Raw genomic sequence first — 60,324 nt, 5'->3', positions numbered from 1 at the left:
GGTGGAGGGGCAGTTACACCAGGACGGGGCAGTTACTCCAGGAGTGGGGGCAGTTACACCAGGAGTGGGGGCAGTTACACCAGGAGGGGGCAGTTACACCAGGACGGGGCAGATACACCAAGTCGGGGCAGTTACACCAGGACGGGGCAGTTACACCAGGTGGGGGGCAGTTACACCAGGTGGGGGGCAGTTACACCAGGATGGGGCAATTACACCAGGTCGGGGCAGATACACCAGATTGGAGCAGTTACACCAGGTCGGGGCAGTTACACCAGGACGGGCAGTTACACCAGGAGTGGGGGCAGTTACACCAGGTCGGGGCAGTTACACCAGGTGGGAGGGGCAGATACACCAGGTCGGGGCAGTTACACCAGGACGGGGCAGTTACACCAGGAGTGGGGGCAGTTACACCAGGTCGGGGCAGTTATACCAGGACGGGGCAGTTACACCAGGACGGGGCAGATACACCAGGTGGGAGGGGCAGTTACACCAGGAGGGAGCAGTTACACCAGGACGGGGCAGTTACACCAGGTGGGAGGGGCAGTTACACCAGGAGTGGGGGCAGTTACACCAGGTCGGGGCAGTTACACCAGGTGGGGGGCAGTTACACCAGGACAGGGCAGTTACACCAGGACGGGGCAGTTAGGTGGGAGTGCAGTTACACCAGGACGGGGGGCAGTTACACCTGGTCAGGGCAGTTACACCAGGACGGGGCAGATACACCAGGTCGGGGCAGTTACACCAGGTGGGAGTGCAGTTACACCAGGACGGGGGGCAGTTACACCAGGTCAGGGCAGTTACACCAGGACGGGGCAGATACACCAGGACGGGGCAGTTACACCAGGTGGGAGGGGCAGTTACACCAGGAGTGGGGGCAGTTACACCAGGTCGGGGCAGTTACACCAGGTGGGAGGGGCAGTTATACCAGGTTGGGGCAGATACACCAGGACGGGGCAGTTACACCAGGTGGGAGGGGCAGTTATACCAGGTTGGGGCAGATACACCAGGACGGGGCAGTTACACCAGATTGGAGAAGTTACACCAGGTCGGGGCAGTTACACCAGGACGGGGCAGTTACACCAGGTGGGGGGCAGTTACACCAAGAAGGGGGCAATTACACCAGAAGGGGGCAGTTAAAACAGGAGTGGGGGCAGTTACACCACTAGGGGGCAGTTACAGCAGGACAGGGCAGTTACACCAGGTGGGGGGGCAGTTACACCAGGAGGGGGCAGTTACACCAAGAAGGGGGCAATTACACCAGGTTGGGGCAGTTACACCAGGAGTGGGGGCAGTTACACCAGGTCAAGGCAGTTACACCAAGAAGGGGGCAATTACACCAGGAGGGGGCAGTTAAAACAGGAGTGGGGGCAGTTACACCAGGAGGGAGCAGTTACACCAGCAGGGGGGCAGATACACCAGGTGGGGGTGCAGTTACACCAGGTTGGGGCAGTTACACCAGGTCGGGGCAGATACACCAAGAAGGGGGCAATTACACCAGGACGGGGCAGTTACACCAGGACGGGGGCAGTTACACCAGGACGGGGCAGTTACACCAGGTGGAGGGGCAGTTACACCAGGTTGGGGCAGTTACACCAGGTTGGGGCAGTTACACCAGGTGGAGGGGCAGTTACACCAGGTCTGGGCAGTTACACCAGGTGGGGGGCAGTTACACCAGCAGGGGGCAGTTACACCAGGACGGGGCAGTTACACCAGGATGGGGGGCAGTTACACCAGGTCGGGGCAGTTACACCAGATTGGAGCAGTTACACCAGGTCGGGGCAGTTACACCAGGACGGGGGACAGTTACACCAGGTGGAGGGGCAGTTACACCAGGACGGGGCAGTTACTCCAGGAGTGGGGGCAGTTACACCAGGAGTGGGGGCAGTTACACCAGGAGGGGGCAGTTACACCAGGACGGGGCAGATACACCAAGTCGGGGCAGTTACACCAGGACGGGGCAGTTACACCAGGTGGGGGGCAGTTACACCAGGTGGGGGGCAGTTACACCAGGTCGGGGCAGATACACCAGATTGGAGCAGTTACACCAGGTCGGGGCAGTTACACCAGGACGGGGCAGTTACACCAGGAGTGGGGGCAGTTACACCAGGTCGGGGCAGTTACACCAGGTGGGAGGGGCAGATACACCAGGTCGGGGCAGTTACACCAGGACGGGGCAGTTACACCAGGAGTGGGGGCAGTTACACCAGGTCGGGGCAGTTATACCAGGACGGGGCAGTTACACCAGGACGGGGCAGATACACCAGGTGGGAGGGGCAGTTACACCAGGAGGGAGCAGTTACACCAGGACGGGGCAGTTACACCAGGTGGGAGGGGCAGTTACACCAGGAGTGGGGGCAGTTACACCAGGTCGGGGCAGTTACACCAGGTGGGGGGCAGTTACACCAGGACAGGGCAGTTACACCAGGACGGGGCAGTTACACCAGGTGGGAGTGCAGTTACACCAGGACGGGGGGCAGTTACACCAGGTCAGGGCAGTTACACCAGGACGGGGCAGATACACCAGGTCGGGGCAGTTACACCAGGTGGGAGTGCAGTTACACCAGGACGGGGGGCAGTTACACCAGGTCAGGGCAGTTACACCAGGACGGGGCAGATACACCAGGACGGGGCAGTTACACCAGGTGGGAGGGGCAGTTACACCAGGAGTGGGGGCAGTTACACCAGGTCGGGGCAGTTACACCAGGTGGGAGGGGCAGTTATACCAGGTTGGGGCAGATACACCAGGACGGGGCAGTTACACCAGGTGGGAGGGGCAGTTATACCAGGTTGGGGCAGATACACCAGGACGGGGCAGTTACACCAGATTGGAGAAGTTACACCAGGTCGGGGCAGTTACACCAGGACGGGGCAGTTACACCAGGTGGGGGGCAGTTACACCAGGACAGGGCAGTTACACCAGGACGGGGCAGTTACACCAGGTGGGAGGGGCAGTTACACCAGGACGGGGCAGATACACCAGGTGGGAGGGGCAGTTACACCAGGAGTGGGGGCAGTTACACCAGGTCGGGCAGATACACCAAGTCGGGGCAGTTACACCAGATTGGAGCAGTTACACCAGGTCGGGGCAGTTACACCAGGACGGGGCAGTTACACCAGGAGTGGGGGCAGTTACACCAGGTTGGGGCAGTTACACCAGGACGGGGCAGATACACCAGGTCGGGGCAGTTACACCAGGACGGGGCAGTTACACCAGGTGGGCTTCTTCTCCCCCTTCATGCTCGCCTTCTCCACCACCCCCAGCCAGGAGAGCCCGGCCGAGTCCTTCGTGGCCTTCCTGCTCCTCGAGCTCTCCTGTGGGCTCTACTTCCCGGCCATGGGCTTCCTGCGGCGCAAGGTGTGAGCAAAATCTCAAATCGTTTTCTTCAGACAGGCTCTTCTGTGCAGCTGTTTTATTTGCGCTTGCAGCGGTGGCTGTCCTGCCAATTAGGAGTGCCTTTTAGTTAACAAAGCCTAACCTTTCATTCCCTATTCCCCGACAGCCGATCACCTCCCCTGTTTCCTCGTGGCTGAGTACTGCAGGTTCACGAGCTGCTCGACGCTCCTCTGGACCATACATGTACCATTTCTCTCGGTTTCAACCCTTGAATTTCTCCTTTCTCACGTTGTGAGAACTTGGGATCTTTGTTTCACTGTTCCCATGCTGCTCGTCCTGTTTGTCTCAAGCTTCCACCTTATTTTGGAACAGCGAGGCCTCCCACTCTCCGCTTATCTGCTTCGCGCTTCTCCGCTTCTCCATGTTATGACTCCACGACCCCCCTGGGGCACACATGAGGAATTCTCTACTGCACAAAAACATGGCTTTGTTTCTCACAAAGGCGATCCCGGAGAAGGACCGGCCGGGGGTGCCGAACTGGTGCCGTGTCCCGCTCAACCTGCTGGCCTGCCTGGGGCTGCTGCTTCTGCACGGCGCCGACCACGGGCCCGGCACCCGCAGCATCTTCTCCGCCTGCTGCGGCCTCATGCTGCTGGTGCTGCTCGCCGTCGTCGGCCTCTTCCCCGTCGTCGGCCTCTTCGCCGTCGTCGGCCTCTTCCCCGTCGTCGGCCTCTTCCCCGTCGTCCCCCACGACGCCGAGCTCTGGCTGCCGCCCCCCCAGGGCCAGCCCGACGCCCCCGAGCTGTGATGCGGGAGGGGGTCCCGGGGTGGCCGAGGGGGAAAGCCCCCCCGGCTGGTGACCCCTGCGGTGCCCCCACCCTGGCGTCCTGCCGGGGACGGCACTGGAAGCACACAGGGACGGAGTGCCGCAGGGTGAGGGCCCCCTGCGCACCCCCTCGCCCCTCAGCTTCCCTTTTTTTTCAGGAAAATAAAGCGTTTCTGCACGTGCTTTCCCTGCGAGAGAGCCCTTCCGTAGCCAGTAATGGGCTGAGGCGAGGCTCTCAGCGAAGCTGGGATTTTATTCACAGTGGTGGGCAGTCCCCAGGCAGGGCACACAGCACGGTTTGCCGGTTGCTTGACTTTCTTTCACAGAATCCAGGAATATCCCGAGTTGGAAGGGACCCACGGTGAGGGGTCTGGAGAACAAATCTTACGAGGAGCAGCTGGGGGAGCTGGGGTTGTGCAGCCTGGATACAGGAGGCTCAGGGGCGACCTTATCGCTCTAGGGGTACCTTCAAGGAGGCTGTGGAGAGGTGGGGGTTGGTCTGTTCTCTGCCCAGCCCCCCTATAATTGCTCAGCACGACCCCAGGTCGTTGCAGGAAGCACGGCCAAAAGCACGACAGACGCCAGGATGGTCAGATCATGCTGCATTTTATTGCCCGAATAGCCTCGCTTTTCACAGAAGAATCACAGAATCACAGAATCGATTTTCTAGGTTGGAACGAGCGAACTTCACAGGGGCAGACAGTGTCTCACCCAAGATTATCAGTCAAAAGCACTCAAACAACTGCACGAAAACAACCCCAGCTGTTGTGATTAGCAGGCACGCGGACCTTGTCCTTGACAACAAAAAAAAATCCCTTGGATTTTTTCCCAAGGAATACCCCTTTGGCCACTTGGGGTCTGCTTGGCCCCCCCCCAGCTCCTGCTGCACCCCCAGGCTGCCTGCAACGACAACAGCCGCGTGTTCTCAGCACCCTGCCCATCCCAACCCAAAACGCGGCGCCCCAACAGCTGCTAGGGGGGACGTGACGCGGGGCCGTTCTGGGACTACAAGTCCCGGCGTGCCCCGCGCGGGGCGCCCCGCCCTCACCTGCCCGCGGCGCGGCTTATTTGGACGGGGCGCGGCGGGCGCCGCGGGTCTGCCGGCGAGAAGCGATACAAGGGTACGTGGGGGGGGCCAAATAAGGGGGGGGCCGCAGGGACTCGGGGGTCCCTGCAGGGACTCGGAGGGAGCCGCGGGGACTCGGGGGGGCCCTGCAGGGACTCGGGGGGGGGCTGCAGGGACTCGGGGGGCTGAGGGACCCGGGGGGACCCAAGGAAATGAGGGGGGCTGCAGGGATCCGGGGGGGGGCCGGGGGGGGGCCGAAGGGACTCGGGGGGGGGCCGGGGGGGGGCCGAAGGGACTCGGGGGGCCGGGGGGCTGAGGGACCTGGGGGGACCCAAGGAAATGGAGGGGGGCTGCAGGGATCCGGGGGGGCCCTGCAGGGACTCGGGGGGCCGGGGGGTTCCTGTAGGGACTCGGAGGGGGGCCGGGGTGTGGCTTTGGGGCCCTGGGGCGGGCAGCTGTGGGACTCGGGGGGGCTGCAGGGACTTGGAGGGGACTAGGGGGGGCCCTGCAGGGACTTGGGGGGGCTGCAGGGACTCGGAGGGGACTCGGGGGGGTCCCTGCAGGGACTCGGAGGGGGGCCGGGGGGGGGCTGCAGGGAGCCGGCGGGGGCTTCAGGGACTGGGGGGGGCCCGGGGGGGGCTGAGGGACCTGGGGGTCCCAAGGACTTGGAGGGGGGTTGCGGGGGCGGGGCGGCCCTGCAGGGACTCGGGGGGGCGCCGGGGGGGGCTGCAGGGACCCGGGGGGCGGCTGCAGGGACTCGGAGGGACTCGGGGGGACCCTGCAGGGACTCGGGGTGTGCTGGGGGTCCGGGGGGCTGTGGGACTCAGGGGTAGGCGGGGGGGGCCGGGGGGGTCCCTGCAGGGACTCGGAGGGGGGCCGGGGGGGGCCGCAGGGACTAGGAGGGGACTCGGGGGGACCCTACAGGGACGCGGAGGGGGGCCCGGAGGGGCTGCAGGGACTCGGAGGGGACTCGGGGGGGTCCCTGCAGGGACTCGGGGGGGGGCCGAAGGGACTCGGGGGGCTGAGGGACCTGGGGGGACCCAAGGAAATGGAGGGGGGCTGCAGGGATCCGGGGGGGCCCTGCAGGGACTCGGGGGGCCGGGGGGTTCCTGTAGGGACTCGGAGGGGGGCCGGGGTGTGGCTTTGGGGCCCTGGGGGGGGCAGCTGTGGGACCCGGGGGGGGCCGCAGGGACTCGGACGGACTCGGGGGCGGCTGCAGGGACTAGGAGGGGACTCGGGGGGACCCTACAGGGACTCGGGGGGGGGGCGGGGGGTTCGTGTAGGGACTCGGGGGGGGGGGCTGAGGGACTTGGGGGGGCTGCAGGGACTCGGAGGGGACTCGGGGGGGTCCCTGCAGGGACTCGGAGGGGGGCCGGGGTGTGGCTTTGGGGCCCGTGGGGGGGGCAGCTGTGGGACTCGGGGGGGCTGCAGGGACTTGGAGGGGACTCGGGGGTCCCTGCAGGGACTCGGAGAGGGGCCGGGGGGTGGCTGAGGGACCAGAGGGGGGCCGAGGGACTCGGGGGGGGCTGCAGGGACTCGGAGGGGACTTGGGGGGGTCCCGGCAGGGACTCGGAGGGGGGCCGGGGTGTGGCTTTGGGGCCCGTGGGGGGGCCGGGGGGGGGCTGCAGGGACTCGGGGGGGCCCTGCAGGGACTCAGAGGGGACTTGGGGGGGCCCTGCAGGTATCTGCAGGGACTCGGGGGGGGCTGGGGATCCAGGGGGCTGTGGGACTCAGGGGTAGGCGGGGGGGGCCGGGGGGGTCTCTGCAGGGACCCGGGGGGGGCTGCAGGGACCCGGGGGGGGGGGCGGGGTGCCCGGGGGGGGGCTGTGGGACTGAGGGGAAGGCGGGGGGGGCCGGGGGGGTTTCTGCAGGGACTCGGAGGGGACCCGGGGGGGGCTGCAGGGACTCGGAGGGGGGCTGGGGGGCAGCTGTGGGACTCGGGGGGGGCTGAGGGGCGGGGGGGGCTGTAGGGAGTCTGGGGGGGCCTGAGGGGCAGGGGGGGCTCAGGGGGGTCCTGCAGGGCCTGGGGGTGGGAGTGAGGGGTGGGGGGCGCTCTGTAGGCCTCTTTGGAGACTGGGGGGGTGTGGGGCTGTGAGCACCAGCACCCCCTCACCCCCCCACCCCCCCCACCCCGCAGGGCTGACATGGAGCACCTCCAGGGCACTGATTTTGTGGCGCGTACGGCCACCACGGAGGGCACAGAGACACTGCAGGCGGAACTGTCGGTGAGCTGCGGGGGGGGCGGCCGGTGCTGCACGAGGGCCGGGATCCCCTGCTGGGGGGCCAAAACTCTCCTTCCCTCTCTCCGCCCTGTTATAATCCAATTTAGTCATTTTATCTCTCACCCCCCCAGTATGATCTTTACCAGGTGGCATTCAGCCGCTGTGTGATGGGTTTATATATCCTCTTCAGAGTGGTGTGGGATCCTTGGTGTAATGACCACCTGTACACAAAAATCATGAGATGCGTGAAACAATTTTAAAGATAGGCAAGGAGTGACTCCTAACGGTGAACATCCCCACCTAGTGTTATTTGCAGGAATTAACCACTTGTGTGTTCGGTACGTTTTTTTTGTTTTTTTTTTTTTGTGGCATGGCACAGGTCATTTTTATCTCTTGGAACTGTGCCGATACATCTACCTTTTCCCGTAGTTGGGTCAAAGTTATCCCGATTTCCTGACCCCAACTGCACTTGGAAGAATTTGAATATGGGGGCTTAACACTTCCACGTAGCCAGCACCCTTCAGTTATCTCCTCGGGTACAACCCCCTTCTTTTTTCACAATGCTTGGAAGCAGTGTGGGAAAGGAGAACTCTGTCAACTTATTAGAAAACACTGTAGTAGGTTGGGCAGTCCCAGGTATCTTTACAGTCTGGACAACCAAACCTTCCCCTATTCACTCTTTATTAGGGCCCGACTACCTTGGAAGGCAAGTCTCGGGTTTTTCCTTCTTTATTAGGACGAGTCCTCCCCTGTCTGTTCCGTGTTCGTAAAATCTGACACGTTTCCTAGTACCCAGCTAGTATCGTCCAAGTTTGTTATATTTATAGATAGGATTTATAGATCCTAGATCCCTAGATAGATCTAGATTCCTAGATAGAATTTATAGATCCTCTAGATATATTTATAGATCCTTTGTTTTAACCAGGATGTTCACCCAACCCCCCTTCCCCATTTGTCCCCATGTTACAATGCCGTGAGGTGTGAAACCTTATCTTCTCAGTAGATTCTTTAAATTCTCAAGGACAATGAAGAAACGACGAAGACCCCGAGAGCCAAGCTCCCAGCTGGGGAGGATGCCACTCAAGCCCCCGTGCTCAGCGACTCCGAGGCGGTGGCGCCTCGCACCCTGTGCCCCAGAGCCTGTCCCCCCACCAGGGCCCGTGACCAGGGGGGCGAGGACACCGAGCACGTCCCGGCGGGGGAGATGCCGGGCAGCGAGAACCCCCTGTGCCTCGATGCCCTGCGTGTTATGGAAGGTGAGCGGGAGTGGGGAACCGCGGGGTGGGAAGAGGCAAATGGCAACGCTGGGGCCACCTCCGCCGAAGCGTGTCTTAAAAGGGCAAAAACCCTCCAAGTGGAGGGGAGAGCAGCAGAGGGAGAGCCAAGGTGGCCACGGGCTCGCTGCCTGATCCTGGTGGTGTTGCTTTGCCCCTTCCGGATGATTCCTGGCTGGACGCTGTCCGCGCGTACCTGAAAGCTGCCTTCAACTGCAACGGCCACTGCCTGCCTGCCGGGCTCTACAGCCAGATCTGCCAGCTCCTGGCTCTGCTCACAGGCGACCAGGACCCCGTCTCCACCGCCTATCTGCTGTGCGAGTCGGTCTCCATCACCACGCGCCATCAGCTGCTCAGCATCATCCACAAGAAGCTTCAGTAAGTTTTGTGCCCCCCTGCCGCTGTCGCTGGAGCTTTGCTGAGAAGGGGAAGGGGCTCAGCCAAACCTAGAGCCCTGGAGGGCTTGGTTTGGAGCAACGTTCCCCCCCCCCCACCCCTGACCACCTCTCCCTCTGCAGCAATCTGAACAATTCGGCAACAGCTGCGGCTGAGCAGCTCCAAGGGCCCTCCCTGCAGGATGCTCCCTCGCGCATCCATCACCTCACTGAGCTCCAGAACCTCTTCAGCTTCAGCCCCACGTGTCTGGGGTCCCAGGAGCTCAAGAGATTCACAGAGCAGCTGCAGCAGATCCCTGCAGGTGAGAGCTGATCCAAGTGGAGCCCCGGAGGGTGCTGCCTGATGCCTTGGCCTCTCCTGAAGGTCGGGGGTGACTTTTTCAGGAGTGACCGTCTGTGTGCTGACCCTCATGAGCATCCAGCCCTTCTCCAAGGACGACATACTGCTGCTGACACGGTTGGAGAGGGGCAGCATTCCCATCACCATCCACATCCCGACCGCGCTCACCAAGGTGAGGGAAGGGCTAGAAGAGTGGAGCAGCTGGGATGAGCCTGGGGCTGGGTTCACGGCTCCCTTCCTCCCCTAGGCCCCGCTGAGCTCAGTGCTGAGTGACTTCGACACCATCCAGAAGGAGCAGAAAGAAACCATCAACTGCACCGACAACCGTGACTGGTGGCTGTGCCGCTCCGAGCTGGACCGCAGGATGAAGGTAGGCGAGAGGCACCCCGTGCTCCCCACGCCTGGGGGGAATGCTCGGACCCCCCCGTGACTCTGTCCTCTCTCGCAGAGCCTCATCGACACCCTGGAGACGGAGGTGCTGGGCTGCTGGAAGGGAATGCTGCTCCCCACCAGCCAGGATCCCGCGCTGGCCGAGGAAGCCATCCGCCTCCTCGCCCAGCTCCATCCCTGCGGCTGGCGGGGCTGGAACTCGGCGCTGCTCGAGGTGCTGAGCTCCCCGGGCTGGGGCAGGGCACAGGGGGAGCTCTGCCTTGGCTCACACCTACCCCTTGCCGCAGGTCCTGCTCAACGCTGCTCCCCTCCTCACCCCGGCCGACGTGCGAGCCCTGGCCGCAGGGATGTGCCCTTCGCAGTCCTGCAACAAAGCGGAGCTCCTCCTGCAAAAGGCCCTGGAGAAGCAGAGGAGCCGCGTCCGGGCACCTGGCGGCTCCCTCGTCCTCGTGCTGGATAAAGTGAGAGCCTGCCCCTGCTGCTTCTCCCTCAGCTCGGACAGGCGCTCTATCGCTCACGCCTTCCTCCCCTTCCTTTCTTCCTCCTCCTCTTCCCTGCACAGCACCTCCAGAAGCTGCCCTGGGAGAGCATGGCGTGCCTGCGCGCCGTGCCTGTCACCCGCCTCCCGTCCCTGCGCTTCCTCCTGAGTTACAACCTGGCACCGAGGGTGAGTGGAAGGGGGGCACCCTGGCTCTGCCGCGGGGCTTGGGACCCCCCGAGGCTGGTGCTGGGCTGGGGCTGACTCGTGATTTCTTATTTCTTTTTTCCCTTCCTCCTCCCCCCTCAGCAGGCAGGCTCTGTGCTGCACCGCGGCGTCAACCCCACCAGGACCTTCTACGTCCTCAACCCCCAGAACAACCTCCCGAGCACCGAGGAGTGCTTCCGCAGCTGGTTCGAGAGGTGAGGAGGAGCGGGGGCGCACAGAGCGGGGAGGAGGGGGGTCCGTGCTCCCTCCCCCCCCTTCTATGACTTCTCCCCTCCTTTCCCGCAGCCAGCAGGGCTGGAGCGGGGTCACAGGAGCCATCCCCAGCCAGGAGCAGATGCAGGCAGCGCTGCTGGAGCACGACCTCTACATGTGAGTGCCCGTGGCCGTGCGGGGCTGCGCTATCGCGCTCACCCTGCTCACCCTGCTCCTGTTCCTGGCAGCTACGTGGGGCACGGGGCGGGCGCCCGCCTGCTGGACGGGACAGACATCGCCCAGCTGGACTGCAACGCCGTGGCCCTGCTCTTCGGCTGCAGCAGCGCCGCGCTGGCCGTGCGCGGCGGCCTCGAGGGCTCCGGCATCGTCCTCGACTACCTCCTGGCCGGCTGGTGAGGCGGGGAGAGAGGGGGTGGCTTCTGGGGGGCAGACGGGGTCTTCGCCCCATCCCCTTCTTGCCTTCTTTTTACCCCATCCCCACCTCCCTGCTTTTTATTGCCCCCCTCCCCTGCCTTTTCCCTGTGCTGGTAAGCAGTGAGTGTTCTCCTTGTCCTCCTCTCACCCCCTCCTTCGCCCAGCCCTCCTGGCCCTAACCCCTCTAACCCCCTTTTTCTTTTTTCCCAGCCCCTTCGTCCTGGGCACCCTGTGGGACGTGACTCAGTGTGACCTCGACCGCTACACCAAGGCGCTGCTGCAGGGCTGGCTGCGGGCGGGCTCCGGTGCCCCCCTCCTGCAGTACGTGGCCCAGGCCCGCCAAGCCCCCCGCCTCAGATACCTCACCGGGGCTGCCCCCGTCGCCTACGGCCTGCCCGTGTGCCTGCAGTGAGAGCCGGCGTCCCCCCTGCTTCCTGTTCTTTGAAGTAGTTGGATTTTAAATAATTCCCCCTGGTTTGATAAATAATAAATAAAGTGTCTTCCCCTTCACAATGGCTGGTGTGCGCTTGTACCACGAGCTGGGAAAGGACCAAGGGGCTCCTGGAGCCTAACCCAACCGAAGCCACTCCATCCTCACAGAATCACAGAATTTCTAGGTTGGAAGAGACCTCAAGATCATCGAGTCCAACCTCTGACCTAACGCTAGCAGTCCCCACTAAACCATATCCCTAAGCTCTACATCTAAACGTCTTTTGAAGACTTCCAGGGACGGTGACTCCACCACTTCCCTGGGCAGCCTGTTCCAGTGCCTCACAACCCTTTCAGTGAAGAAGTTCTTCCTAACATCTAGCCTAAAACTCCCCTGGCTCAACTTAAGCCCATTCCCCCTCGTCCTGTCACCAGGCACGTGGGAGAACAGACCAACCCCCACCTCGCTACAGCCTCCCTTGAGGTACCCATAGAGAGCGATAAGGTCGCCCCTGAGCCTCCTCTTCTCCAGGCTGAACAAGCCCAGCTCCCTCAGCCGCTCCTCGTAGGACTTGTTCTCCAGGCCCCTCACCAGCTTCGTCGCCCTTCTCTGCACCCGCTCGAGCACCTCGATGTCCTTCTTGTAGCGAGGGGCCCAAAACTGAACGCAGTACTCGAGGTGCGGCCTCACCAGAGCTGAGTACAGGGGGACGATCACCTCCCTAGCCCTGCTGGTCACGCTGGTCCTGATACAAGCCATCAATCCCATCCCTGCCCCCCCCAGGGACGGTGATGCTGCCCCCTCCCCGGGCACCCTGCCCCAGGGCCTGTGCCCTCTCCTGAGCAGAAATCTCGCTTCCACCCTGAGCCTTCGCCCTTCCCTCGGGGCCTTAGGAGGAGGCCGACCCCAGCCCCCCCGGCTTCCTTCCAGCGGGGGGCGTCCCCTGGCCCTCCTCCAGTGCTGCTCCCCTTTGTCCCCCATCCCACAACCCGACCCTTCCTTTCCTGGGGGGTCCCCTGCCCCCCTTTCACCCTCAGTTTGTGGGGGGGACCCCAGGCTTCCCTCAAACACCTGCGGGGGGGGGCTGCTTGGTGTCCCCCCCATGGCTCAGAGGAGCCTCCCCTCCTGGGGGGCTGCAGCTTTTTGCCTTTTGGGGGGGGGGGCGATGGCATCGTAGTATGAAGGCCTTATACTAAAGCATAATCAACAGTGTTTGGTTCCATTTGGGTTTGCTTTGTTTCGTAATTGGTAGCTGGCATTCATGACCCCCCCACATGTTATTCTCAGCTATGTTGTCAGTCTCGGCCTTACCGGAGCTCGTAGGGCTGCCGAGGGTTGGCACTGCAGTATTTTATGGAGTATTTTCCGCAGGCTGGATTCCCTGGACACTTTCTGACAATGCCTCATTTGGTCCTGGGGCCTAGCAGCATCCTCCTTTTTATTAGGATGAGTCCTCCCCTATCTGTTCCGTGTTCGTAAAATCTGACACGTTTCCTAGTACCCAGCTAGTATCGTCCGAGTTTGTTATATTTATAGATAGAACCTTGCGAATTTCTTCATTTCCGTGGAAGGTTCCCGTATATCCTATACCATGCCCTCGCCACCCGTAACGGGGGTCCAATTGTCGGTTACAACCTTGCAGCCCATGTCCCACTTGTAAGAATTTATTCCGACCAGCCCCGAGTGGGTCTTACTACAAAAGACAATGAACAAACATTTATTGTGTATTACACCCCCCCTGTGCTGTATTACACCCCCCCCCCGGCACCCCCCTCCCTGCTTCCCCCTCCCCGCAGCCTGCCCCCGCTGCCCCCTCGGGTGTCCCCCCCCACCCTGCCGCCCATGGCTCAGCATCAAGTGAGGGGGGCGCGGGGACCCCCACTGGGACCCCGGTGAGTGCGGGGGAAACTGAGGCACGGGCAGGCCGAGGGGGTGGGGGTGTGCAAGAGCGGGGGGCGTTTGCACGGGGTTGGGGGGTGAGGAGAGCTGGGGGCGATTGCACAGGGCATGGGGCAATTGTGTGGGGGCTGGGACAACTGCGCAAGGTGTTTGCCCCCGGGCGGGGCATTTGCAAAAGAACGGGGTGGGGGGGGCAGTTACACCAGGTCAGGGCAGTTACACCAGGAGTGGGGGCAGATACACCAGGACGGGGCAGTTACACCAGGTGGGAGGGGCAGTTATACCAGGACGGGGGGCAGTTACACCAGGTCGGGGCAGTTACACCAGGAGTGGGGGCAGTTACACCAGGACGGGGCAGTTACACCAGGACGGGGCAGTTACACCAGGTGGGGGGCAGTTACACCAGGTCGGGGTATTTACACCAGGTGGGAGGGGCAGTTACACCAGGTCGGGGCAGTTACACCAGGTGGGGGGCAGTTACACCAGGTCGGGGCAGTTACACCAGGTGGGAGGGGCAGTTACACCAGGAGTGGGGGCAGTTACACCAGGTCGGGCAGATACACCAAGTCGGGGCAGTTACACCAGATTGGAGCAGTTACACCAGGTCGGGGCAGTTACACCAGGTCGGGGCAGATACACCAGGACGGGGCAGTTACACCAGGTGGGAGGGGCAGTTACACCAGGTCAGGGCAGTTACACCAGGACGGGGCAGATACACCAGGTCGGGGCAGTTACACCAGGTGGGAGGGGCAGTTATACCAGGTTGGGGCAGATACACCAGGACGGGGCAGTTACACCAGGTGGGAGGGGCAGTTATACCAGGTTGGGGCAGATACACCAGGACGGGGCAGTTACACCAGGTGGGAGGGGCAGTTACACCAGGACGGGGCAGATACACCAGGTGGGAGGGGCAGTTACACCAGGAGTGGGGGCAGTTACACCAGGTCGGGCAGATACACCAAGTCGGGGCAGTTACACCAGATTGGAGCAGTTACACCAGGTCGGGGCAGTTACACCAGGACGGGGCAGTTACACCAGGAGTGGGGGCAGTTACACCAGGTCGGGGCAGTTACACCAGGACGGGGCAGATACACCAGGTCGGGGCAGTTACACCAGGACGGGGCAGTTACACCAGGTGGGCTTCTTCTCCCCCTTCATGCTCGCCTTCTCCACCACCCCCAGCCAGGAGAGCCCGGCCGAGTCCTTCGTGGCCTTCCTGCTCCTCGAGCTCTCCTGTGGGCTCTACTTCCCGGCCATGGGCTTCCTGCGGCGCAAGGTGTGAGCAAAATCTCAAATCGTTTTCTTCAGACAGGCTCTTCTGTGCAGCTGTTTTATTTGCGCTTGCAGCGGTGGCTGTCCTGCCAATTAGGAGTGCCTTTTAGTTAACAAAGCCTAACCTTTCATTCCCTATTCCCCGACAGCCGATCACCTCCCCTGTTTCCTCGTGGCTGAGTACTGCAGGTTCACGAGCTGCTCGACGCTCCTCTGGACCATACATGTACCATTTCTCTCGGTTTCAACCCTTGAATTTCTCCTTTCTCACGTTGTGAGAACTTGGGATCTTTGTTTCACTGTTCCCATGCTGCTCGTCCTGTTTGTCTCAAGCTTCCACCTTATTTTGGAACAGCGAGGCCTCCCACTCTCCGCTTATCTGCTTCGCGCTTCTCCGCTTCTCCATGTTATGACTCCACGACCCCCCTGGGGCACACATGAGGAATTCTCTACTGCACAAAAACATGGCTTTGTTTCTCACAAAGGCGATCCCGGAGAAGGACCGGCCGGGGGTGCCGAACTGGTGCCGTGTCCCGCTCAACCTGCTGGCCTGCCTGGGGCTGCTGCTTCTGCACGGCGCCGACCACGGGCCCGGCACCCGCAGCATCTTCTCCGCCTGCTGCGGCCTCATGCTGCTGGTGCTGCTCGCCGTCGGCGGCCTCTTCCCCGTCGTCGGCCTCTTCCCCGTCGTCGGCCTCTTCCCCGTCGTCGGCCTCTTCGCCGTCGTCGGCCTCTTCCCCGTCGTCGGCCTCTTCCCCGTCGTCCCCCACGACGCCGAGCTCTGGCTGCCGCCCCCCCAGGGCCAGCCCGACGCCCCCGAGCTGTGATGCGGGAGGGGGTCCCGGGGTGGCCGAGGGGGAAAGCCCCCCCGGCTGGTGACCCCTGCGGTGCCCCCACCCTGGCGTCCTGCCGGGGACGGCACTGGAAGCACACAGGGACGGAGTGCCGCAGGGTGAGGGCCCCCTGCGCACCCCCTCGCCCCTCAGCTTCCCTTTTTTTTCAGGAAAATAAAGCGTTTCTGCACGTGCTTTCCCTGCGAGAGAGCCCTTCCGTAGCCAGTAATGGGCTGAGGCGAGGCTCTCAGCGAAGCTGGGATTTTATTCACAGTGGTGGGCAGTCCCCAGGCAGGGCACACAGCACGGTTTGCCGGTTGCTTGACTTTCTTTCACAGAATCCAGGAATATCCCGAGTTGGAAGGGACCCACGGTGAGGGGTCTGGAGAACAAATCTTACGAGGAGCAGCTGGGGGAGCTGGGGTTGTGCAGCCTGGATACAGGAGGCTCAGGGGCGACCTTATCGCTCTAGGGGTACCTTCAAGGAGGCTGTGGAGAGGTGGGGGTTGGTCTGTTCTCTGCCCAGCCCCCCTATAATTGCTCAGCACGACCCCAGGTCGTTGCAGGAAGCACGGCCAAAAGCACGACAGACGCCAGGATGGTCAGATCATGCTGCATTTTATTGCCCGAATAGCCTCGCTTTTCACAGAAGAATCACAGAATCACAGAATCGATTTTCTAGGTTGGAACGAGCGAACTTCACAGGGGCAGACAGTGTCTCACCCAAGATTATCAGTCAAAAGCACTCAAACAACTGCACGAAAACAACCCCAGCTGTTGTGATTAGCAGGCACGCGGACCTTGTCCTTGACAACAAAAAAAAATCCCTTGGATTTTTTCCCAAGGAATACCCCTTTGGCCACTTGGGGTCTGCTTGGCCCCCCCCCAGCTCCTGCTGCACCCCCAGGCTGCCTGCAACGACAACAGCCGCGTGTTCTCAGCACCCTGCCCATCCCAACCCAAAACGCGGCGCCCCAACAGCTGCTAGGGGGGACGTGACGCGGGGCCGTTCTGGGACTACAAGTCCCGGCGTGCCCCGCGCGGGGCGCCCCGCCCTCACCTGCCCGCGGCGCGGCTTATTTGGACGGGGCGCGGCGGGCGCCGCGGGTCTGCCGGCGAGAAGCGATACAAGGGTACGTGGGGGGGGGCAAAATAAGGGGGGGGCGGGGGGGCCGCAGGGACTCGGGGGTCCCTGCAGGGACTCGGAGGGAGCCGCGGGGACTCGGGGGGGCCCTGCAGGGACTCGGGGGGGGGCTGCAGGGACTCGGGGGGCTGAGGGACCCGGGGGGACCCAAGGAAATGAGGGGGGCTGCAGGGATCCGGGGGGGGGCCGGGGGGGGGCCGAAGGGACTCGGGGGGCCGGGGGGGGGCCGAAGGGACTCGGGGGGCCGGGGGGCTGAGGGACCTGGGGGGACCCAAGGAAATGGAGGGGGGCTGCAGGGATCCGGGGGGGCCCTGCAGGGACTCGGGGGGCCGGGGGGTTCCTGTAGGGACTCGGAGGGGGGCCGGGGTGTGGCTTTGGGGCCCTGGGGGGGGCAGCTGTGGGACCCGGGGGGGGCCGCAGGGACTCGGACGGACTCGGGGGCGGCTGCAGGGACTAGGAGGGGACTCGGGGGGACCCTACAGGGACTCGGGGGGGGGGCGGGGGGTTCGTGTAGGGACTCGGGGGGGGGGGCTGAGGGACTTGGGGGGGCTGCAGGGACTCGGAGGGGACTCGGGGGGGTCCCTGCAGGGACTCGGAGGGGGGCCGGGGTGTGGCTTTGGGGCCCGTGGGGGGGGCAGCTGTGGGACTCGGGGGGGCTGCAGGGACTTGGAGGGGACTCGGGGGTCCCTGCAGGGACTCGGAGAGGGGCCGGGGGGTGGCTGAGGGACCAGAGGGGGGCCGAGGGACTCGGGGGGGGCTGCAGGGACTCGGAGGGGACTTGGGGGGGTCCCGGCAGGGACTCGGAGGGGGGCCGGGGTGTGGCTTTGGGGCCCGTGGGGGGGCCGGGGGGGGGCTGCAGGGACTCGGGGGGGCCCTGCAGGGACTCAGAGGGGACTTGGGGGGGCCCTGCAGGTATCTGCAGGGACTCGGGGGGGGCTGGGGATCCAGGGGGCTGTGGGACTCAGGGGTAGGCGGGGGGGGCCGGGGGGGTCTCTGCAGGGACCCGGGGGGGGCTGCAGGGACCCGGGGGGGGGGGCGGGGTGCCCGGGGGGGGGCTGTGGGACTGAGGGGAAGGCGGGGGGGGCCGGGGGGGTTTCTGCAGGGACTCGGAGGGGACCCGGGGGGGGCTGCAGGGACTCGGAGGGGGGCTGGGGGGCAGCTGTGGGACTCGGGGGGGGCTGGGGGTCTCAGGGGAGGGCGGGGGGAGCCGGGGGGGTCCCTGCAGGGACTCGGAGGGGGGCCGGGGGGCAGCTGTGGGACTCGGGGGGGGCTGAGGGGCGGGGGGGGCTGTAGGGAGTCTGGGGGGGCCTGAGGGGCAGGGGGGGCTCAGGGGGGTCCTGCAGGGCCTGGGGGTGGGAGTGAGGGGTGGGGGGCGCTCTGTAGGCCTCTTTGGAGACTGGGGGGGTGTGGGGCTGTGAGCACCAGCACCCCCTCACCCCCCCACCCCCCCCACCCCGCAGGGCTGACATGGAGCACCTCCAGGGCACTGATTTTGTGGCGCGTACGGCCACCACGGAGGGCACAGAGACACTGCAGGCGGAACTGTCGGTGAGCTGCGGGGGGGGCGGCCGGTGCTGCACGAGGGCCGGGATCCCCTGCTGGGGGGCCAAAACTCTCCTTCCCTCTCTCCGCCCTGTTATAATCCAATTTAGTCATTTTATCTCTCACCCCCCCAGTATGATCTTTACCAGGTGGCATTCAGCCGCTGTGTGATGGGTTTATATATCCTCTTCAGAGTGGTGTGGGATCCTTGGTGTAATGACCACCTGTACACAAAAATCATGAGATGCGTGAAACAATTTTAAAGATAGGCAAGGAGTGACTCCTAACGGTGAACATCCCCACCTAGTGTTATTTGCAGGAATTAACCACTTGTGTGTTCGGTACGGTTTTTTTTGGTTTTTTTTTTTTTTTTGTGGCATGGCACAGGTCATTTTTATCTCTTGGAACTGTGCCGATACATCTACCTTTTCCCGTAGTTGGGTCAAAGTTATCCCGATTTCCTGACCCCAACTGCACTTGGAAGAATTTGAATATGGGGGCTTAACACTTCCACGTAGCCAGCACCCTTCAGTTATCTCCTCGGGTACAACCCCCTTCTTTTTTCACAATGCTTGGAAGCAGTGTGGGAAAGGAGAACTCTGTCAACTTATTAGAAAACACTGTAGTAGGTTGGGCAGTCCCAGGTATCTTTACAGTCTGGACAACCAAACCTTCCCCTATTCACTCTTTATTAGGGCCCGACTACCTTGGAAGGCAAGTCTCGGGTTTTTCCTTCTTTATTAGGACGAGTCCTCCCCTGTCTGTTCCGTGTTCGTAAAATCTGACACGTTTCCTAGTACCCAGCTAGTATCGTCCAAGTTTGTTATATTTATAGATAGGATTTATAGATATCCCTAGATAGATCTAGATTCCTAGATAGAATTTATAGATCCTCTAGATATATTTATAGATCCTTTGTTTTAACCAGGATGTTCACCCAACCCCCCTTCCCCATTTGTCCCCATGTTACAATGCCGTGAGGTGTGAAACCTTATCTTCTCAGTAGATTCTTTAAATTCTCAAGGACAATGAAGAAACGACGAAGACCCCGAGAGCCAAGCTCCCAGCTGGGGAGGATGCCACTCAAGCCCCCGTGCTCAGCGACTCCGAGGCGGTGGCGCCTCGCACCCTGTGCCCCAGAGCCTGTCCCCCCACCAGGGCCCGTGACCAGGGGGGCGAGGACACCGAGCACGTCCCGGCGGGGGGGATGCCGGGCAGCGAGAACCCCCTGTGCCTCGATGCCCTGCGTGTTATGGAAGGTGAGCGGGAGTGGGGAACCGCGGGGTGGGAAGAGGCAAATGGCAACGCTGGGGCCACCTCCGCCGAAGCGTGTCTTAAAAGGGCAAAAACCCTCCAAGTGGAGGGGAGAGCAGCAGAGGGAGAGCCAAGGTGGCCACGGGCTCGCTGCCTGATCCTGGTGGTGTTGCTTTGCCCCTTCCGGATGATTCCTGGCTGGACGCTGTCCACGCGTACCTGAAAGCTGCCTTCAACTGCAACGGCCACTGCCTGCCTGCCGGGCTCTACAGCCAGATCTGCCAGCTCCTGGCTCTGCTCACAGGCGACCAGGACCCCGTCTCCACCGCCTATCTGCTGTGCGAGTCGGTCTCCATCACCACGCGCCATCAGCTGCTCAGCATCATCCACAAGAAGCTTCAGTAAGTTTTGTGCCCCCCTGCCGCTGTCGCTGGAGCTTTGCTGAGAAGGGGAAGGGGCTCAGCCAAACCTAGAGCCCTGGAGGGCTTGGTTTGGAGCAACGTTCCCCCCCCCCCCACCCCTGACCACCTCTCCCTCTGCAGCAATCTGAACAATTCGGCAACAGCTGCGGCTGAGCAGCTCCAAGGGCCCTCCCTGCAGGATGCTCCCTCGCGCATCCATCACCTCACTGAGCTCCAGAACCTCTTCAGCTTCAGCCCCACGTGTCTGGGGTCCCAGGAGCTCAAGAGATTCACAGAGCAGCTGCAGCAGATCCCTGCAGGTGAGAGCTGATCCAAGTGGAGCCCCGGAGGGTGCTGCCTGATGCCTTGGCCTCTCCTGAAGGTCGGGGGTGACTTTTTCAGGAGTGACCGTCTGTGTGCTGACCCTCATGAGCATCCAGCCCTTCTCCAAGGACGACATACTGCTGCTGACACGGTTGGAGAGGGGCAGCATTCCCATCACCATCCACATCCCGACCGCGCTCACCAAGGTGAGGGAAGGGCTAGAAGAGTGGAGCAGCCGGGACGAGCCTGGGGCTGGGTTCACGGCTCCCTTCCTCCCCTAGGCCCCGCTGAGCTCAGTGCTGAGTGACTTCGACACCATCCAGAAGGAGCAGAAAGAAACCATCAACTGCACCGACAACCGTGACTGGTGGCTGTGCCGCTCCGAGCTGGACCGCAGGATGAAGGTAGGCGAGAGGCACCCCGTGCTCCCCACGCCTGGGGGGAATGCTCGGACCCCCCCGTGACTCTGTCCTCTCTCGCAGAGCCTCATCGACACCCTGGAGACGGAGGTGCTGGGCTGCTGGAAGGGAATGCTGCTCCCCACCAGCCAGGATCCCGCGCTGGCCGAGGAAGCCATCCGCCTCCTCGCCCAGCTCCATCCCTGCGGCTGGCGGGGCTGGAACTCGGCGCTGCTCGAGGTGCTGAGCTCCCCGGGCTGGGGCAGGGCACAGGGGGAGCTCTGCCTTGGCTCACACCTACCCCTTGCCGCAGGTCCTGCTCAACGCTGCTCCCCTCCTCACCCCGGCCGACGTGCGAGCCCTGGCCGCAGGGATGTGCCCTTCGCAGTCCTGCAACAAAGCGGAGCTCCTCCTGCAAAAGGCCCTGGAGAAGCAGAGGAGCCGCGTCCGGGCACCTGGCGGCTCCCTCGTCCTCGTGCTGGATAAAGTGAGAGCCTGCCCCTGCTGCTTCTCCCTCAGCTCGGACAGGCGCTCTATCGCTCACGCCTTCCTCCCCTTCCTTTCTTCCTCCTCCTCTTCCCTGCACAGCACCTCCAGAAGCTGCCCTGGGAGAGCATGGCGTGCCTGCGCGCCGTGCCTGTCACCCGCCTCCCGTCCCTGCGCTTCCTCCTGAGTCACAACCTGGCACCGAGGGTGAGTGGAAGGGGGGCACCCTGGCTCTGCCGCGGGGCTTGGGACCCCCCGAGGCTGGTGCTGGGCTGGGGCTGACTCGTGATTTCTTATTTCTTTTTTCCCTTCCTCCTCCCCCCTCAGCAGGCAGGCTCTGTGCTGCACCGCGGCGTCAACCCCACCAGGACCTTCTACGTCCTCAACCCCCAGAACAACCTCCCGAGCACCGAGGAGTGCTTCCGCAGCTGGTTCGAGAGGTGAGGAGGAGCGGGGGCGCACAGAGCGGGGAAGAGGGGGGTCCGTGCTCCCTCCCCCCCCTTCTATGACTTCTCCCCTCCTTTCCCGCAGCCAGCAGGGCTGGAGCGGGGTCACAGGAGCCATCCCCAGCCAGGAGCAGATGCAGGCAGCGCTGCTGGAGCACGACCTCTACATGTGAGTGCCCGTGGCCGTGCGGGGCTGCGCTATCGCGCTCACCCTGCTCACCCTGCTCCTGTTCCTGGCAGCTACGTGGGGCACGGGGCGGGCGCCCGCCTGCTGGACGGGACAGACATCGCCCAGCTGGACTGCAACGCCGTGGCCCTGCTCTTCGGCTGCAGCAGCGCCGCGCTGGCCGTGCGCGGCGGCCTCGAGGGCTCCGGCATCGTCCTCGACTACCTCCTGGCCGGCTGGTGAGGCGGGGAGAGAGGGGGTGGCTTCTGGGGGGCAGACGGGGTCTTCGCCCCATCCCCTTCTTGCCTTCTTTTTACCCCATCCCCACCTCCCTGCTTTTTATTGCCCCCCTCCCCTGCCTTTTCCCTGTGCTGGTAAGCAGTGAGTGTTCTCCTTGTCCTCCTCTCACCCCCTCCTTCGCCCAGCCCTCCTGGCCCTAACCCCTCTAACCCCCTTTTTCTTTTTTCCCAGCCCCTTCGTCCTGGGCACCCTGTGGGACGTGACTCAGTGTGACCTCGACCGCTACACCAAGGCGCTGCTGCAGGGCTGGCTGCGGGCGGGCTCCGGTGCCCCCCTCCTGCAGTACGTGGCCCAGGCCCGCCAAGCCCCCCGCCTCAGATACCTCACCGGGGCTGCCCCCGTCGCCTACGGCCTGCCCGTGTGCCTGCAGTGAGAGCCGGCGTCCCCCCTGCTTCCTGTTCTTTGAAGTAGTTGGATTTTAAATAATTCCCCCTGGTTTGATAAATAATAAATAAAGTGTCTTCCCCTTCACAATGGCTGGTGTGCGCTTGTACCACGAGCTGGGAAAGGACCAAGGGGCTCCTGGAGCCTAACCCAACTGAAGCCACTCCATCCTCACAGAATCACAGAATTTCTAGGTTGGAAGAGACCTCAAGATCATCGAGTCCAACCTCTGACCTAACGCTAGCAGTCCCCGCTAAACCATATCCCTGAGCTCTACATCTAAATGTCTTTTGAAGACTTCCAGGGACGGTGACTCCACCACTTCCCTGGGCAGCCTGTTCCAGTGCCTCACAACCCTTTCAGTGAAGAAGTTCTTCCTAACATCCAACCTACACCTCCCCTGGCACAGCTTTAGCCCATTCCCCCTCGTCCTGTCACCAGGCACGTGGGAGAACAGGCCAACCCCCACCTCGCTACAGCCTCCCTTGAGGTACCCATAGAGAGCGATAAGGTCGCCCCTGAGCCTCCTCTTCTCCAGGCTGAACAAGCCCAGCTCCCTCAGCCGCTCCTCGTAGGACTTGTTCTCCAGGCCCCTCACCAGCTTCGTCGCCCTTCTCTGCACCCGCTCAAGCACCTCCATGTCCTTCTTGTAGCGAGGGGCCCAAAACTGAACGCAGTACTCGAGGTGCGGCCTCACCAGAGCTGAGTACAGGGGGACGATCACCTCCCTAGCCCTGCTGGTCACGCTGGTCCTGATACAAGCCATCAATCCCATCCCTGCCCCCCCCAGGGACGGTGATGCTGCCCCCTCCCCGGGCACCCTGCCCCAGGGCCTGTGCCCTCTCCTGAGCAGAAATCTCGCTTCCACCCTGAGCCTTCGCCCTTCCCTCGGGGCCTTAGGAGGAGGCCGACCCCAGCCCCCCCGGCTTCCTTCCAGCGGGGGGCGTCCCCTGGCCCTCCTCCAGTGCTGCTCCCCTTTGTCCCCCATCCCACAACCCGACCCTTCCTTTCCTGGGGGGTCCCCTGCCCCCCTTTCACCCTCAGTTTGTGGGGGGGACCCCAGGCTTCCCTCAAACACCTGCGGGGGGGGGCTGCTTGGTGTCCCCCCCATGGCTCAGAGGAGCCTCCCCTCCTGGGGGGCTGCAGCTTTTTGCCTTTTGGGGGGGGGGGCGATGGCATCGTAGTATGAAGGCCTTATACTAAAGCATAATCAACAGTGTTTGGTTCCATTTGGGTTTGCTTTGTTTCGTAATTGGTAGCTGGCATTCATGACCCCCCCACATGTTATTCTCAGCTATGTTGTCAGTCTCGGCCTTACCGGAGCTCGTAGGGCTGCCGAGGGTTGGCACTGCAGTATTTTATGGAGTATTTTCCGCAGGCTGGATTCCCTGGACACTTTCTGACAATGCCTCATTTGGTCCTGGGGCCTAGCAGCATCCTCCTTTTTATTAGGATGAGTCCTCCCCTATCTGTTCCGTGTTCGTAAAATCTGACACGTTTCCTAGTACCCAGCTAGTATCGTCCGAGTTTGTTATATTTATAGACAGAACCTTGCGAATTTCTTCATTTCCGTGGAAGGTTCCCGTATATCCTATACCATGCCCTCGCCACCCGTAACGGGGATCCACTTGTCAGTCCCTGCTGCCCCCTCCCCGCAGCCTGCCCCCGCTGCCCCCTCGGGTGTCCCCCCCGGCCCTGCCGCCCATGGCTCAGCATCAAGTGAGGGGGACGTGGGGACCCCCCCCGGGACCCCGGTGAGTGCGGGGGAAACTGAGGCACGGGCAGGGCGAGGGGGTGGGGGTGTGCAAGAGCGGGGGGCGTTTGCACGGGGTTGGGGGGTGAGGAGAGCTGGGGGCGATTGCACAGGGCATGGGGCAATTGTGTGGGGGCTGGGACAACTGCGCAAGGTGTTTGCCCCCGGGCGGGGCATTTGCAAAAGAAGGGGGTGGGGGGGAGCAGTTACACCAGGTCAGGGCAGTTACACCAGGAGTGGGGGCAGATACACCAGGACGGGGCAGTTACACCAGGTGGGAGGGGCAGTTATACCAGGACGGGGGGCAGTTACACCAGGTCGGGGCAGTTACACCAGGTCGGGGCAGATACACCAGGACGGGGCAGTTACACCAGGTGGGAGGGGCAGTTACACCAGGTCAGGGCAGTTACACCAGGACGGGGCAGATACACCAGGTCGGGGCAGTTACACCAGGTGGGAGGGGCAGTTATACCAGGTTGGGGCAGATACACCAGGACGGGGCAGTTACACCAGGTGGGAGGGGCAGTTATACCAGGTTGGGGCAGATACACCAGGACGGGGCAGTTACACCAGGTGGGAGGGGCAGTTACACCAGGACGGGGCAGATACACCAGGTGGGAGGGGCAGTTACACCAGGAGTGGGGGCAGTTACACCAGGTCGGGCAGATACACCAAGTCGGGGCAGTTACACCAGATTGGAGCAGTTACACCAGGTCGGGGCAGTTACACCAGGACGGGGCAGTTACACCAGGAGTGGGGGCAGTTACACCAGGTTGGGGCAGTTACACCAGGACGGGGCAGATACACCAGGTCGGGGCAGTTACACCAGGACGGGGCAGTTACACCAGGTGGGCTTCTTCTCCCCCTTCATGCTCGCCTTCTCCACCACCCCCAGCCAGGAGAGCCCGGCCGAGTCCTTCGTGGCCTTCCTGCTCCTCGAGCTCTCCTGTGGGCTCTACTTCCCGGCCATGGGCTTCCTGCGGCGCAAGGTGTGAGCAAAATCTCAAATCGTTTTCTTCAGACAGGCTCTTCTGTGCAGCTGTTTTATTTGCGCTTGCAGCGGTGGCTGTCCTGCCAATTAGGAGTGCCTTTTAGTTAACAAAGCCTAACCTTTCATTCCCTATTCCCCGACAGCCGATCACCTCCCCTGTTTCCTCGTGGCTGAGTACTGCAGGTTCACGAGCTGCTCGACGCTCCTCTGGACCATACATGTACCATTTCTCTCGGTTTCAACCCTTGAATTTCTCCTTTCTCACGTTGTGAGAACTTGGGATCTTTGTTTCACTGTTCCCATGCTGCTCGTCCTGTTTGTCTCAAGCTTCCACCTTATTTTGGAACAGCGAGGCCTCCCACTCTCCGCTTATCTGCTTCGCGCTTCTCCGCTTCTCCATGTTATGACTCCACGACCCCCCTGGGGCACACATGAGGAATTCTCTACTGCACAAAAACATGGCTTTGTTTCTCACAAAGGCGATCCCGGAGAAGGACCGGCCGGGGGTGCCGAACTGGTGCCGTGTCCCGCTCAACCTGCTGGCCTGCCTGGGGCTGCTGCTTCTGCACGGCGCCGACCACGGGCCCGGCACCCGCAGCATCTTCTCCGCCTGCTGCGGCCTCATGCTGCTGGTGCTGCTCGCCGTCGGCGGCCTCTTCCCCGTCGTCGGCCTCTTCCCCGTCGTCGGCCTCTTCCCCGTCGTCGGCCTCTTCGCCGTCGTCGGCCTCTTCCCCGTCGTCGGCCTCTTCCCCGTCGTCCCCCACGACGCCGAGCTCTGGCTGCCGCCCCCCCAGGGCCAGCCCGACGCCCCCGAGCTGTGATGCGGGAGGGGGTCCCGGGGTGGCCGAGGGGGAAAGCCCCCCCGGCTGGTGACCCCTGCGGTGCCCCCACCCTGGCGTCCTGCCGGGGACGGCACTGGAAGCACACAGGGACGGAGTGCCGCAGGGTGAGGGCCCCCTGCGCACCCCCTCGCCCCTCAGCTTCCCTTTTTTTTCAGGAAAATAAAGCGTTTCTGCACGTGCTTTCCCTGCGAGAGAGCCCTTCCGTAGCCAGTAATGGGCTGAGGCGAGGCTCTCAGCGAAGCTGGGATTTTATTCACAGTGGTGGGCAGTCCCCAGGCAGGGCACACAGCACGGTTTGCCGGTTGCTTGACTTTCTTTCACAGAATCCAGGAATATCCCGAGTTGGAAGGGACCCACGGTGAGGGGTCTGGAGAACAAATCTTACGAGGAGCAGCTGGGGGAGCTGGGGTTGTGCAGCCTGGATACAGGAGGCTCAGGGGCGACCTTATCGCTCTAGGGGTACCTTCAAGGAGGCTGTGGAGAGGTGGGGGTTGGTCTGTTCTCTGCCCAGCCCCCCTATAATTGCTCAGCACGACCCCAGGTCGTTGCAGGAAGCACGGCCAAAAGCACGACAGACGCCAGGATGGTCAGATCATGCTGCATTTTATTGCCCGAATAGCCTCGCTTTTCACAGAAGAATCACAGAATCACAGAATCGATTTTCTAGGTTGGAACGAGCGAACTTCACAGGGGCAGACAGTGTCTCACCCAAGATTATCAGTCAAAAGCACTCAAACAACTGCACGAAAACAACCCCAGCTGTTGTGATTAGCAGGCACGCGGACCTTGTCCTTGACAACAAAAAAAAATCCCTTGGATTTTTTCCCAAGGAATACCCCTTTGGCCACTTGGGGTCTGCTTGGCCCCCCCCCAGCTCCTGCTGCACCCCCAGGCTGCCTGCAACGACAACAGCCGCGTGTTCTCAGCACCCTGCCCATCCCAACCCAAAACGCGGCGCCCCAACAGCTGCTAGGGGGGACGTGACGCGGGGCCGTTCTGGGACTACAAGTCCCGGCGTGCCCCGCGCGGGGCGCCCCGCCCTCACCTGCCCGCGGCGCGGCTTATTTGGACGGGGCGCGGCGGGCGCCGCGGGTCTGCCGGCGAGAAGCGATACAAGGGTACGTGGGGGGGGCCAAATAAGGGGGGGGCCGCAGGGACTCGGGGGTCCCTGCAGGGACTCGGAGGGAGCCGCGGGGACTCGGGGGGGCCCTGCAGGGACTCGGGGGGGGGCTGCAGGGACTCGGGGGGCTGAGGGACCCGGGGGGACCCAAGGAAATGAGGGGGGCTGCAGGGATCCGGGGGGGGGCCGGGGGGGGGCCGAAGGGACTCGGGGGGCCGGGGGGCTGAGGGACCTGGGGGGACCCAAGGAAATGGAGGGGGGCTGCAGGGATCCGGGGGGGCCCTGCAGGGACTCGGGGGGCCGGGGGGTTCCTGTAGGGACTCGGAGGGGGGCCGGGGTGTGGCTTTGGGGCCCTGGGGGGGGCAGCTGTGGGACTCGGGGGGGCTGCAGGGACTTGGAGGGGACTAGGGGGGGCCCTGCAGGGACTTGGGGGGGCTGCAGGGACTCGGAGGGGACTCGGGGGGGTCCCTGCAGGGACTCGGAGGGGGGCCGGGGGGGGGCTGCAGGGAGCCGGCGGGGGCTTCAGGGACTGGGGGGGGCCCGGGGGGGGCTGAGGGACCTGGGGGTCCCAAGGACTTGGAGGGGGGTTGCGGGGGCGGGGCGGCCCTGCAGGGACTCGGGGGGGCGCCGGGGGGGGCTGCAGGGACCCGGGGGGCGGCTGCAGGGACTCGGAGGGACTCGGGGGGACCCTGCAGGGACTCGGGGTGTGCTGGGGGTCCGGGGGGCTGTGGGACTCAGGGGTAGGCGGGGGGGGCCGGGGGGGTCCCTGCAGGGACTCGGAGGGGGGCCGGGGGGGGCCGCAGGGACTAGGAGGGGACTCGGGGGGACCCTACAGGGACGCGGAGGGGGGCCCGGAGGGGCTGCAGGGACTCGGAGGGGACTCGGGGGGGTCCCTGCAGGGACTCGGGGGGGGGCCGAAGGGACTCGGGGGGCTGAGGGACCTGGGGGGACCCAAGGAAATGGAGGGGGGCTGCAGGGATCCGGGGGGGCCCTGCAGGGACTCGGGGGGCCGGGGGGTTCCTGTAGGGACTCGGAGGGGGGCCGGGGTGTGGCTTTGGGGCCCTGGGGGGGGCAGCTGTGGGACCCGGGGGGGGCCGCAGGGACTCGGACGGACTCGGGGGCGGCTGCAGGGACTAGGAGGGGACTCGGGGGGACCCTACAGGGACTCGGGGGGGGGGCGGGGGGTTCGTGTAGGGACTCGGGGGGGGGGGCTGAGGGACTTGGGGGGGCTGCAGGGACTCGGAGGGGACTCGGGGGGGTCCCTGCAGGGACTCGGAGGGGGGCCGGGGTGTGGCTTTGGGGCCCGTGGGGGGGGCAGCTGTGGGACTCGGGGGGGCTGCAGGGACTTGGAGGGGACTCGGGGGTCCCTGCAGGGACTCGGAGAGGGGCCGGGGGGTGGCTGAGGGACCAGAGGGGGGCCGAGGGACTCGGGGGGGGCTGCAGGGACTCGGAGGGGACTTGGGGGGGTCCCGGCAGGGACTCGGAGGGGGGCCGGGGTGTGGCTTTGGGGCCCTGGGGGGGGCAGCTGTGGGACCCGGGGGGGGCCGCAGGGACTCGGATGGACTCGGGGGCGGCTGCAGGGACTAGGAGGGGACTCGGGGGGACCCTACAGGGACCCGGGGGGGGGGGCGGGGTGCCCGGGGGGGGGCTGTGGGACTCAGGGGAAGGCGGGGGGGGCCGGGGGGGTTTCTGCAGGGACTCGGAGGGGACCCGGGGGGGGCTGCAGGGACTCGGAGGGGGGCCGGGGGGCAGCTGTGGGACTCGGGGGGGGCTGAGGGGCGGGGGGGGCTGTAGGGAGTCTGGGGGGGCCTGAGGGGCAGGGGGGGCTCAGGGGGGTCCTGCAGGGCCTGGGGGTGGGAGTGAGGGGTGGGGGGCGCTCTGTAGGCCTCTTTGGAGACTGGGGGGGTGTGGGGCTGTGAGCACCAGCACCCCCTCACCCCCCCACCCCCCCCACCCCGCAGGGCTGACATGGAGCACCTCCAGGGCACTGATTTTGTGGCGCGTACGGCCACCACGGAGGGCACAGAGACACTGCAGGCGGAACTGTCGGTGAGCTGCGGGGGGGGCGGCCGGTGCTGCACGAGGGCCGGGATCCCCTGCTGGGGGGCCAAAACTCTCCTTCCCTCTCTCCGCCCTGTTATAATCCAATTTAGTCATTTTATCTCTCACCCCCCCAGTATGATCTTTACCAGGTGGCATTCAGCCGCTGTGTGATGGGTTTATATATCCTCTTCAGAGTGGTGTGGGATCCTTGGTGTAATGACCACCTGTACACAAAAATCATGAGATGCGTGAAACAATTTTAAAGATAGGCAAGGAGTGACTCCTAACGGTGAACATCCCCACCTAGTGTTATTTGCAGGAATTAACCACTTGTGTGTTCGGTACGTTTTTTTTGTTTTTTTTTTTTTGTGGCATGGCACAGGTCATTTTTATCTCTTGGAACTGTGCCGATACATCTACCTTTTCCCGTAGTTGGGTCAAAGTTATCCCGATTTCCTGACCCCAACTGCACTTGGAAGAATTTGAATATGGGGGCTTAACACTTCCACGTAGCCAGCACCCTTCAGTTATCTCCTCGGGTACAACCCCCTTCTTTTTTCACAATGCTTGGAAGCAGTGTGGGAAAGGAGAACTCTGTCAACTTATTAGAAAACACTGTAGTAGGTTGGGCAGTCCCAGGTATCTTTACAGTCTGGACAACCAAACCTTCCCCTATTCACTCTTTATGAGGGCCCGACTACCTTGGAAGGCAAGTCTCGGGTTTTTCCTTCTTTATTAGGACGAGTCCTCCCCTGTCTGTTCCGTGTTCGTAAAATCTGACACGTTTCCTAGTACCCAGCTAGTATCGTCCGAGTTTGTTATATTTATAGATAGGATTTATAGATCCTAGATCCCTAGATAGATCTAGATTCCTAGATAGAATTTATAGATCCTCTAGATATATTTATAGATCCTTTGTTTTAACCAGGATGTTCACCCAACCCCCCTTCCCCATTTGTCCCCATGTTACAATGCCGTGAGGTGTGAAACCTTATCTTCTCAGTAGATTCTTTAAATTCTCAAGGACAATGAAGAAACGACGAAGACCCCGAGAGCCAAGCTCCCAGCTGGGGAGGATGCCACTCAAGCCCCCGTGCTCAGCGACTCCGAGGCGGTGGCGCCTCGCACCCTGTGCCCCAGAGCCTGTCCCCCCACCAGGGCCCGTGACCAGGGGGGCGAGGACACCGAGCACGTCCCGGCGGGGGAGATGCCGGGCAGCGAGAACCCCCTGTGCCTCGATGCCCTGCGTGTTATGGAAGGTGAGCGGGAGTGGGGAACCGCGGGGTGGGAAGAGGCAAATGGCAACGCTGGGGCCACCTCCGCCGAAGCGTGTCTTAAAAGGGCAAAAACCCTCCAAGTGGAGGGGAGAGCCAAGGTGGCCGCGGGCTCGCTGCCTGATCCTGGTGGTGTTGCTTTGCCCCTTCCAGATGATTCCTGGCTGGACGCTGTCCGCGCGTACCTGAAAGCTGCCTTCAACTGCAACGGCCACTGCCTGCCTGCCAGGCTCTACAGCCAGATCTGCCGGCTCCTGGCTCTGGCCACGGGCGACCAGGACCCCGTCTCCACCGCCTATCTGCTGTCCGAGTCGGTCTCCATCATCACCATGCGCCCTCAGCTGCTCAGCATCATCCACGAGAAGCTTCAGTAAGTTTTGTGCCCCCCTGCCGCTGTCGCTGGAGCTTTGCTGAGAAGGGGAAGGGGCTCAGCCAAACCTAGAGCCCTGGAGGGCTTGGTTTGGAGCAACGTTCCCCCCCCCCCCCCCCCGACCACCTCTCCCTCTGCAGCAATCTGAACAATTCAGCAGCAGCTGCGGCTGAGCAGCTCCAAGGGCCCTCCCTGCAGGATGCTCCCTCGCGCATCCATCACCTCACTGAGCTCCAGTACCTCTTCAGCTTCAGCCCCACGTGTCTGGGGCCCCAGGAGCTCAACAGATTCAGAGAGCAGCTGCAGCAGATCCCTGCAGGTGAGAGCTGATCCAAGTGGAGCCCCGGAGGGTGCTGCCTGATGCCTTGGCCTCTCCTGAAGGTCGGGGGTGACTTTTTCAGGAGTGACCGTCTGTGTGCTGACCCTCATGAGCATCCAGCCCTTCTCCAAGGACGACATACTGCTGCTGACACGGTTGGAGAGGGGCAGCATTCCCATCACCATCCACATCCCGACCGCGCTCACCAAGGTGAGGGAAGGGCTAGAAGAGTGGAGCAGCCGGGACGAGCCTGGGGCTGGGTTCACGGCTCCCTTCCTCCCCCAGGCCCCGCTGAGCTCAGTGCTGAGTGACTTCGACACCATCCAGAAGGAGCAGAAAGAAACCATCAACTGCACCGACAACCGTGACTGGTGGCTGTGCCGCTCCGAGCTGGACCGCAGGATGAAGGTAGGCGAGAGGCACCCCGTGCTCCCCACGCCTGGGGGGAATGCTCGGACCCCCCCGTGACTCTGTCCTCTCTCGCAGAGCCTCATCGACACCCTGGAGACGGAGGTGCTGGGCTGCTGGAAGGGAATGCTGCTCCCCACCAGCCAGGATCCCGCGCTGGCCGAGGAAGCCATCCGCCTCCTCGCCCAGCTCCATCCCTGCGGCTGGCGGGGCTGGAACTCGGCGCTGCTCGAGGTGCTGAGCTCCCCGGGCTGGGGCAGGGCACAGGGGGAGCTCTGCCTTGGCTCACACCTACCCCTTGCCGCAGGTCCTGCTCAACGCTGCTCCCCTCCTCACCCCGGCCGACGTGCGAGCCCTGGCCGCAGGGATGTGCCCTTCGCAGTCCTGCAACAAAGCGGAGCTCCTCCTGCAAAAGGCCCTGGAGAAGCAGAGGAGCCGCGTCCGGGCACCTGGCGGCTCCCTCGTCCTCGTGCTGGATAAAGTGAGAGCCTGCCCCTGCTGCTTCTCCCTCAGCTCGGACAGGCGCTCTATCGCTCACGCCTTCCTCCCCTTCCTTTCTTCCTCCTCCTCTTCCCTGCACAGCACCTCCAGAAGCTGCCCTGGGAGAGCATGGCGTGCCTGCGCGCCGTGCCTGTCACCCGCCTCCCGTCCCTGCGCTTCCTCCTGAGTCACAACCTGGCACCGAGGGTGAGTGGAAGGGGGGCACCCTGGCTCTGCCGCGGGGCTTGGGACCCCCCGAGGCTGGTGCTGGGCTGGGGCTGACTCGTGATTTCTTATTTCTTTTTTCCCTTCCTCCTCCCCCCTCAGCAGGCAGGCTCTGTGCTGCACCGCGGCGTCAACCCCACCAGGACCTTCTACGTCCTCAACCCCCAGAACAACCTCCCGAGCACCGAGGAGTGCTTCCGCAGCTGGTTCGAGAGGTGAGGAGGAGCGGGGGCGCACAGAGCGGGGAAGAGGGGGGTCCGTGCTCCCTCCCCCCCCTTCTATGACTTCTCCCCTCCTTTCCCGCAGCCAGCAGGGCTGGAGCGGGGTCACAGGAGCCATCCCCAGCCAGGAGCAGATGCAGGCAGCGCTGCTGGAGCACGACCTCTACATGTGAGTGCCCGTGGCCGTGCGGGGCTGCGCTATCGCGCTCACCCTGCTCACCCTGCTCCTGTTCCTGGCAGCTACGTGGGGCACGGGGCGGGCGCCCGCCTGCTGGACGGGACAGACATCGCCCAGCTGGACTGCAACGCCGTGGCCCTGCTCTTCGGCTGCAGCAGCGCCGCGCTGGCCGTGCGCGGCGGCCTCGAGGGCTCCGGCATCGTCCTCGACTACCTCCTGGCCGGCTGGTGAGGCGGGGAGAGAGGGGGTGGCTTCTGGGGGGCAGACGGGGTCTTCGCCCCATCCCCTTCTTGCCTTCTTTTTACCCCATCCCCACCTCCCTGCTTTTTATTGCCCCCCTCCCCTGCCTTTTCCCTGTGCTGGTAAGCAGTGAGTGTTCTCCTTGTCCTCCTCTCACCCCCTCCTTCGCCCAGCCCTCCTGGCCCTAACCCCTCTAACCCCCTTTTTCTTTTTTCCCAGCCCCTTCGTCCTGGGCACCCTGTGGGACGTGACTCAGTGTGACCTCGACCGCTACACCAAGGCGCTGCTGCAGGGCTGGCTGCGGGCGGGCTCCGGTGCCCCCCTCCTGCAGTACGTGGCCCAGGCCCGCCAAGCCCCCCGCCTCAGATACCTCACCGGGGCTGCCCCCGTCGCCTACGGCCTGCCCGTGTGCCTGCAGTGAGAGCCGGCGTCCCCCCTGCTTCCTGTTCTTTGAAGTAGTTGGATTTTAAATAATTCCCCCTGGTTTGATAAATAATAAATAAAGTGTCTTCCCCTTCACAATGGCTGGTGTGCGCTTGTACCACGAGCTGGGAAAGGACCAAGGGGCTCCTGGAGCCTAACCCAACTGAAGCCACTCCATCCTCACAGAATCACAGAATTTCTAGGTTGGAAGAGACCTCAAGATCATCGAGTCCAACCTCTGACCTAACGCTAGCAGTCCCCGCTAAACCATATCCCTGAGCTCTACATCTAAATGTCTTTTGAAGACTTCCAGGGACGGTGACTCCACCACTTCCCTGGGCAGCCTGTTCCAGTGCCTCACAACCCTTTCAGTGAAGAAGTTCTTCCTAACATCCAACCTACACCTCCCCTGGCACAGCTTTAGCCCATTCCCCCTCGTCCTGTCACCAGGCACGTGGGAGAACAGGCCAACCCCCACCTCGCTACAGCCTCCCTTGAGGTACCCATAGAGAGCGATAAGGTCGCCCCTGAGCCTCCTCTTCTCCAGGCTGAACAAGCCCAGCTCCCTCAGCCGCTCCTCGTAGGACTTGTTCTCCAGGCCCCTCACCAGCTTCGTCGCCCTTCTCTGCACCCGCTCAAGCACCTCCATGTCCTTCTTGTAGCGAGGGGCCCAAAACTGAACGCAGTACTCGAGGTGCGGCCTCACCAGAGCTGAGTACAGGGGGACGATCACCTCCCTAGCCCTGCTGGTCACGCTGGTCCTGATACAAGCCATCAATCCCATCCCTGCCCCCCCCAGGGACGGTGATGCTGCCCCCTCCCCGGGCACCCTGCCCCAGGGCCTGTGCCCTCTCCTGAGCAGAAATCTCGCTTCCACCCTGAGCCTTCGCCCTTCCCTCGGGGCCTTAGGAGGAGGCCGACCCCAGCCCCCCCGGCTTCCTTCCAGCGGGGGGCGTCCCCTGGCCCTCCTCCAGTGCTGCTCCCCTTTGTCCCCCATCCCACAACCCGACCCTTCCTTTCCTGGGGGGTCCCCTGCCCCCCTTTCACCCTCAGTTTGTGGGGGGGACCCCAGGCTTCCCTCAAACACCTGCGGGGGGGGGCTGCTTGGTGTCCCCCCCATGGCTCAGAGGAGCCTCCCCTCCTGGGGGGCTGCAGCTTTTTGCCTTTTGGGGGGGGGGGCGATGGCATCGTAGTATGAAGGCCTTATACTAAAGCATAATCAACAGTGTTTGGTTCCATTTGGGTTTGCTTTGTTTCATAATTGGTAGCTGGCATTCATGACCCCCCCACATGTTATTCTCAGCTATGTTGTCAGTCTCGGCCTTACCGGAGCTCGTAGGGCTGCCGAGGGTTGGCACTGCAGTATTTTATGGAGTATTTTCCGCAGGCTGGATTCCCTGGACACTTTCTGACAATGCCTCATTTGGTCCTGGGGCCTAGCAGCATCCTCCTTTTTATTAGGATGAGTCCTCCCCTATCTGTTCCGTGTTCGTAAAATCTGACACGTTTCCTAGTACCCAGCTAGTATCGTCCGAGTTTGTTATATTTATAGACAGAACCTTGCGAATTTCTTCATTTCCGTGGAAGGTTCCCGTATATCCTATACCATGCCCTCGCCACCCGTAACGGGGGTCCAATTGTCGGTTACAACCTTGCAGCCCATGTCCCACTTGTAAGAATTTATTCCGACCAGCCCCGAGTGGGTCTTACTACAAAAGACAATGAACAAACATTTATTGTGTATTACACCCCCCCTGTGCTGTATTACACCCCCCCCCCGGCACCCCCCTCCCTGCTTCCCCCTCCCCGCAGCCTGCCCCCGCTGCCCCCTCGGGTGTCCCCCCCCACCCTGCCGCCCATGGCTCAGCATCAAGTGAGGGGGGCGCGGGGACCCCCACTGGGACCCCGGTGAGTGCGGGGGAAACTGAGGCACGGGCAGGCCGAGGGGGTGGGGGTGTGCAAGAGCGGGGGGCGTTTGCACGGGGTTGGGGGGTGAGGAGAGCTGGGGGCGATTGCACAGGGCATGGGGCAATTGTGTGGGGGCTGGGACAACTGCGCAAGGTGTTTGCCCCCGGGCGGGGCATTTGCAAAAGAACGGGGTGGGGGGGGCAGTTACACCAGGTCAGGGCAGTTACACCAGGAGTGGGGGCAGATACACCAGGACGGGGCAGTTACACCAGGTGGGGGGCAGTTACACCAGGAGTGGGGGCAGTTACACCAGGACGGGGCAGTTACACCAGGTTGGGGCAGTTACACCAGGTGGGAGGGGCAGTTATACCAGGAGTGGGGGCAGTTACACCAGGTCGGGGCAGTTACACCAGGTCGGGGCAGATACACCAGGTGGGAGGGGCAGTTACACCAGGAGTGGGGGCAGTTACACCAGGTCGGGCAGATACACCAAGTCGGGGCAGTTACACCAGATTGGAGCAGTTACACCAGGTCGGGGCAGTTACACCAGGTCGGGGCAGATACACCAGGACGGGGCAGTTACACCAGGTGGGAGGGGCAGTTACACCAGGTCAGGGCAGTTACACCAGGACGGGGCAGATACACCAGGTCGGGGCAGTTACACCAGGTGGGAGGGGCAGTTATACCAGGTTGGGGCAGATACACCAGGACGGGGCAGTTACACCAGGTGGGAGGGGCAGTTATACCAGGTTGGGGCAGATACACCAGGACGGGGCAGTTACACCAGGTGGGAGGGGCAGTTACACCAGGACGGGGCAGATACACCAGGTGGGAGGGGCAGTTACACCAGGAGTGGGGGCAGTTACACCAGGTCGGGCAGATACACCAAGTCGGGGCAGTTACACCAGATTGGAGCAGTTACACCAGGTCGGGGCAGTTACACCAGGACGGGGCAGTTACACCAGGAGTGGGGGCAGTTACACCAGGTCGGGGCAGTTACACCAGGACGGGGCAGATACACCAGGTCGGGGCAGTTACACCAGGACGGGGCAGTTACACCAGGTGGGCTTCTTCTCCCCCTTCATGCTCGCCTTCTCCACCACCCCCAGCCAGGAGAGCCCGGCCGAGTCCTTCGTGGCCTTCCTGCTCCTCGAGCTCTCCTGTGGGCTCTACTTCCCGGCCATGGGCTTCCTGCGGCGCAAGGTGTGAGCAAAATCTCAAATCGTTTTCTTCAGACAGGCTCTTCTGTGCAGCTGTTTTATTTGCGCTTGCAGCGGTGGCTGTCCTGCCAATTAGGAGTGCCTTTTAGTTAACAAAGCCTAACCTTTCATTCCCTATTCCCCGACAGCCGATCACCTCCCCTGTTTCCTCGTGGCTGAGTACTGCAGGTTCACGAGCTGCTCGACGCTCCTCTGGACCATACATGTACCATTTCTCTCGGTTTCAACCCTTGAATTTCTCCTTTCTCACGTTGTGAGAACTTGGGATCTTTGTTTCACTGTTCCCATGCTGCTCGTCCTGTTTGTCTCAAGCTTCCACCTTATTTTGGAACAGCGAGGCCTCCCACTCTCCGCTTATCTGCTTCGCGCTTCTCCGCTTCTCCATGTTATGACTCCACGACCCCCCTGGGGCACACATGAGGAATTCTCTACTGCACAAAAACATGGCTTTGTTTCTCACAAAGGCGATCCCGGAGAAGGACCGGCCGGGGGTGCCGAACTGGTGCCGTGTCCCGCTCAACCTGCTGGCCTGCCTGGGGCTGCTGCTTCTGCACGGCGCCGACCACGGGCCCGGCACCCGCAGCATCTTCTCCGCCTGCTGCGGCCTCATGCTGCTGGTGCTGCTCGCCGTCGTCGGCCTCTTCCCCGTCGTCGGCCTCTTCCCCGTCGTCGGCCTCTTCGCCGTCGTCGGCCTCTTCCCCGTCGTCGGCCTCTTCCCCGTCGTCCCCCACGACGCCGAGCTCTGGCTGCCGCCCCCCCAGGGCCAGCCCGACGCCCCCGAGCTGTGATGCGGGAGGGGGTCCCGGGGTGGCCGAGGGGGAAAGCCCCCCCGGCTGGTGACCCCTGCGGTGCCCCCACCCTGGCGTCCTGCCGGGGACGGCACTGGAAGCACACAGGGACGGAGTGCCGCAGGGTGAGGGCCCCCTGCGCACCCCCTCGCCCCTCAGCTTCCCTTTTTTTTCAGGAAAATAAAGCGTTTCTGCACGTGCTTTCCCTGCGAGAGAGCCCTTCCGTAGCCAGTAATGGGCTGAGGCGAGGCTCTCAGCGAAGCTGGGATTTTATTCACAGTGGTGGGCAGTCCCCAGGCAGGGCACACAGCACGGTTTGCCGGTTGCTTGACTTTCTTTCACAGAATCCAGGAATATCCCGAGTTGGAAGGGACCCACGGTGAGGGGTCTGGAGAACAAATCTTACGAGGAGCAGCTGGGGGAGCTGGGGTTGTGCAGCCTGGATACAGGAGGCTCAGGGGCGACCTTATCGCTCTAGGGGTACCTTCAAGGAGGCTGTGGAGAGGTGGGGGTTGGTCTGTTCTCTGCCCAGCCCCCCTATAATTGCTCAGCACGACCCCAGGTCGTTGCAGGAAGCACGGCCAAAAGCACGACAGACGCCAGGATGGTCAGATCATGCTGCATTTTATTGCCCGAATAGCCTCGCTTTTCACAGAAGAATCACAGAATCACAGAATCGATTTTCTAGGTTGGAACGAGCGAACTTCACAGGGGCAGACAGTGTCTCACCCAAGATTATCAGTCAAAAGCACTCAAACAACTGCACGAAAACAACCCCAGCTGTTGTGATTAGCAGGCACGCGGACCTTGTCCTTGACAACAAAAAAAAATCCCTTGGATTTTTTCCCAAGGAATACCCCTTTGGCCACTTGGGGTCTGCTTGGCCCCCCCCCAGCTCCTGCTGCACCCCCAGGCTGCCTGCAACGACAACAGCCGCGTGTTCTCAGCACCCTGCCCATCCCAACCCAAAACGCGGCGCCCCAACAGCTGCTAGGGGGGACGTGACGCGGGGCCGTTCTGGGACTACAAGTCCCGGCGTGCCCCGCGCGGGGCGCCCCGCCCTCACCTGCCCGCGGCGCGGCTTATTTGGACGGGGCGCGGCGGGCGCCGCGGGTCTGCCGGCGAGAAGCGATACAAGGGTACGTGGGGGGGGCCAAATAAGGGGGGGGCCGCAGGGACTCGGGGGTCCCTGCAGGGACTCGGAGGGAGCCGCGGGGACTCGGGGGGGCCCTGCAGGGACTCGGGGGGGGGCTGCAGGGACTCGGGGGGCTGAGGGACCCGGGGGGACCCAAGGAAATGAGGGGGGCTGCAGGGATCCGGGGGGGGGCCGGGGGGGGGCCGAAGGGACTCGGGGGGCCGGGGGGCTGAGGGACCTGGGGGGACCCAAGGAAATGGAGGGGGGCTGCAGGGATCCGGGGGGGCCCTGCAGGGACTCGGGGGGCCGGGGGGTTCCTGTAGGGACTCGGAGGGGGGCCGGGGTGTGGCTTTGGGGCCCTGGGGGGGGCAGCTGTGGGACTCGGGGGGGCTGCAGGGACTTGGAGGGGACTAGGGGGGGCCCTGCAGGGACTTGGGGGGGCTGCAGGGACTCGGAGGGGACTCGGGGGGGTCCCTGCAGGGACTCGGAGGGGGGCCGGGGGGGGGCTGCAGGGAGCCGGCGGGGGCTTCAGGGACTGGGGGGGGCCCGGGGGGGGCTGAGGGACCTGGGGGTCCCAAGGACTTGGAGGGGGGTTGCGGGGGCGGGGCGGCCCTGCAGGGACTCGGGGGGGCGCCGGGGGGGGCTGCAGGGACCCGGGGGGCGGCTGCAGGGACTCGGAGGGACTCGGGGGGACCCTGCAGGGACTCGGGGTGTGCTGGGGGTCCGGGGGGCTGTGGGACTCAGGGGTAGGCGGGGGGGGCCGGGGGGGTCCCTGCAGGGACTCGGAGGGGGGCCGGGGGGGGCCGCAGGGACTAGGAGGGGACTCGGGGGGACCCTACAGGGACGCGGAGGGGGGCCCGGAGGGGCTGCAGGGACTCGGAGGGGACTCGGGGGGGTCCCTGCAGGGACTCGGGGGGGGGCCGAAGGGACTCGGGGGGCTGAGGGACCTGGGGGGACCCAAGGAAATGGAGGGGGGCTGCAGGGATCCGGGGGGGCCCTGCAGGGACTCGGGGGGCCGGGGGGTTCCTGTAGGGACTCGGAGGGGGGCCGGGGTGTGGCTTTGGGGCCCTGGGGGGGGCAGCTGTGGGACCCGGGGGGGGCCGCAGGGACTCGGACGGACTCGGGGGCGGCTGCAGGGACTAGGAGGGGACTCGGGGGGACCCTACAGGGACTCGGGGGGGGGGCGGGGGGTTCGTGTAGGGACTCGGGGGGGGGGGCTGAGGGACTTGGGGGGGCTGCAGGGACTCGGAGGGGACTCGGGGGGGTCCCTGCAGGGACTCGGAGGGGGGCCGGGGTGTGGCTTTGGGGCCCGTGGGGGGGGCAGCTGTGGGACTCGGGGGGGCTGCAGGGACTTGGAGGGGACTCGGGGGTCCCTGCAGGGACTCGGAGAGGGGCCGGGGGGTGGCTGAGGGACCAGAGGGGGGCCGAGGGACTCGGGGGGGGCTGCAGGGACTCGGAGGGGACTTGGGGGGGTCCCGGCAGGGACTCGGAGGGGGGCCGGGGTGTGGCTTTGGGGCCCGTGGGGGGGCCGGGGGGGGGCTGCAGGGACTCGGGGGGGCCCTGCAGGGACTCAGAGGGGACTTGGGGGGGCCCTGCAGGTATCTGCAGGGACTCGGGGGGGGCTGGGGATCCAGGGGGCTGTGGGACTCAGGGGTAGGCGGGGGGGGCCGGGGGGGTCTCTGCAGGGACCCGGGGGGGGCTGCAGGGACCCGGGGGGGGGGGCGGGGTGCCCGGGGGGGGGCTGTGGGACTGAGGGGAAGGCGGGGGGGGCCGGGGGGGTTTCTGCAGGGACTCGGAGGGGACCCGGGGGGGGCTGCAGGGACTCGGAGGGGGGCTGGGGGGCAGCTGTGGGACTCGGGGGGGGCTGGGGGTCTCAGGGGAGGGCGGGGGGAGCCGGGGGGGTCCCTGCAGGGACTCGGAGGGGGGCCGGGGGGCAGCTGTGGGACTCGGGGGGGGCTGAGGGGCGGGGGGGGCTGTAGGGAGTCTGGGGGGGCCTGAGGGGCAGGGGGGGCTCAGGGGGGTCCTGCAGGGCCTGGGGGTGGGAGTGAGGGGTGGGGGGCGCTCTGTAGGCCTCTTTGGAGACTGGGGGGGTGTGGGGCTGTGAGCACCAGCACCCCCTCACCCCCCCACCCCCCCCACCCCGCAGGGCTGACATGGAGCACCTCCAGGGCACTGATTTTGTGGCGCGTACGGCCACCACGGAGGGCACAGAGACACTGCAGGCGGAACTGTCGGTGAGCTGCGGGGGGGGCGGCCGGTGCTGCACGAGGGCCGGGATCCCCTGCTGGGGGGCCAAAACTCTCCTTCCCTCTCTCCGCCCTGTTATAATCCAATTTAGTCATTTTATCTCTCACCCCCCCAGTATGATCTTTACCAGGTGGCATTCAGCCGCTGTGTGATGGGTTTATATATCCTCTTCAGAGTGGTGTGGGATCCTTGGTGTAATGACCACCTGTACACAAAAATCATGAGATGCGTGAAACAATTTTAAAGATAGGCAAGGAGTGACTCCTAACGGTGAACATCCCCACCTAGTGTTATTTGCAGGAATTAACCACTTGTGTGTTCGGTACGTTTTTTTTGTTTTTTTTTTTTTGTGGCATGGCACAGGTCATTTTTATCTCTTGGAACTGTGCCGATACATCTACCTTTTCCCGTAGTTGGGTCAAAGTTATCCCGATTTCCTGACCCCAACTGCACTTGGAAGAATTTGAATATGGGGGCTTAACACTTCCACGTAGCCAGCACCCTTCAGTTATCTCCTCGGGTACAACCCCCTTCTTTTTTCACAATGCTTGGAAGCAGTGTGGGAAAGGAGAACTCTGTCAACTTATTAGAAAACACTGTAGTAGGTTGGGCAGTCCCAGGTATCTTTACAGTCTGGACAACCAAACCTTCCCCTATTCACTCTTTATTAGGGCCCGACTACCTTGGAAGGCAAGTCTCGGGTTTTTCCTTCTTTATTAGGACGAGTCCTCCCCTATCTGTTCCGTGTTCGTAAAATCTGACACGTTTCCTAGTACCCAGCTAGTATCGTCCAAGTTTGTTATATTTATAGATAGGATTTATAGATATCCCTAGATAGATCTAGATTCCTAGATAGAATTTATAGATCCTCTAGATATATTTATAGATCCTTTGTTTTAACCAGGATGTTCACCCAACCCCCCTTCCCCATTTGTCCCCATGTTACAATGCCGTGAGGTGTGAAACCTTATCTTCTCAGTAGATTCTTTAAATTCTCAAGGACAATGAAGAAACGACGAAGACCCCGAGAGCCAAGCTCCCAGCTGGGGAGGATGCCACTCAAGCCCCCGTGCTCAGCGACTCCGAGGCGGTGGCGCCTCGCACCCTGTGCCCCAGAGCCTGTCCCCCCACCAGGGCCCGTGACCAGGGGGGCGAGGACACCGAGCACGTCCCGGCGGGGGAGATGCCGGGCAGCGAGAACCCCCTGTGCCTCGATGCCCTGCGTGTTATGGAAGGTGAGCGGGAGTGGGGAACCGCGGGGTGGGAAGAGGCAAATGGCAACGCTGGGGCCACCTCCGCCGAAGCGTGTCTTAAAAGGGCAAAAACCCTCCAAGTGGAGGGGAGAGCAGCAGAGGGAGAGCCAAGGTGGCCACGGGCTCGCTGCCTGATCCTGGTGGTGTTGCTTTGCCCCTTCCGGATGATTCCTGGCTGGACGCTGTCCGCGCGTACCTGAAAGCTGCCTTCAACTGCAACGGCCACTGCCTGCCTGCCGGGCTCTACAGCCAGATCTGCCAGCTCCTGGCTCTGCTCACAGGCGACCAGGACCCCGTCTCCACCGCCTATCTGCTGTGCGAGTCGGTCTCCATCACCACGCGCCATCAGCTGCTCAGCATCATCCACAAGAAGCTTCAGTAAGTTTTGTGCCCCCCTGCCGCTGTCGCTGGAGCTTTGCTGAGAAGGGGAAGGGGCTCAGCCAAACCTAGAGCCCTGGAGGGCTTGGTTTGGAGCAACGTTCCCCCCCCCCCACCCCTGACCACCTCTCCCTCTGCAGCAATCTGAACAATTCGGCAACAGCTGCGGCTGAGCAGCTCCAAGGGCCCTCCCTGCAGGATGCTCCCTCGCGCATCCATCACCTCACTGAGCTCCAGAACCTCTTCAGCTTCAGCCCCACGTGTCTGGGGTCCCAGGAGCTCAAGAGATTCACAGAGCAGCTGCAGCAGATCCCTGCAGGTGAGAGCTGATCCAAGTGGAGCCCCGGAGGGTGCTGCCTGATGCCTTGGCCTCTCCTGAAGGTCGGGGGTGACTTTTTCAGGAGTGACCGTCTGTGTGCTGACCCTCATGAGCATCCAGCCCTTCTCCAAGGACGACATACTGCTGCTGACACGGTTGGAGAGGGGCAGCATTCCCATCACCATCCACATCCCGACCGCGCTCACCAAGGTGAGGGAAGGGCTAGAAGAGTGGAGCAGCCGGGACGAGCCTGGGGCTGGGTTCACGGCTCCCTTCCTCCCCCAGGCCCCGCTGAGCTCAGTGCTGAGTGACTTCGACACCATCCAGAAGGAGCAGAAAGAAACCATCAACTGCACCGACAACCGTGACTGGTGGCTGTGCCGCTCCGAGCTGGACCGCAGGATGAAGGTAGGCGAGAGGCACCCCGTGCTCCCCACGCCTGGGGGGAATGCTCGGACCCCCCCGTGACTCTGTCCTCTCTCGCAGAGCCTCATCGACACCCTGGAGACGGAGGTGCTGGGCTGCTGGAAGGGAATGCTGCTCCCCACCAGCCAGGATCCCGCGCTGGCCGAGGAAGCCATCCGCCTCCTCGCCCAGCTCCATCCCTGCGGCTGGCGGGGCTGGAACTCGGCGCTGCTCGAGGTGCTGAGCTCCCCGGGCTGGGGCAGGGCACAGGGGGAGCTCTGCCTTGGCTCACACCTACCCCTTGCCGCAGGTCCTGCTCAACGCTGCTCCCCTCCTCACCCCGGCCGACGTGCGAGCCCTGGCCGCAGGGATGTGCCCTTCGCAGTCCTGCAACAAAGCGGAGCTCCTCCTGCAAAAGGCCCTGGAGAAGCAGAGGAGCCGCGTCCGGGCACCTGGCGGCTCCCTCGTCCTCGTGCTGGATAAAGTGAGAGCCTGCCCCTGCTGCTTCTCCCTCAGCTCGGACAGGCGCTCTATCGCTCACGCCTTCCTCCCCTTCCTTTCTTCCTCCTCCTCTTCCCTGCACAGCACCTCCAGAAGCTGCCCTGGGAGAGCATGGCGTGCCTGCGCGCCGTGCCTGTCACCCGCCTCCCGTCCCTGCGCTTCCTCCTGAGTTACAACCTGGCACCGAGGGTGAGTGGAAGGGGGGCACCCTGGCTCTGCCGCGGGGCTTGGGACCCCCCGAGGCTGGTGCTGGGCTGGGGCTGACTCGTGATTTCTTATTTCTTTTTTCCCTTCCTCCTCCCCCCTCAGCAGGCAGGCTCTGTGCTGCACCGCGGCGTCAACCCCACCAGGACCTTCTACGTCCTCAACCCCCAGAACAACCTCCCGAGCACCGAGGAGTGCTTCCGCAGCTGGTTCGAGAGGTGAGGAGGAGCGGGGGCGCACAGAGCGGGGAGGAGGGGGGTCCGTGCTCCCTCCCCCCCCTTCTATGACTTCTCCCCTCCTTTCCCGCAGCCAGCAGGGCTGGAGCGGGGTCACAGGAGCCATCCCCAGCCAGGAGCAGATGCAGGCAGCGCTGCTGGAGCACGACCTCTACATGTGAGTGCCCGTGGCCGTGCGGGGCTGCGCTATCGCGCTCACCCTGCTCACCCTGCTCCTGTTCCTGGCAGCTACGTGGGGCACGGGGCGGGCGCCCGCCTGCTGGACGGGACAGACATCGCCCAGCTGGACTGCAACGCCGTGGCCCTGCTCTTCGGCTGCAGCAGCGCCGCGCTGGCCGTGCGCGGCGGCCTCGAGGGCTCCGGCATCGTCCTCGACTACCTCCTGGCCGGCTGGTGAGGCGGGGAGAGAGGGGGTGGCTTCTGGGGGGCAGACGGGGTCTTCGCCCCATCCCCTTCTTGCCTTCTTTTTACCCCATCCCCACCTCCCTGCTTTTTATTGCCCCCCTCCCCTGCCTTTTCCCTGTGCTGGTAAGCAGTGAGTGTTCTCCTTGTCCTCCTCTCACCCCCTCCTTCGCCCAGCCCTCCTGGCCCTAACCCCTCTAACCCCCTTTTTCTTTTTTCCCAGCCCCTTCGTCCTGGGCACCCTGTGGGACGTGACTCAGTGTGACCTCGACCGCTACACCAAGGCGCTGCTGCAGGGCTGGCTGCGGGCGGGCTCCGGTGCCCCCCTCCTGCAGTACGTGGCCCAGGCCCGCCAAGCCCCCCGCCTCAGATACCTCACCGGGGCTGCCCCCGTCGCCTACGGCCTGCCCGTGTGCCTGCAGTGAGAGCCGGCGTCCCCCCTGCTTCCTGTTCTTTGAAGTAGTTGGATTTTAAATAATTCCCCCTGGTTTGATAAATAATAAATAAAGTGTCTTCCCCTTCACAATGGCTGGTGTGCGCTTGTACCACGAGCTGGGAAAGGACCAAGGGGCTCCTGGAGCCTAACCCAACCGAAGCCACTCCATCCTCACAGAATCACAGAATTTCTAGGTTGGAAGAGACCTCAAGATCATCGAGTCCAACCTCTGACCTAACGCTAGCAGTCCCCACTAAACCATATCCCTAAGCTCTACATCTAAACGTCTTTTGAAGACTTCCAGGGACGGTGACTCCACCACTTCCCTGGGCAGCCTGTTCCAGTGCCTCACAACCCTTTCAGTGAAGAAGTTCTTCCTAACATCTAGCCTAAAACTCCCCTGGCTCAACTTAAGCCCATTCCCCCTCGTCCTGTCACCAGGCACGTGGGAGAACAGGCCAACCCCCACCTCGCTACAGCCTCCCTTGAGGTACCCATAGAGAGCGATAAGGTCGCCCCTGAGCCTCCTCTTCTCCAGGCTGAACAAGCCCAGCTCCCTCAGCCGCTCCTCGTAGGACTTGTTCTCCAGGCCCCTCACCAGCTTCGTCGCCCTTCTCTGCACCCGCTCGAGCACCTCGATGTCCTTCTTGTAGCGAGGGGCCCAAAACTGAACGCAGTACTCGAGGTGCGGCCTCACCAGAGCTGAGTACAGGGGGACGATCACCTCCCTAGCCCTGCTGGTCACGCTGGTCCTGATACAAGCCATCAATCCCATCCCTGCCCCCCCCAGGGACGGTGATGCTGCCCCCTCCCCGGGCACCCTGCCCCAGGGCCTGTGCCCTCTCCTGAGCAGAAATCTCGCTTCCACCCTGAGCCTTCGCCCTTCCCTCGGGGCCTTAGGAGGAGGCCGACCCCAGCCCCCCCGGCTTCCTTCCAGCGGGGGGCGTCCCCTGGCCCTCCTCCAGTGCTGCTCCCCTTTGTCCCCCATCCCACAACCCGACCCTTCCTTTCCTGGGGGGTCCCCTGCCCCCCTTTCACCCTCAGTTTGTGGGGGGGACCCCAGGCTTCCCTCAAACACCTGCGGGGGGGGGCTGCTTGGTGTCCCCCCCATGGCTCAGAGGAGCCTCCCCTCCTGGGGGGCTGCAGCTTTTTGCCTTTTGGGGGGGGGGGCGATGGCATCGTAGTATGAAGGCCTTATACTAAAGCATAATCAACAGTGTTTGGTTCCATTTGGGTTTGCTTTGTTTCGTAATTGGTAGCTGGCATTCATGACCCCCCCACATGTTATTCTCAGCTATGTTGTCAGTCTCGGCCTTACCGGAGCTCGTAGGGCTGCCGAGGGTTGGCACTGCAGTATTTTATGGAGTATTTTCCGCAGGCTGGATTCCCTGGACACTTTCTGACAATGCCTCATTTGGTCCTGGGGCCTAGCAGCATCCTCCTTTTTATTAGGATGAGTCCTCCCCTATCTGTTCCGTGTTCGTAAAATCTGACACGTTTCCTAGTACCCAGCTAGTATCGTCCGAGTTTGTTATATTTATAGACAGAACCTTGCGAATTTCTTCATTTCCGTGGAAGGTTCCCGTATATCCTATACCATGCCCTCGCCACCCGTAACGGGGATCCACTTGTCAGTCCCTGCTGCCCCCTCCCCGCAGCCTGCCCCCGCTGCCCCCTCGGGTGTCCCCCCCGGCCCTGCCGCCCATGGCTCAGCATCAAGTGAGGGGGGCGCGGGGACCCCCCCCGGGACCCCGGTGAGTGCGGGGGAAACTGAGGCACGGGCAGGGCGAGGGGGTGGGGGTGTGCAAGAGCGGGGGGCGTTTGCACGGGGTTGGGGGGTGAGGAGAGCTGGGGGCGATTGCACAGGGCATGGGGCAATTGTGTGGGGGCTGGGACAACTGCGCAAGGTGTTTGCCCCCGGGCGGGGCATTTGCAAAAGAAGGGGGTGGGGGGGAGCAGTTACACCAGGTCAGGGCAGTTACACCAGGAGTGGGGGCAGATACACCAGGACGGGGCAGTTACACCAGGTGGGAGGGGCAGTTATACCAGGACGGGGGGCAGTTACACCAGGTCGGGGCAGTTACACCAGGTCGGGGCAGATACACCAGGACGGGGCAGTTACACCAGGTGGGAGGGGCAGTTACACCAGGTCAGGGCAGTTACACCAGGACGGGGCAGATACACCAGGTCGGGGCAGTTACACCAGGTGGGAGGGGCAGTTATACCAGGTTGGGGCAGATACACCAGGACGGGGCAGTTACACCAGGTGGGAGGGGCAGTTATACCAGGTTGGGGCAGATACACCAGGACGGGGCAGTTACACCAGGTGGGAGGGGCAGTTACACCAGGACGGGGCAGATACACCAGGTGGGAGGGGCAGTTACACCAGGAGTGGGGGCAGTTACACCAGGTCGGGCAGATACACCAAGTCGGGGCAGTTACACCAGATTGGAGCAGTTACACCAGGTCGGGGCAGTTACACCAGGACGGGGCAGTTACACCAGGAGTGGGGGCAGTTACACCAGGTCGGGGCAGTTACACCAGGACGGGGCAGATACACCAGGTCGGGGCAGTTACACCAGGACGGGGCAGTTACACCAGGTGGGCTTCTTCTCCCCCTTCATGCTCGCCTTCTCCACCACCCCCAGCCAGGAGAGCCCGGCCGAGTCCTTCGTGGCCTTCCTGCTCCTCGAGCTCTCCTGTGGGCTCTACTTCCCGGCCATGGGCTTCCTGCGGCGCAAGGTGTGAGCAAAATCTCAAATCGTTTTCTTCAGACAGGCTCTTCTGTGCAGCTGTTTTATTTGCGCTTGCAGCGGTGGCTGTCCTGCCAATTAGGAGTGCCTTTTAGTTAACAAAGCCTAACCTTTCATTCCCTATTCCCCGACAGCCGATCACCTCCCCTGTTTCCTCCTGGCTGAGTACTGCAGGTTCACGAGCTGCTCGACGCTCCTCTGGACCATACATGTACCATTTCTCTCGGTTTCAACCCTTGAATTTCTCCTTTCTCACGTTGTGAGAACTTGGGATCTTTGTTTCACTGTTCCCATGCTGCTCGTCCTGTTTGTCTCAAGCTTCCACCTTATTTTGGAACAGCGAGGCCTCCCACTCTCCGCTTATCTGCTTCGCGCTTCTCCGCTTCTCCATGTTATGACTCCACGACCCCCCTGGGGCACACATGAGGAATTCTCTACTGCACAAAAACATGGCTTTGTTTCTCACAAAGGCGATCCCGGAGAAGGACCGGCCGGGGGTGCCGAACTGGTGCCGTGTCCCGCTCAACCTGCTGGCCTGCCTGGGGCTGCTGCTTCTGCACGGCGCCGACCACGGGCCCGGCACCCGCAGCATCTTCTCCGCCTGCTGCGGCCTCATGCTGCTGGTGCTGCTCGCCGTCGGCGGCCTCTTCCCCGTCGTCGGCCTCTTCCCCGTCGTCGGCCTCTTCGCCGTCGTCGGCCTCTTCCCCGTCGTCGGCCTCTTCCCCGTCGTCGGCCTCTTCCCCGTCGTCGGCCTCTTCCCCGTCGTCCCCCACGACGCCGAGCTCTGGCTGCCGCCCCCCCAGGGCCAGCCCGACGCCCCCGAGCTGTGATGCGGGAGGGGGTCCCGGGGTGGCCGAGGGGGAAAGCCCCCCCGGCTGGTGACCCCTGCGGTGCCCCCACCCTGGCGTCCTGCCGGGGACGGCACTGGAAGCACACAGGGACGGAGTGCCGCAGGGTGAGGGCCCCCTGCGCACCCCCTCGCCCCTCAGCTTCCCTTTTTTTTCAGGAAAATAAAGCGTTTCTGCACGTGCTTTCCCTGCGAGAGAGCCCTTCCGTAGCCAGTAATGGGCTGAGGCGAGGCTCTCAGCGAAGCTGGGATTTTATTCACAGTGGTGGGCAGTCCCCAGGCAGGGCACACAGCACGGTTTGCCGGTTGCTTGACTTTCTTTCACAGAATCCAGGAATATCCCGAGTTGGAAGGGACCCACGGTGAGGGGTCTGGAGAACAAATCTTACGAGGAGCAGCTGGGGGAGCTGGGGTTGTGCAGCCTGGATACAGGAGGCTCAGGGGCGACCTTATCGCTCTAGGGGTACCTTCAAGGAGGCTGTGGAGAGGTGGGGGTTGGTCTGTTCTCTGCCCAGCCCCCCTATAATTGCTCAGCACGACCCCAGGTCGTTGCAGGAAGCACGGCCAAAAGCACGACAGACGCCAGGATGGTCAGATCATGCTGCATTTTATTGCCCGAATAGCCTCGCTTTTCACAGAAGAATCACAGAATCACAGAATCGATTTTCTAGGTTGGAACGAGCGAACTTCACAGGGGCAGACAGTGTCTCACCCAAGATTATCAGTCAAAAGCACTCAAACAACTGCACGAAAACAACCCCAGCTGTTGTGATTAGCAGGCACGCGGACCTTGTCCTTGACAACAAAAAAAAATCCCTTGGATTTTTTCCCAAGGAATACCCCTTTGGCCACTTGGGGTCTGCTTGGCCCCCCCCCAGCTCCTGCTGCACCCCCAGGCTGCCTGCAACGACAACAGCCGCGTGTTCTCAGCACCCTGCCCATCCCAACCCAAAACGCGGCGCCCCAACAGCTGCTAGGGGGGACGTGACGCGGGGCCGTTCTGGGACTACAAGTCCCGGCGTGCCCCGCGCGGGGCGCCCCGCCCTCACCTGCCCGCGGCGCGGCTTATTTGGACGGGGCGCGGCGGGCGCCGCGGGTCTGCCGGCGAGAAGCGATACAAGGGTACGTGGGGGGGGCCAAATAAGGGGGGGGCCGCAGGGACTCGGGGGTCCCTGCAGGGACTCGGAGGGAGCCGCGGGGACTCGGGGGGGCCCTGCAGGGACTCGGGGGGGGGCTGCAGGGACTCGGGGGGCTGAGGGACCCGGGGGGACCCAAGGAAATGAGGGGGGCTGCAGGGATCCGGGGGGGGGCCGGGGGGGGGCCGAAGGGACTCGGGGGGCCGGGGGGCTGAGGGACCTGGGGGGACCCAAGGAAATGGAGGGGGGCTGCAGGGATCCGGGGGGGCCCTGCAGGGACTCGGGGGGCCGGGGGGTTCCTGTAGGGACTCGGAGGGGGGCCGGGGTGTGGCTTTGGGGCCCTGGGGGGGGCAGCTGTGGGACTCGGGGGGGCTGCAGGGACTTGGAGGGGACTAGGGGGGGCCCTGCAGGGACTTGGGGGGGCTGCAGGGACTCGGAGGGGACTCGGGGGGGTCCCTGCAGGGACTCGGAGGGGGGCCGGGGGGGGGCTGCAGGGAGCCGGCGGGGGCTTCAGGGACTGGGGGGGGCCCGGGGGGGGCTGAGGGACCTGGGGGTCCCAAGGACTTGGAGGGGGGTTGCGGGGGCGGGGCGGCCCTGCAGGGACTCGGGGGGGCGCCGGGGGGGGCTGCAGGGACCCGGGGGGCGGCTGCAGGGACTCGGAGGGACTCGGGGGGACCCTGCAGGGACTCGGGGTGTGCTGGGGGTCCGGGGGGCTGTGGGACTCAGGGGTAGGCGGGGGGGGCCGGGGGGGTCCCTGCAGGGACTCGGAGGGGGGCCGGGGGGGGCCGCAGGGACTAGGAGGGGACTCGGGGGGACCCTACAGGGACGCGGAGGGGGGCCCGGAGGGGCTGCAGGGACTCGGAGGGGACTCGGGGGGGTCCCTGCAGGGACTCGGGGGGGGGCCGAAGGGACTCGGGGGGCTGAGGGACCTGGGGGGACCCAAGGAAATGGAGGGGGGCTGCAGGGATCCGGGGGGGCCCTGCAGGGACTCGGGGGGCCGGGGGGTTCCTGTAGGGACTCGGAGGGGGGCCGGGGTGTGGCTTTGGGGCCCTGGGGGGGGCAGCTGTGGGACCCGGGGGGGGCCGCAGGGACTCGGACGGACTCGGGGGCGGCTGCAGGGACTAGGAGGGGACTCGGGGGGACCCTACAGGGACTCGGGGGGGGGCGGGGGGTTCGTGTAGGGACTCGGGGGGGGGGGCTGAGGGACTTGGGGGGGCTGCAGGGACTCGGAGGGGACTCGGGGGGGTCCCTGCAGGGACTCGGAGGGGGGCCGGGGTGTGGCTTTGGGGCCCGTGGGGGGGGCAGCTGTGGGACTCGGGGGGGCTGCAGGGACTTGGAGGGGACTCGGGGGTCCCTGCAGGGACTCGGAGAGGGGCCGGGGGGTGGCTGAGGGACCAGAGGGGGGCCGAGGGACTCGGGGGGGCTGCAGGGACTCGGAGGGGACTTGGGGGGGTCCCGGCAGGGACTCGGAGGGGGGCCGGGGTGTGGCTTTGGGGCCCGTGGGGGGGCCGGGGGGGGGCTGCAGGGACTCGGGGGGGCCCTGCAGGGACTCAGAGGGGACTTGGGGGGGCCCTGCAGGTATCTGCAGGGACTCGGGGGGGGCTGGGGATCCAGGGGGCTGTGGGACTCAGGGGTAGGCGGGGGGGGCCGGGGGGGTCTCTGCAGGGACCCGGGGGGGGCTGCAGGGACCCGGGGGGGGGGGCGGGGTGCCCGGGGGGGGGCTGTGGGACTGAGGGGAAGGCGGGGGGGGCCGGGGGGGTTTCTGCAGGGACTCGGAGGGGACCCGGGGGGGGCTGCAGGGACTCGGAGGGGGGCTGGGGGGCAGCTGTGGGACTCGGGGGGGGCTGGGGGTCTCAGGGGAGGGCGGGGGGAGCCGGGGGGGTCCCTGCAGGGACTCGGAGGGGGGCCGGGGGGCAGCTGTGGGACTCGGGGGGGGCTGAGGGGCGGGGGGGGCTGTAGGGAGTCTGGGGGGGCCTGAGGGGCAGGGGGGGCTCAGGGGGGTCCTGCAGGGCCTGGGGGTGGGAGTGAGGGGTGGGGGGCGCTCTGTAGGCCTCTTTGGAGACTGGGGGGGTGTGGGGCTGTGAGCACCAGCACCCCCTCACCCCCCCACCCCCCCCACCCCGCAGGGCTGACATGGAGCACCTCCAGGGCACTGATTTTGTGGCGCGTACGGCCACCACGGAGGGCACAGAGACACTGCAGGCGGAACTGTCGGTGAGCTGCGGGGGGGGCGGCCGGTGCTGCACGAGGGCCGGGATCCCCTGCTGGGGGGCCAAAACTCTCCTTCCCTCTCTCCGCCCTGTTATAATCCAATTTAGTCATTTTATCTCTCACCCCCCCAGTATGATCTTTACCAGGTGGCATTCAGCCGCTGTGTGATGGGTTTATATATCCTCTTCAGAGTGGTGTGGGATCCTTGGTGTAATGACCACCTGTACACAAAAATCATGAGATGCGTGAAACAATTTTAAAGATAGGCAAGGAGTGACTCCTAACGGTGAACATCCCCACCTAGTGTTATTTGCAGGAATTAACCACTTGTGTGTTCGGTACGGTTTTTTTTGGTTTTTTTTTTTTTTTTGTGGCATGGCACAGGTCATTTTTATCTCTTGGAACTGTGCCGATACATCTACCTTTTCCCGTAGTTGGGTCAAAGTTATCCCGATTTCCTGACCCCAACTGCACTTGGAAGAATTTGAATATGGGGGCTTAACACTTCCACGTAGCCAGCACCCTTCAGTTATCTCCTCGGGTACAACCCCCTTCTTTTTTCACAATGCTTGGAAGCAGTGTGGGAAAGGAGAACTCTGTCAACTTATTAGAAAACACTGTAGTAGGTTGGGCAGTCCCAGGTATCTTTACAGTCTGGACAACCAAACCTTCCCCTATTCACTCTTTATGAGGGCCCGACTACCTTGGAAGGCAAGTCTCGGGTTTTTCCTTCTTTATTAGGACGAGTCCTCCCCTGTCTGTTCCGTGTTCGTAAAATCTGACACGTTTCCTAGTACCCAGCTAGTATCGTCCGAGTTTGTTATATTTATAGATAGGATTTATAGATCCTAGATCCCTAGATAGATCTAGATTCCTAGATAGAATTTATAGATCCTCTAGATATATTTATAGATCCTTTGTTTTAACCAGGATGTTCACCCAACCCCCCTTCCCCATTTGTCCCCATGTTACAATGCCGTGAGGTGTGAAACCTTATCTTCTCAGTAGATTCTTTAAATTCTCAAGGACAATGAAGAAACGACGAAGACCCCGAGAGCCAAGCTCCCAGCTGGGGAGGATGCCACTCAAGCCCCCGTGCTCAGCGACTCCGAGGCGGTGGCGCCTCGCACCCTGTGCCCCAGAGCCTGTCCCCCCACCAGGGCCCGTGACCAGGGGGGCGAGGACACCGAGCACGTCCCGGCGGGGGAGATGCCGGGCAGCGAGAACCCCCTGTGCCTCGATGCCCTGCGTGTTATGGAAGGTGAGCGGGAGTGGGGAACCGCGGGGTGGGAAGAGGCAAATGGCAACGCTGGGGCCACCTCCGCCGAAGCGTGTCTTAAAAGGGCAAAAACCCTCCAAGTGGAGGGGAGAGCCAAGGTGGCCGCGGGCTCGCTGCCTGATCCTGGTGGTGTTGCTTTGCCCCTTCCAGATGATTCCTGGCTGGACGCTGTCCGCGCGTACCTGAAAGCTGCCTTCAACTGCAACGGCCACTGCCTGCCTGCCAGGCTCTACAGCCAGATCTGCCGGCTCCTGGCTCTGGCCACGGGCGACCAGGACCCCGTCTCCACCGCCTATCTGCTGTCCGAGTCGGTCTCCATCATCACCATGCGCCCTCAGCTGCTCAGCATCATCCACGAGAAGCTTCAGTAAGTTTTGTGCCCCCCTGCCGCTGTCGCTGGAGCTTTGCTGAGAAGGGGAAGGGGCTCAGCCAAACCTAGAGCCCTGGAGGGCTTGGTTTGGAGCAACGTTCCCCCCCCCCCCCCCCCGACCACCTCTCCCTCTGCAGCAATCTGAACAATTCAGCAGCAGCTGCGGCTGAGCAGCTCCAAGGGCCCTCCCTGCAGGATGCTCCCTCGCGCATCCATCACCTCACTGAGCTCCAGTACCTCTTCAGCTTCAGCCCCATGTGTCTGGGGCCCCAGGAGCTCAACAGATTCAGAGAGCAGCTGCAGCAGATCCCTGCAGGTGAGGGCTGATCCAAGTGGAGCCCCGGAGGGTGCTGCCTGATGCCTTGGCCTCTCCTGAAGGTCGGGGGTGACTTTTTCAGGAGTGACCGTCTGTGTGCTGACCCTCGTGAGCATCCAGCCCTTCTCCAAGGACGACATACTGCTGCTGACACGGTTGGAGAGGGGCAGCACTCCCATCACCATCCACATCCCGACCGCGCTCACCAAGGTGAGGGAAGGGCTAGAAGAGTGGAGCAGCTGGGATGAGCCTGGGGCTGGGTTCACGGCTCCCTTCCTCCCCTAGGCCCCGCTGAGCTCAGTGCTGAGTGACTTCGACACCATCCAGAAGGAGCAGAAAGAAACCATCAACTACACCGACAACCGTGACTGGTGGCTGTGCCGCTCCGAGCTGGACCGCAGGATGAAGGTAGGCGAGAGGCACCCCGTGCTCCCCACGCCTGGGGGGAATGCTCGGACCCCCCCGTGACTCTGTCCTCTCTCGCAGAGCCTCATTGACACCCTGGAGACGGAGGTGCTGGGCTGCTGGAAGGGAATGCTGCTCCCCACCAGCCAGGATCCCGCGCTGGCCGAGGAAGCCATCCGCCTCCTCGCCCAGCTCCGTCCCTGCGGCTGGCGGGGCTGGAACTCGGCGCTGCTCAAGGTGCTGAGCTCCCCGGGCTGGGGCAGGGCACAGGGGGAGCTCTGCCTTGGCTCACACCTACCCCTTGCCGCAGGTCCTGCTCAGCGCTGCTCCCTTCCTCACCCCGGCCGATGTGCGAGCCCTGGCCGCAGGGATGTGCCCTTCGCAGTCCTGCAACAAAGCGGAGCTCCTCCTGCAAAAGGCCCTGGAGAAGCAGAGGAGCCGCGTCCGGGCACCTGGCGGCTCCCTCGTCCTCGTGCTGGATAAAGTGAGAGCCTGCCCCTGCTGCTTCTCCCTCAGCTCGGACAGGCGCTCTATCGCTCACGCCTTCCTCCCCTTCCTTTCTTCCTCCTCCTCTTCCCTGCACAGCACCTCCAGAAGCTGCCCTGGGAGAGCATGGCGTGCCTGCGCGCCGTGCCTGTCACCCGCCTCCCGTCCCTGCGCTTCCTCCTGAGTCACAACCTGGCACCGAGGGTGAGTGGAAGGGGGGCACCCTGGCTCTGCCGCGGGGCTTGGGACCCCCCGAGGCTGGTGCTGGGCTGGGGCTGACTCGTGATTTCTTATTTCTTTTTTCCCTTCCTCCTCCCCCCTCAGCAGGCAGGCTCTGTGCTGCACCGCGGCGTCAACCCCACCAGGACCTTCTACGTCCTCAACCCCCAGAACAACCTCCCGAGCACCAAGGAGCGCTTCCGCAGCTGGTTCGAGAGGTGAGGAGGAGCGGGGGCGCACAGAGCGGGGAGGAGGGGGGTCCGTGCTCCCTCCCCCCCCTTCTATGACTTCTCCCCTCCTTTCCCGCAGCCAGCAGGGCTGGAGCGGGGTCACAGGAGCCATCCCCAGCCAGGAGCAGATGCAGGCAGCGCTGCTGGAGCACGACCTCTACATGTGAGTGCCCGTGGCCGTGCGGGGCTGCGCTATCGCGCTCACCCTGCTCACCCTGCTCCTGTTCCTGGCAGCTACGTGGGGCACGGGGCGGGCGCCCGCCTGCTGGACGGGACAGACATCGCCCAGCTGGACTGCAACGCCGTGGCCCTGCTCTTCGGCTGCAGCAGCGCCGCGCTGGCCGTGCGCGGCGGCCTCGAGGGCTCCGGCATCGTCCTCGACTACCTCCTGGCCGGCTGGTGAGGCGGGGAGAGAGGGGGTGGCTTCTGGGGGGCAGACGGGGTCTTCGCCCCATCCCCTTCTTGCCTTCTTTTTACCCCATCCCCACCTCCCTGCTTTTTATTGCCCCCCTCCCCTGCCTTTTCCCTGTGCTGGTAAGCAGTGAGTGTTCTCCTTGTCCTCCTCTCACCCCGCTCCTTCGCCCAGCCCTCCTGGCCCTAACCCCTCTAACCCCCTTTTTTTTTTTTCCCAGCCCCTTCGTCCTGGGCACCCTGTGGGACGTGACTCAGTGTGACCTCGACCGCTACACCGAGGCGCTGCTGCAGGGCTGGCTGCGGGCGGGCTCCGGTGCCCCCCTCCTGCAGTACGTGGCCCAGGCCCGCCAAGCCCCCCGCCTCAGATACCTCACCGGGGCTGCCCCCGTCGCCTACGGCCTGCCCGTGTGCCTGCAGTGAGAGCCGGCGTCCCCCCTGCTTCCTGTTCTTTGAAGTAGTTGGATTTTAAATAATTCCCCCTCGTTTGATAAATAATAAATAAAGTGTCTTCCCCTTCACAATGGCTGGTGTGCGCTTGTACCACGAGCTGGGAAAGGACCAAGGGGCTCCTGGAGCCTAACCCAACCGAAGCCACTCCATCCTCACAGAATCACAGAATTTCTAGGTTGGAAGAGACCTCAAGATCATCGAGTCCAACCTCTGACCTAACGCTAGCAGTCCCCGCTAAACCATATCCCTGAGCTCTACATCTAAATGTCTTTTGAAGACTTCCAGGGACGGTGACTCCACCACTTCCCTGGGCAGCCTGTTCCAGTGCCTCACAACCCTTTCAGTGAAGAAGTTCTTCCTAACATCCAACCTACACCTCCCCTGGCACAGCTTTAGCCCATTCCCCCTCGTCCTGTCACCAGGCACGTGGGAGAACAGGCCAACCCCCACCTCGCTACAGCCTCCCTTGAGGTACCCATAGAGAGCGATAAGGTCGCCCCTGAGCCTCCTCTTCTCCAGGCTGAACAAGCCCAGCTCCCTCAGCCGCTCCTCGTAGGACTTGTTCTCCAGGCCCCTCACCAGCTTCGTCGCCCTTCTCTGCACCCGCTCGAGCACCTCGATGTCCTTCTTGTAGCGAGGGGCCCAAAACTGAACGCAGTACTCGAGGTGCGGCCTCACCAGAGCTGAGTACAGGGGGACGATCACCTCCCTAGCCCTGCTGGTCACGCTGGTCCTGATACAAGCCATCAATCCCATCCCTGCCCCCCCCAGGGACGGTGATGCTGCCCCCTCCCCGGGCACCCTGCCCCAGGGCCTGTGCCCTCTCCTGAGCAGAAATCTCGCTTCCACCCTGAGCCTTCGCCCTTCCCTCGGGGCCTTAGGAGGAGGCCGACCCCAGCCCCCCCGGCTTCCTTCCAGCGGGGGGCGTCCCCTGGCCCTCCTCCAGTGCTGCTCCCCTTTGTCCCCCATCCCACAACCCGACCCTTCCTTTCCTGGGGGATCCCCTGCCCCCCTTTCACCCTCAGTTTGTGGGGGGGACCCCAGGCTTCCCTCAAGCACCTGCGGGGGGGGGGGGGGGCTGCTTGGTGTCCCCCCCATGGCTCAGAGGAGCCTCCCCTCCTGGGGGGCTGCAGCTTTTTGCCTTTTGGGGGGGGGGGCGATGGCATCGTAGTATGAAGGCCTTATACTAAAGCATAATCAACAGTGTTTGGTTCCATTTGGGTTTGCTTTGTTTCATAATTGGTAGCTGGCATTCATGACCCCCCCACATGTTATTCTCAGCTATGTTGTCAGTCTCGGCCTTACCGGAGCTCGTAGGGCTGCCGAGGGTTGGCACTGCAGTATTTTATGGAGTATTTTCCGCAGGCTGGATTCCCTGGACACTTTCTGACAATGCCTCATTTGGTCCTGGGGCCTAGCAGCATCCTCCTTTTTATTAGGATGAGTCCTCCCCTATCTGTTCCGTGTTCGTAAAATCTGACACGTTTCCTAGTACCCAGCTAGTATCGTCCGAGTTTGTTATATTTATAGACAGAACCTTGCGAATTTCTTCATTTCCGTGGAAGGTTCCCGTATATCCTATACCATGCCCTCGCCACCCGTAACGGGGGTCCAATTGTCGGTTACAACCTTGCAGCCCATGTCCCACTTGTAAGAATTTATTCCGACCAGCCCCGAGTGGGTCTTACTACAAAAGACAATGAACAAACATTTATTGTGTATTACACCCCCCCTGTGCTGTATTACACCCCCCCCCCGGCACCCCCCTCCCTGCTTCCCCCTCCCCGCAGCCTGCCCCCGCTGCCCCCTCGGGTGTCCCCCCCCACCCTGCCGCCCATGGCTCAGCATCAAGTGAGGGGGGCGCGGGGACCCCCACTGGGACCCCGGTGAGTGCGGGGGAAACTGAGGCACGGGCAGGCCGAGGGGGTGGGGGTGTGCAAGAGCGGGGGGCGTTTGCACGGGGTTGGGGGGTGAGGAGAGCTGGGGGCGATTGCACAGGGCATGGGGCAATTGTGTGGGGGCTGGGACAACTGCGCAAGGTGTTTGCCCCCGGGCGGGGCATTTGCAAAAGAACGGGGTGGGGGGGGCAGTTACACCAGGTCAGGGCAGTTACACCAGGAGTGGGGGCAGATACACCAGGACGGGGCAGTTACACCAGGTGGGGGGCAGTTACACCAGGAGTGGGGGCAGTTACACCAGGACGGGGCAGTTACACCAGGTTGGGGCAGTTACACCAGGTGGGAGGGGCAGTTATACCAGGAGTGGGGGCAGTTACACCAGGTCGGGGCAGTTACACCAGGTCGGGGCAGATACACCAGGTGGGAGGGGCAGTTACACCAGGAGTGGGGGCAGTTACACCAGGTCGGGCAGATACACCAAGTCGGGGCAGTTACACCAGATTGGAGCAGTTACACCAGGTCGGGGCAGTTACACCAGGTCGGGGCAGATACACCAGGACGGGGCAGTTACACCAGGTGGGAGGGGCAGTTACACCAGGTCAGGGCAGTTACACCAGGACGGGGCAGATACACCAGGTCGGGGCAGTTACACCAGGTGGGAGGGGCAGTTATACCAGGTTGGGGCAGATACACCAGGACGGGGCAGTTACACCAGGTGGGAGGGGCAGTTATACCAGGTTGGGGCAGATACACCAGGACGGGGCAGTTACACCAGGTGGGAGGGGCAGTTACACCAGGACGGGGCAGATACACCAGGTGGGAGGGGCAGTTACACCAGGAGTGGGGGCAGTTACACCAGGTCGGGCAGATACACCAAGTCGGGGCAGTTACACCAGATTGGAGCAGTTACACCAGGTCGGGGCAGTTACACCAGGACGGGGCAGTTACACCAGGAGTGGGGGCAGTTACACCAGGTCGGGGCAGTTACACCAGGACGGGGCAGATACACCAGGTCGGGGCAGTTACACCAGGACGGGGCAGTTACACCAGGTGGGCTTCTTCTCCCCCTTCATGCTCGCCTTCTCCACCACCCCCAGCCAGGAGAGCCCGGCCGAGTCCTTCGTGGCCTTCCTGCTCCTCGAGCTCTCCTGTGGGCTCTACTTCCCGGCCATGGGCTTCCTGCGGCGCAAGGTGTGAGCAAAATCTCAAATCGTTTTCTTCAGACAGGCTCTTCTGTGCAGCTGTTTTATTTGCGCTTGCAGCGGTGGCTGTCCTGCCAATTAGGAGTGCCTTTTAGTTAACAAAGCCTAACCTTTCATTCCCTATTCCCCGACAGCCGATCACCTCCCCTGTTTCCTCGTGGCTGAGTACTGCAGGTTCACGAGCTGCTCGACGCTCCTCTGGACCATACATGTACCATTTCTCTCGGTTTCAACCCTTGAATTTCTCCTTTCTCACGTTGTGAGAACTTGGGATCTTTGTTTCACTGTTCCCATGCTGCTCGTCCTGTTTGTCTCAAGCTTCCACCTTATTTTGGAACAGCGAGGCCTCCCACTCTCCGCTTATCTGCTTCGCGCTTCTCCGCTTCTCCATGTTATGACTCCACGACCCCCCTGGGGCACACATGAGGAATTCTCTACTGCACAAAAACATGGCTTTGTTTCTCACAAAGGCGATCCCGGAGAAGGACCGGCCGGGGGTGCCGAACTGGTGCCGTGTCCCGCTCAACCTGCTGGCCTGCCTGGGGCTGCTGCTTCTGCACGGCGCCGACCACGGGCCCGGCACCCGCAGCATCTTCTCCGCCTGCTGCGGCCTCATGCTGCTGGTGCTGCTCGCCGTCGTCGGCCTCTTCCCCGTCGTCGGCCTCTTCCCCGTCGTCGGCCTCTTCGCCGTCGTCGGCCTCTTCCCCGTCGTCGGCCTCTTCCCCGTCGTCCCCCACGACGCCGAGCTCTGGCTGCCGCCCCCCCAGGGCCAGCCCGACGCCCCCGAGCTGTGATGCGGGAGGGGGTCCCGGGGTGGCCGAGGGGGAAAGCCCCCCCGGCTGGTGACCCCTGCGGTGCCCCCACCCTGGCGTCCTGCCGGGGACGGCACTGGAAGCACACAGGGACGGAGTGCCGCAGGGTGAGGGCCCCCTGCGCACCCCCTCGCCCCTCAGCTTCCCTTTTTTTTCAGGAAAATAAAGCGTTTCTGCACGTGCTTTCCCTGCGAGAGAGCCCTTCCGTAGCCAGTAATGGGCTGAGGCGAGGCTCTCAGCGAAGCTGGGATTTTATTCACAGTGGTGGGCAGTCCCCAGGCAGGGCACACAGCACGGTTTGCCGGTTGCTTGACTTTCTTTCACAGAATCCAGGAATATCCCGAGTTGGAAGGGACCCACGGTGAGGGGTCTGGAGAACAAATCTTACGAGGAGCAGCTGGGGGAGCTGGGGTTGTGCAGCCTGGATACAGGAGGCTCAGGGGCGACCTTATCGCTCTAGGGGTACCTTCAAGGAGGCTGTGGAGAGGTGGGGGTTGGTCTGTTCTCTGCCCAGCCCC

The 60,324-nt window shown here is 63.3% G+C and overlaps 7 protein-coding genes across 7 annotated transcripts; all 7 read left to right on the top strand.

Moving 5' to 3' along the window:
* Positions 1–5,227: 5,227 nt before the first annotated feature.
* On the top strand, positions 5,228–11,757 carry LOC309891217 (separin-like). The gene is made up of 14 exons (XM_082785592.1): positions 5,228–5,281; positions 7,364–7,451; positions 8,470–8,704; positions 8,926–9,100; positions 9,241–9,419; positions 9,502–9,629; positions 9,705–9,827; positions 9,906–10,061; positions 10,135–10,308; positions 10,410–10,514; positions 10,635–10,747; positions 10,839–10,922; positions 10,994–11,158; positions 11,391–11,757. The coding sequence occupies exons 2-14, from the start codon at positions 7,371–7,373 to the stop codon at positions 11,590–11,592; spliced, it is 1,920 nt and encodes a 639-aa protein (XP_082641718.1). The 5' UTR covers positions 5,228–5,281; positions 7,364–7,370; the 3' UTR covers positions 11,593–11,757.
* Positions 11,758–16,693: 4,936 nt separating this feature from the next.
* Positions 16,694–22,515, top strand: LOC309891222 (separin-like). Its single transcript, XM_082785597.1, has 14 exons — positions 16,694–16,747; positions 18,219–18,306; positions 19,325–19,559; positions 19,781–19,955; positions 20,097–20,275; positions 20,358–20,485; positions 20,561–20,683; positions 20,762–20,917; positions 20,991–21,164; positions 21,266–21,370; positions 21,491–21,603; positions 21,695–21,778; positions 21,850–22,014; positions 22,247–22,515. The coding sequence occupies exons 2-14, from the start codon at positions 18,226–18,228 to the stop codon at positions 22,446–22,448; spliced, it is 1,920 nt and encodes a 639-aa protein (XP_082641723.1). The 5' UTR covers positions 16,694–16,747; positions 18,219–18,225; the 3' UTR covers positions 22,449–22,515.
* Positions 22,516–27,109: 4,594 nt separating this feature from the next.
* On the top strand, positions 27,110–33,411 carry LOC309891221 (separin-like). Its single transcript, XM_082785596.1, has 14 exons — positions 27,110–27,163; positions 29,127–29,214; positions 30,233–30,467; positions 30,675–30,852; positions 30,993–31,171; positions 31,254–31,381; positions 31,457–31,579; positions 31,658–31,813; positions 31,887–32,060; positions 32,162–32,266; positions 32,387–32,499; positions 32,591–32,674; positions 32,746–32,910; positions 33,143–33,411. Exons 2-14 carry the CDS (start codon positions 29,134–29,136, stop codon positions 33,342–33,344), a joined length of 1,923 nt encoding a protein of 640 aa, XP_082641722.1. The 5' UTR covers positions 27,110–27,163; positions 29,127–29,133; the 3' UTR covers positions 33,345–33,411.
* Positions 33,412–36,329: 2,918 nt separating this feature from the next.
* Positions 36,330–37,262, top strand: LOC309891220 (molybdate-anion transporter-like; the record flags this gene model as incomplete). The annotated part of the gene is made up of 2 exons (XM_082785595.1): positions 36,330–36,457; positions 36,939–37,262. Exons 1-2 carry the CDS (start codon positions 36,338–36,340, stop codon positions 37,260–37,262), a joined length of 444 nt encoding a protein of 147 aa, XP_082641721.1. The 5' UTR covers positions 36,330–36,337.
* Positions 37,263–38,347: 1,085 nt separating this feature from the next.
* Positions 38,348–44,932, top strand: LOC309891218 (separin-like). Its single transcript, XM_082785593.1, has 14 exons — positions 38,348–38,401; positions 40,544–40,631; positions 41,645–41,879; positions 42,101–42,275; positions 42,416–42,594; positions 42,677–42,804; positions 42,880–43,002; positions 43,081–43,236; positions 43,310–43,483; positions 43,585–43,689; positions 43,810–43,922; positions 44,014–44,097; positions 44,169–44,333; positions 44,566–44,932. The coding sequence occupies exons 2-14, from the start codon at positions 40,551–40,553 to the stop codon at positions 44,765–44,767; spliced, it is 1,920 nt and encodes a 639-aa protein (XP_082641719.1). The 5' UTR covers positions 38,348–38,401; positions 40,544–40,550; the 3' UTR covers positions 44,768–44,932.
* A 4,514-nt stretch (positions 44,933–49,446) lies between these two features.
* Positions 49,447–54,158, top strand: LOC309891223 (separin-like; the record flags this gene model as incomplete). The annotated part of the gene is made up of 7 exons (XM_082785598.1): positions 49,447–49,500; positions 51,641–51,728; positions 52,752–52,986; positions 53,194–53,371; positions 53,512–53,690; positions 53,773–53,900; positions 53,976–54,158. The coding sequence occupies exons 2-7, from the start codon at positions 51,648–51,650 to the stop codon at positions 54,156–54,158; spliced, it is 984 nt and encodes a 327-aa protein (XP_082641724.1). The 5' UTR covers positions 49,447–49,500; positions 51,641–51,647.
* Positions 54,159–54,940: 782 nt separating this feature from the next.
* On the top strand, positions 54,941–55,928 carry LOC309891219 (separin-like). Its single transcript, XM_082785594.1, has 4 exons — positions 54,941–55,018; positions 55,110–55,193; positions 55,265–55,429; positions 55,663–55,928. Exons 2-4 carry the CDS (start codon positions 55,159–55,161, stop codon positions 55,862–55,864), a joined length of 402 nt encoding a protein of 133 aa, XP_082641720.1. The 5' UTR covers positions 54,941–55,018; positions 55,110–55,158; the 3' UTR covers positions 55,865–55,928.
* Positions 55,929–60,324: the final 4,396 nt, after the last annotated feature.

This window comes from Aythya marila (genome assembly GCF_965140915.1).
Source record: "Aythya marila genome assembly, contig: HAP1_HAP1_SCAFFOLD_528, whole genome shotgun sequence".
NCBI classification, from domain to species: Eukaryota; Metazoa; Chordata; class Aves; order Anseriformes; family Anatidae; genus Aythya; species Aythya marila.
Note: the sequence above shows the minus strand (reverse complement) of the source record. Positions and strands in the feature narration are given on the sequence as shown.

What these genes read in the sequence shown, in the direction of transcription:
- LOC309891217 (XM_082785592.1), top strand. Translation starts at nt 7,371, where the DNA reads ATGGAGCACCTCCAGGGCACTGATTTTGTGGCGCGTACGGCCACCACG. An exon ending in GCTGCAGCAGATCCCTGCAG is followed by an intron (nt 9,420 to 9,501) that starts GTGAGAGCTGAT and finishes TGACTTTTTCAG; the next exon opens with GAGTGACCGTCTGTGTGCTG. An exon ending in TCCCGACCGCGCTCACCAAG is followed by an intron (nt 9,630 to 9,704) that starts GTGAGGGAAGGG and finishes TTCCTCCCCTAG; the next exon opens with GCCCCGCTGAGCTCAGTGCT.
- LOC309891222 (XM_082785597.1), top strand. Translation starts at nt 18,226, where the DNA reads ATGGAGCACCTCCAGGGCACTGATTTTGTGGCGCGTACGGCCACCACG. An exon ending in CACTGCAGGCGGAACTGTCG is followed by an intron (nt 18,307 to 19,324) that starts GTGAGCTGCGGG and finishes TAAATTCTCAAG; the next exon opens with GACAATGAAGAAACGACGAA. An exon ending in AGCTGGACCGCAGGATGAAG is followed by an intron (nt 20,684 to 20,761) that starts GTAGGCGAGAGG and finishes CCTCTCTCGCAG; the next exon opens with AGCCTCATCGACACCCTGGA.
- LOC309891221 (XM_082785596.1), top strand. Translation starts at nt 29,134, where the DNA reads ATGGAGCACCTCCAGGGCACTGATTTTGTGGCGCGTACGGCCACCACG. An exon ending in TCCCGACCGCGCTCACCAAG is followed by an intron (nt 31,382 to 31,456) that starts GTGAGGGAAGGG and finishes TTCCTCCCCCAG; the next exon opens with GCCCCGCTGAGCTCAGTGCT. An exon ending in GGAACTCGGCGCTGCTCGAG is followed by an intron (nt 31,814 to 31,886) that starts GTGCTGAGCTCC and finishes CCCTTGCCGCAG; the next exon opens with GTCCTGCTCAACGCTGCTCC.
- LOC309891218 (XM_082785593.1), top strand. Translation starts at nt 40,551, where the DNA reads ATGGAGCACCTCCAGGGCACTGATTTTGTGGCGCGTACGGCCACCACG. An exon ending in AGCTGGACCGCAGGATGAAG is followed by an intron (nt 43,003 to 43,080) that starts GTAGGCGAGAGG and finishes CCTCTCTCGCAG; the next exon opens with AGCCTCATCGACACCCTGGA. An exon ending in GTTACAACCTGGCACCGAGG is followed by an intron (nt 43,690 to 43,809) that starts GTGAGTGGAAGG and finishes CTCCCCCCTCAG; the next exon opens with CAGGCAGGCTCTGTGCTGCA.
- LOC309891219 (XM_082785594.1), top strand. Translation starts at nt 55,159, where the DNA reads ATGCAGGCAGCGCTGCTGGAGCACGACCTCTACAT. An exon ending in CTGGAGCACGACCTCTACAT is followed by an intron (nt 55,194 to 55,264) that starts GTGAGTGCCCGT and finishes TGTTCCTGGCAG; the next exon opens with CTACGTGGGGCACGGGGCGG. An exon ending in GACTACCTCCTGGCCGGCTG is followed by an intron (nt 55,430 to 55,662) that starts GTGAGGCGGGGA and finishes TTTTTTTCCCAG; the next exon opens with CCCCTTCGTCCTGGGCACCC.